Here is a 72,089-nt window from a genome sequence, read left to right as displayed (position 1 = left end):
GTTTTGACCATGTGGGCCCGCGGGCGATTTTTGACTTTTTTAGGCAAAACTTTGGAAAACTCATTTTTATGCATTCAAATTGATTCATTTAGCGTTTATTGATGTAATTAAGTAACTTGTGACTAGATACGAGCGAATTGGTGGTGGAATCAAGGGGTAAAGCTATAATTGAGTTGTGAATTGTGTTCGTGGCATCGAGGTAAGTGTTTGGTCTAACTTTAGCTTGAGGGAATAGGAGTTGTGTCCTATTTGCTATTTGCTTCTTGTTGAGTACGACGTATAGGCATGGTGACGAGTATCTATACATTGATGTCGAGCATGACCGTGAGTCTTAAATTGATATTTGTTGTATTTTTAAATGATTCTACGGATGCTTAATTGGTGATTCCCGATATTGAGCAAGGATTTAGTATGTTTTCGTGGAAATTACTGATGGTTCAGTATCGGTGTTAATTGAGATGAGTAAGAGTTGATTTAAGATTGGTTATAGCTGATTCTCCCTTGCCAGGACGTATATACTCTCACTGTCGAATTCCCTTGCAGGGATAGTGTAGTTTATTGTTGATCCCTTGCCGGGACTCGTGATACGGTTGAGTTTAAGGTATATAAATATATTGGATCGGGTTGCACGCCGCAACAATGTTATATATATATATTGGATCGGGTTGCACGCCGCAATAGTGTTATTATTACTTGTTGTATATTTTGAGTTGTTTCTCTCATATTTCTCTTTATTTCTACTGGATTTGATGTGTCCCCCCCAAGCATTCAACCCCTCCCATTTAAACTGCTTTTACCTGTTATTTTCCGTTGTATATTATATAATTGCACAGGTTTTATCTAGAGTCTGGTCCTAGCCTCGTCACTACCTCGCCGGGGTTAGGCCAGACACTTACCAGCACATGGGGTCGGTTGTGCTGATGCTACACTCTCCACTTTGTGCAAATATCAGAGCAGCACCAGGACAGTAGCACTTGGGGAGCCAGCCTTCCACAGAGATCCCGAGGTAGTCATGCAGGCGTCCGCAGGCCCGACGTCTCTTCTATCTGCCTATCTGTTCTGTTTTCATTGTATCCGAGACAGACTATATTTCTTTTCTTCAGACATCTGTATGTAGTATTCATAGACAGTCCGTGAATATTGTGACACCGGTTTCTGGGTAGAAACGCATGTTGGCATTTTCATATTTATTTTGGGTATTATATTAGTCTAAGTCTTCCGCTTAATTTTATCTTCCGCTATTATTTAAATGTTGGTCACCTGTTATTACAAGTTGTTAAAAAGGATTAAAATGAAAGAGTTAAAGTTTCTAAATTTTGTGGCTTGCCTAACTTCTACGAGTAGGCGCCATCACAACTCTCGTGGGTGGAAAATCCGGGTCATGACAACCATAGTTGGACCTAAAATCACTTCCAACTCACCTCAAGTATGCTTTGTTAGGGCCTAACTCTACTTTACCGGTTATTATCTTATCTAGTTTGTTAGGTGTGCAGGTAGAACAACTCCTACAGGTGTTACATGAATGTAAGACTATTATTGGTTGGACCATGGCATATATAATGTGTACCATCCCGGCCTTTTGTATACACAAGATTCTCTTGGAAGAGGGGCACAAACCTTCCAGGGAACATCAAAGAAGGCTGAACCCAAACATGAAGGAAGTGGTGAAGAAGGAAATGATTAAGTGGCTTGATGCAGGCATCATTTTTCGATCACGAATAGCGTCTGGGTAAGCCCAATCCAATGTGTTCTGAAGAAAGGTGGTATGACTGTTGTACAAAATGAGAATAATGAATTGATCTCTACTCGTACAGTCACGAGTTGGCGAATTTGCATGGATTATAGAAAACTGAAAACTGCCACCCGGAAAGACCACTTTCCCCTACCATTCATTGACCAAATGTTGGATAGATTGGCAAGGAGGTCTCACTTCTGCTTTTTGGATGGATATTCGGGGTACAATCAGATCACAGTAGCCCCTGAGTATAGAGAGAAAACATCATTTACTTGTCCATATTGCATCTTTGCCTTTCGGAGAATGCCGTTTGGCCTATGCAATGCACCAACCACCTTTCAGAGGTGTATGTTAGCCATTTTCACTGATATGGTTAAAAATATTATGGAATTCTTTATGGATGATTTCTAAGTGGTGGGGAATTCATTCGAAGACTGTCTTCACAATTTGAGAAGAGTGTTGAAAAGGTGTATGGAGACAAATCTGGTGCTGAACTAGGAGACGTGTCGTTTTATGGTACAAGAAGGTAAAGTTTTGGGACATCGAGTGTCAAGTAAGAGTATTGAGGTTGACCATGCTAAGGTTGACGTGATTGAGAAGTTTCCATCGCCCACTTCGGTCAAGGTAGTAAGAAGTTTCCTTGGGCACGCTGGTTTCTACAAGCGATTTATAAAGGATTCCTCTAAAATCACAAACCACTTATGTAAATTGCTTGAAAACAATCACCCCTTGGTGTTTTATGATGATTGCACGTTAGCATTTGAGGAACTGAAGAAGAGACTGGTGATTGCACCAATCATCGTTTCACCCGATTGGGAGTAGTTGTTTGAGCTCATATATGATGCGAGTGACTATGCTATAGCAACAGTTCTGGGGCAGCGAAAGGACAAAATGGTGCACCCAATTTACTATGCAAGCAGAACGCTAAGCGGTGTACAACTCAATTATATCGTGACTAAGAAAGAGATGTTGGTTGTGGTGTTTGCATTCGACAAATTCAGGTCTTATTTGATTGGTTCAAAAGTGATTGTTTATACTGACCATGCAACACTTAGGTACTTGATAGCAAAGAAGGAGTCAAAGCCACGCTTGATCCGTTGGGTTCTTTTGTTACAAGAATTCGATTTGGAGATCCGCGATAGGAAAGGAACAGAGAACCAAGTGGCAGATCACCTTTCAAGGTTGGAGGGAGCTGAAAAGAAAGTAGAGGTTGAAGATATAACAGAGACATTCCTGGATGAACAATTACTAGCAGTGGTAATGGAGGAGATGCCTTGGTGTGCTGATATTGCTAATTATTTGGCAAGGGGTATTGTACCTTATGAACTCTCTTTGATTCAAAAAGAAAAGTTCTTTCGTGATTGTCGGTCTTATTACTAGTATGAACCATTACTTTTTAAAATATGTGTAGATAATATGATCCGGAGGTGTATCCCCAAGAAAGATCAATTTTCGTTTTGAGGCTTGCCATGCTTCACCATATGGTGGGAACTTTGGAGGAACTCAGACAGTTGCGAAGGTGTTGGAGTCAGATTTGTATTGGCCGACTTTATTTAAGGATGCCCATGCGTGGGTGAAATGTTGTGATGAGTGCCAAAGGACCAGCAACATATCTCGCCGTCACGAGATGCCGATGAATACAATTCAAGAGGTGGAAGTGTTTGACATGTGGGTGATTGATTTTATGGGACTATTCATCAGCTCATATGGTAACAAGTACATATTGGTAGCAGTTGACTATGTATCCAAATAGGTTGAAGCGGTGGCTCTTCCAACAAATGATGCCAATGGAGTAATCTGATTTCTATGAAAAAATATTTTCACACGGTTTAACACTCCGAGAGCTATGATCAGTGATGGTGGAACCCATTTTTGCAATAGATCATTTCCAAAGTTGTTAGAAAAGTATGGAGTTCACAATAAGGTTGCCACACCTTACCACCCGCAAACGGGCGGGAAAGTGGAAGTGTCTGTTGATACCCAATTTTTCCCTGTATATTTTTCACATATACAAAATACTTTCAAAATAACATATGTACGCATATATAAGCATGCCCAAGTGTTTTAGTATTTTTTCCCAATTTTTAAATATTTTTAAAATCAATTTATTGCTCATATCAACAGTATAAAAACCAATAATTATTTCCAAAATTATCATTTTGGTGGATAATTAAATTTATTTCCCATATTTATACCAAAATATAGTTAAGGTAATTTTTATATAGTTTTACAAATTTATTTGGTATTTTTAAAGCTAAATTGCATATAATTGCAATTCTAGCCTACTTTAAGATTTAATAGCATTTTTATAATTATAAAATTGGTTCCAACATTTTTAAATCAATATTTATATATTATTAACTGATCCATTACTCTTAATTTACTTTCAAAACTATTTTACTATTTTTTGTAAAATAAAAAGGGAAAAATTGGCTATTTAAAACCTGGCCCATTTTTATTTCAATCATAGCCAAATTGACCCCCCCCCAATTGACCCAATTTTGAAACTCAATTGGACCGGCCCAATTCTAATCTAACCCGACCCCCGACCCAAACAATTAACCCGCCTGGCCCTTTCTTTCAATCCAGGCCGTTGATCATTTAGATCAACGACCACGATTACCCCTTACCTTTTTTAATTCACTAACCCTACCCTAATCCCCTCATTTCCATATCTCAGCCGCCTTTGAATACTCTCCCTCTCTCAAATTCTCTCGAAGGTTCCTGAAACCCTAGCCTCTCTCACCCCTTTCAACCGCAATCTTACCGGAACCCATGGCTTCTCAGGCCATGGATGGCCTTTACTCTCCCTCCTCCACCATTAAACCCTGGGTGTTCGAAGTTTCGAGGTCCGACCTCGATGGTGTCCTTTCAGATCTCTACAGATCCAAGGTTCTATGGCCTCTCCGGCCTGGCTCCGGCGTATTCAAGCATCAGAAGCCTATTTCTGACCTCTCCGACTCAAGATCGGACCTTCTTCCAAGCCTTTCTCATTTTTAGGGTTTCTCTGAAACCCTAAGTTATTTGAGGTTTTTCTCTGGTTGTTTTCTTATATCCATGCTATGTCTGTGCTCTACTTGAGTTCTTAAACGTTTTCCCTAATTTTCTTTCAAAAATTACTTCTCTTCGATTTAGGGTCTCTGAAAAGGTTTTAAAATGTTTTCTGACTTCTCTTCTTCTTCTCTATGTGTGAATCTATCTATGCTATGTTTTTATGTTCTCTTTTCTACCTCACATGTCCTTCTCCTGTGTTCTTATGTTTGACTTATTTTGCATGTCCTTTTATTGTGCTCCGCTCTTTCTTCTACTGGTTTCTATATCATGTTTTTACATGTTTATCTTATGTGTTCGTTTACCCCTATGTTCCTTTACTGTATTCTCTAGTAAGCTTTTAGGTCTTTAGTTGCCTTTTTCTGGATTTTGTTTGAGTTCTTTGTTAAACATGTTTCCTCTACTATTCTCTTAAGTGCTATACTATCTCGTTTCTCTTCTGAAACTTGTTTAAGTTCCAAGCTTTCTTAAAATGTGTTCTTTATGCTTCAAATCAGTTCTTCATTCTATTTGCCTTGAACCTGCTATTTTATCTGTTTGTTTTCACATGACTCCCTGAAAGAGACCTCTGAGCCTGTTTCAGTTATTTGTCTTCTCTTCTCTGTATCTGACTCGAGTTAAAAACCCTGGGGTTTGGGGTTTTTTTTGGCGAGTTTGATCTTGTGTTTTGGACTAGGGTTCTATTTGGGACCCTGGACACTCTCAAACTCATTCTGAGTCTATGTACTGCATTTGATCCTCTTTGTTATGACCCAGAAATCATCTATACTAGGCTTTTTAAAAATGATAGTTATTTCTTGTTTGATATGTTTGTATGCTTTATATATGAGGAATTTTACCTTCAGAAGGTTTTGTCAACTTGTGATTGATTTAGAATTCCTCTTAATAAGGTTTGATTGATTGTTACTGATTTTCCTTAAGTAAAATTCTTTCCTCATTTTTCCTGACTTGGTTCATTTGAACAAAGCCTGCAATTTTGATTGTACTAGCTGTTGAGTGATCGCCTTTCCTTATTTGCACAAACCATGTACCACCGGACTTTTGCCTTAAATAACTTCTATGTATTTACCCTTCTTGTGCTACTTTGGAAAAGATTTTGATCAAACTCTTTCCTTAATTATCTTGGCCGTTTGAAATCAGGATCCCTTAATTGAAGGGAGACCTTATGTGATTGATTTCAAAACTATTTTCTTACCTTTTCTTACTTTCTTTCTGCACTATAAAGGGCACGGCCCTTCTGCACTCTTACACACTTCCAATTCAATACTCTTTAAGACCTTGAGTTCAATACTCTGACAACACTTATTGAACACTTTCAATTTCAATACTTCTACATTCTCAATACAATACTCTACTCTCTTCTGAAATCTTTTGGCTGTGTGTTTGCAATTTGGCTTTACTACTGCTCTTCTCTTCATATTTCCCTGAAACTGGTATGTTCTAATTTAACTTTCAGCTTCATCCCTATGTGTTTGCTTTACAGTTTCAACAATCTTGTCTACCTTGCTGTTTATGTTCTGTATTGAATATGGTCTCTCTTTGCATTTGTTGCTGTGTGAATTCCCCATACCCTTATTCCCTTCTATGTGTTTGAGTTAAAGTTCAAAGCATGACAACATCCAAATTGGTGCTCATGTCTGGACTTGATCCTTTAATGGATCCTAACTCCCAAACAATGTGTCTTACAGGCTGGTTGGGGTGTGCCAACACTTCCAATTGCTGGGTACGACCACTAACCTGTCTTGGCTTTCCCCAAAATCCCCTCTATGGACTTGCACTCTCTCTTAGATTCTAAGTTCTGCCCCCCTCCTATGAGCCTTGCTTTGGGACCTTGAGCTCCCTCTAAACTTGGACATTTGAGGGCTGGCGCTTCCACACTACACTATAATCCAATTCTGCAATATATTTTGGTGTAACACTGCCCGGAGTCCACTTGAGACTCTTTGGGAACTCTGACACATCCCGAATAGGAGAAAGGCTTTGGAATTTGATCTTTGAAGTTGGTATACTTCATGCTTCAGACAGAAGTGTGAATCAGGCTCTCCTTGGTTGGGATTTTTAGCTTTCTGATGTAATTTTATTTTACTTTTCTTTATTCGTTCTGGGCTGTAATAATTTGTAATAACTTATGGGGTTTTAGTGAAAAGGGGAGGGTCACTCATGCATGCATAAGGGTAGATATCATGTTCATAGGTATTTACTGCTGCAATCATGTCCTGTTTTCACTTCTGCATTTTTCATATAGAAATCATGTTTACAAGTCCTGCACTTCTGCGTTTTTCATATAGAAACCATGCCTACAAGTTCTGCATTTCATATAGAAATCCTGTCTATAGGTTCTGCCATTCATACGTAGATACCATGTCTATAGCCTCTGCATTTCATACATAGATACCATGCCTATAGCTTCTGCATTTCATACATAGAGACCATGTCTATAGGTTTCTACGTTTCTGCCTATCACATAGAGAACATGTCTATAGAGTTTCCTGAATTCTGTATATGCATCTATCACTAGGCAAACACATTTATAGGCTTAAATAATAAAAATCAGCGTTTTAAACACCATGCCTATAGGATTTCCGCATTTTCGTAAAGGTTAAACTCAATAACGCTTAGAAAGTATGTCTATAAGTGTAACCAACTGATCTGAATCGTTTACAAGTCTAAAATCAGTAGTAACGTTACTCAATGTCTGCAGAACTTATGTTTTCTATAATCAATATGCCTTCTTTTTGTAAAAATCAGTACACTTCTGCATTATTAGATATCATGCATGTAGGTTTCACTTAGGTTAGCTATAAGGTAAAATTAGCTAATTGAATCAGACTCTGTTAATTCCAACTAGCAGGCAAGTCTGATTCCGGTTTCTTATCTGAAATGTGTAATAGACCAGTCTGCCTCCTTAACGTTTAAGTTTAATTCAGACCATAACCAGTATCTGCAAGACATGCTAAACAATCTGTCTTTAAGTGAGGAGGCCCATCTGAGCCTCTTAAATTGTTATGTGTTTCCCATATCTACCTTATGTGTTTTTGTTTGTCGCTTTAGAATTTTATCCTTTTAAACCATATAAAGCCTAAATCTCCCTTCCCTTTAGGACTAGTAGTCCCAAATGCCTCTGGGACTGATAGGATTGGGGCGGGTACTAGCATGCAATAAGTAACGAAACCATTCTGCTTTTAAATACCTCAACGGGGTGGGAAATGGTAAATATGAATATGATGACTGATGCGGTAATACCACGTGTAACCCCTTTTGTGAGGAGTGATTACCGGGTATTACATTGATGTGATCCATATTATTTATAAACCTAGGACCCCCTTCCCTTTACTTGTTTATTTTATTACTTTCAAAATTTCAAACTCCTTTTTCTCAAATTTCAACTTCCTTATTTCTTCAAACTTTAACTTATTTGCAATCACAATGTGACAACCCCTCATATTTGAAACCCTTAATTGCTTATTTATTGTTTATACTTAAGTCACAATTGTAGCATGGCCGGGAACCACACTAGTGGATCTTGAGGGGTGTCTAACACCTTCCCCTCGAGATAATTTCTAGCCCTTACCCAAACTCTGATTTTTCTAAACAAATTCTTCTTAGTGTCCTAATGAACTTAATCATTAGGTGCTTTTCAAATCAAAAAACCTAATTCCCAAAAGGAAACGAGTTGTCTCCCAAATGTTATAAACCCGATTTCGCGAGAAAAAGGGGGCGCGACAGCGTGTCGATTCTGCTGGGGATTTCTTTAAGGCATTTTCTATTTCATGTTATTTGTGACTTTATGCTTCCTTGAATGTCTTTAATGCCTTTAAGTATTTATTTTGCTCTCCTACTTCAAAAACTGACTTGGCTCTTCGTTTCTTCTCTTTATTTCTCTTCATGCTTTCTTTTACCGCTTTCCTTTAATGCTATTGTAATTTTGAGCAATTATTGTAATTATTACCTTATGAATATGCAAATACATGACAATTTGTTTAATTATTGTAACTGCATATTCAAGATCATATTCCACTCGTGCCAAACAAAATACCATAGCAACGCTTATAATGAGTAGTTGCACCCTTCTGATATTATTACCCCCTAAATTTGGCAAAGGCGTATTTGCGGTAAAACCAGTCGATCAACGGTGTAGTCGATGGTTCCGTGCCTTTCCCTCTTGAGTTGTCCGCTCAAGGGTACCAGTCTGATACCCATATAAACCCTACTCTATTTAATTGTGCATGCATCACTGTCAAAACCTAGCCGAGTCAGTTATGTTGTCCACATAATAACTCTGTAAGATAGCCTTGTCCAAAGTCCACTGGGTTTCCTTGGAACCCAAAAGGACATTACCACGTTCTGTGCATTTATTTGGAGAACTAAATGCTGCTTATGACAATTATTGATAGTTAAATAGTCGAGTCCGGCGGGGGTAAGGGCCTAACCCTTTTGTCTTGCAGAAATATGAGGCACGAGGTCCCCAACTTCGGTATAGTTAGAACACCCTCACTCTTGCTGGACTGGTGGAGGAGTCTTCCATTAAATGACCAAATCAACGAGTGGAAAGAGAGGGCCGCCAAAGCTAGCGAAAAGTTGGAATATCTAGAGTACAGTCTGTTGGAATTGGAAGGGAAAGTGAGGAAGAGACTTACCGACTGCCAGAACGCTGAAGGAAACGAAGGAGAACACATGGCAAAGGCATTTCTACTGGTGAACCTACGCGAGCTGGAGGATTTGATTAACGAGAGCATTCAACCTGAGGAAGGTCCTTCTGGGACCAAATAGATAGGAGTTTTCTTTTACTTTATGAAATGTAATAAGGCCAATGGCCACTAGTGACATTTTATTCCTTGTTATTTAGTGTCGTTTTAGGATTCGTCTGCTTTTTATCAATAAAATGAGGCATTTAGCATTCTAAGTTCTCCAAATCAATTTGTTGCTAGGCCTACCTCGGGCACAACGAGGCTCCCAAATTAGGACACGGTTTATATTCTCGCACTATGTGTTTAAATATAGCAACATCTTTTCCTTATAATCTGCACTAACTTGCTACCTTTTTGTTTTTACTTTTGTTTTATTCCCCTCCCCAAAGGTTAGTTCGTGTACTCTGGCATCGTCATCATACCCCACAAGATCCAAGGGCCCTCCACCCACTCCTCCTCCTAGTCCCGTCAGAAATAGGAACAAGGAAAAAATGGAAGATTTGAGCAACATCAGAAAGGAAAACTCGGTTGAACGGGTAGAAATCACTCAGGGTACTCATGTCTCTAAAGAAGGTGTATCCCAACTCGAGCAGAAACTGCTGAAATTTCAGGAGGAACTTGATCAAGTCCGGAATTTGGCAAGCTTGTCGTTTTCCATCACCACCCCAGATGTCAACCTTTCTAACACTCAAAATCCCACACCTCCACAAAATATCCCGAAACCATAAAACCATCCCGCTCCCCATCACCACTGTAACACTTGCCACACTTCTAACAACACCCCGCTACTCATCCCTGAACCACTGAACTCCGCAAATGATCATCTCCACACTTACCATAACACCCCCATCTATGTGGAAACCATGCCACCCTCCACCTAACTTGTCTCAAGCACACCCGAGTCTGATGATAAAGACTCCCTTATCAGGAACCTGGCTGCAGAACTCAAGAAGTTGACTAGTCGAGTTCAGGGTGTTGAAGGAAGCAAGGGAATCGAGGGATTGAACTACGAAGACCTCTGCATACAACCAGATGTCGAACTACCCGAGGGGTACAAACCTCCTAAGTTCGAAATGTTTGATGGTACAGGGGATCCCAGAGTCCATTTAAGGACATACTGTGACAAGCTGGTCGGAGTAGGGAAGGACGAAAAGATGCGCATGAAGCTTTTTATGAGAAGTCTGAAAGGAGATGCTCTGTCTTGGTACATTAGCCAAGACCCGAAGAAGTGGTCGAATTAGGTAAGTATGGCATCCGATTTCATGGACAAGTTCAGGTTCAACACGGAGAATGTGCCAGATATGTTCTACATCCAGAACCTAAAGAAGAAACCCACAGAAACTTTCCGCGAGTATGCCACTCGTTGGAGATTAGAGGCTGCTAAGGTCAGACCGGCTTTAGAAGAAGAACAAATGAACAGGTTTTTCGTCCGAGCTCAAGACTCACAGTACTACAAAAGGGTGATGCTGATTGAAAGCCAGAAATTTTCCGACATCATCAAGCTGGGGGAGAGGATCGAGGAAGGTATTAAAAGTGGCATGGTCACAAACCTTGAAGCTTTGCAGGCTACCAGCAGGCTACCAACAAGGCTCTACAGTCTGGTGGCACATCCAAGAAAAGGGACGTAAGTGTCGTGATGGTTGCACAGAGAACAAAATCCCTAATCAAATACCGAACCTACCCAATACCTCCACTTACATATCAACCTACCCTAAATTACCAAGCACCCTCGCCCTCTTACCAAGCTCCACCACCTACTTACCAATCACCTCCACCACCCACATATCAACCTACTTCACCCAGATACTTCCAACCCGTACATGTCTACCAAGCCTACAACACCCAACAATCCCACTATCAATCACCTCCCCCTAGCCAAAACTTTCCTAGACCCTGACCAAATTTCGACCGCAGACCTCCCAAATAGTATACCGCCATTGCCAAACCAATTGACCAGTTGTATGAAAGGCTCAAAGCTGCTGGTTATGTCACCCCTATCCCTGCTATAACCCTCGAAAACCCCTCCCAATGGGTCAACTCAAACAAAACTTGTGCATACCATTCCGACATGAAAGGGCATACCATTGATGAATGCCGCTCTCTGAAGGATAAGATCCAAGCTTTGATTGACTACATGATCATCGTGGTAAAGAGCCTGCCCCGAACATCCGAAGCAACCCTCTACCAGACCACAAGAGTGGAGGTGTTCACATGATTGAGATAGAGGATGATTGGGACCCCAAAGGATCGATCAGATTAATAGCAAAGGGTGACGAGCCAAAGAAATCAACAGTCACCCTTAACCCGATTGTGGTCCAGATTCAGCCTTCTGGGGATGCCGAGGTGAATATATCTGTACCACTTGAGTTTGAAGCACCACCCCCTACAAAGACGCCAACACCAATTGAGGTCTAGTTTGGGTCCCTAAAGGTACCTGTACCATTTGAGGTTACTGTATTACCTTCCAAAGCAAGGGTGCCCATTCCGGTAGCAATGACATCCATAACACCGTTCCACACAAAAGCCATACCATGAGATTACATAGCCGAGGCAAGAAGGAAAGGGAAAACCAAGTTCGGAGAAGCAGCTGCAACACCGGGTATGACAAGGACCGACAGGGTTAATACTTCAGAACACTTGGCTGAGTCAAGTAAGCAGGCATCTGGACGACCAACCATCACTGAAGCTGGGCCCGACAACCTCTGGAGGAAGATACATGCCAAAGAGTATTTAGTCATTGATCAGTTGAACAAAACGTCAGCCCAGATCTCTATCTTAGCTCTGCTACAAAGCTCTGACACACATAAGAATGACTTATTAAAGGTGATGAGTGAGGCGTATGTACCAAGCAACATCACCGGAGAAGAAATAGAAAATATGGTGGGACAAGTATTGGAGAGTCACAAAATCACTTTTCATGAAGATGAGTTGCCACCAGAAGGGCTGAGCCACAGCAAGGCATTGCACATCACCGTGCAATGCGAGGATTATTTTATCACCAGGGTCCTGATCGATGAAGGGTCCAACCTCAATATTTGTCCACTGGTGACACTCAGAACATTAGGGAAAGAGCTGCATGAGATCAAAGATGGGGCCATTAACATCAAAGCCTTCGACGATTCCCAAAGGTCCACTATTGGGGAAATCAGCCTGTGTTTACAGATGGGGCCTACTTGGTTGTGTAGACTTTCAAGTAATAGACGTGCCGACATCTTACAACTTGCTCTTGGGACGACCATGGATTCATGCCGCTGGGGCTGTAGCATCAACCCTACATCAGGCAGTGATATTTGAGTGGAATCACCAAGAGGTGATCATCCACGACGATGGTAGTAATCCCATATACAGTCGCCAGACTATCTCAGCGATCAGAGGAAGAAGGAAGATAGGCAGAGAAACCTATCACCACATCGAGCGAGTCAACGCCGTTGACAAGGATAAATGGTGGGACAACAAAATTAAAAGCATATTGAACTGGTGCGATTATGAGGCAGGCAAGGGACTTGGCAAGAACCTACAAGGGATCGCTAAGCCTGTCAAGTTGAAGAAACATGGTACCACCTTCAGTCTGGGATACGAGTACACCCAGAAAGAGTTCAATGAATAGTCGCCACCATGGCGCGGGCCTTATTATCCACTTGAGCACTCGATACCTCACTTGGAGCAGATTTTCCAACCAGCTGATGTTATATATGGGTCAAAAGAAGAGGAAGCACTGGCAGCGATGAGGGATTTGTTTTTGGAAGAGGATGACATGGATTGCTGTGTCATTTTCGAGGAGGTGGGGGAGGAAGGCCCTTCCATATAAGCCGTGAGCCGAGGAGCGTGCCTCAACAATTGGTCCATTAGAACCACCAGAGCCTGGAAAGCCTCGGGGCAGCAAGGCTGAACAAGCATCATGCACTATTTTTTCATTATGACTTTCCTTTTGCCTTTTAATTTCGCAATAAGATCTTCAATGTTCAAAACAATTATGGAATTTTTCAAAGCATTTCGATTTTTCTTATGAATCTTACTCTTATTACTTTCTCTCATCTATTTTATTTACAGTATTACTATTACTTATCTTGATGAACCAACGATTGTGACATGTAATGAGACAACGCGACAAACGGACTCAGAGGAAGATGATATACCAGAAAAGGTTATTAAAGAGGTTGAGGATTTTGAGAACAGACCAAAGTCCAACCTGGACGAGACCGAGATTGTTAACCTGGGAGATGTAGAAAATGTCAAAGAAACTCATATCAGTGTTCATTTGTCATCGGCAGAAAAGGAAGAATACACAGAATTTCTGAAGGAATATGAGGACTTATTCGCCTGGTCATATGATGACATGACTGGTTTGAGTACATCTATTGTGGCGTACAAGCTGCCAACTGATCCGACATGCCCACCGGTAAAGCAGAAGCTCAGGAAGTTCAAGCCTGACATGAGTTTGAATGTCAAGGAAGAAGTCACCAAGCAAGTCAAAGCTAAGGTTCTCAGAGTAGTAGAGTATCCAACATGGTTAGCCAACATCGTGCCAATACCAAAGAAGGACGGGAAGGTCAAAGTCTGTGTCGACTACCGGGACCTCAACCGGGCTAGTCCCAAAGACGACTTTCCCTTGCCAAACATACACATTCTAATTGACAACTATGACAAGCACGAGCAGCAGTCATTTGTTGATTGTTTTGCTAGGTATCATCCGATCTGGATGAAGAAGATGCTGAGAAAACGGCCTTCATTATGCCGTGGGGAATGTATTGTTACAAGATGATGCCGTTTGGATTAAAGAATGCTGGGGCCACCTACATGAGGGCCATGACCACCATTTTCCATGATATGATACACAAGGAGATCGAGGTATATATAGATGATGTCATCATCAAGTCCAAGAAAGCCATTGATCACATGAAAGATTTGAGGAAGTTCTTCAATAGACTAAGAAGGAACAATTTGAAGCTGAATCCCGCAAAATGTGCATTCGGGGTTCCTGCCGGAAAACTACTTGGGTTCATTGGGAGTTGCCAAGGAATAGAACTGGATCCATCAAAGCTCAAAGCTATTCAAGGGTTGCCACCGCCAAAGAACAAGAAGGACATAATGAGTTTCTTGGGAAGACTCAACTACATTAGCCGGTTCATAGCTCAATCTACTGTCATCTATGAGCCAATCTTTAAGATGTTGAAGAAGGACAACACTTCCAAATGGACTGATGATTGTCAAAAAGCCTTCGACAGAATCAAGGAGTACCTGTCCACACGACCAGTCTTGGTCCTGCCCGAGTCGGGCAGACCTCTATTGCTCTACCTTGTAGTATTGGATGGAGCATTCAGTTATGTTCTGGGACAACATGATGAAATGGGAAATAAGGAGCAGGCCATCTATTATCTCAGTAAGAAGTTCACCCTATACGAGGCTTGGTATTCTCTGTTGGAACGCACCTGTTGTGCTCTAACTTGGGTAGCTCAGAAGTTAAGGGACTATTTCTGTGCCTATACTACGTATCTCATATCAAGGATGGATCCGTTGAAGCCCATGCCCGCTGGCAAGTTAGCCAAGTGGAAAATCCTACTGAGTGAATTCGACATTGTCTACGTGACTCAGAAAGTGATCAAGGGACAGGCTTTGGCAGATCATCTTGCCGAGAATCCCGTGGATGGAGAATACAAATCCTTAAAGATGTATTTTCCTGACGAGGAGGTATCCTTCATAGGAGAAGACATTGCAGAATCCTATGATGGTTGGAGAATGTTTTTCGACGGAGCAGCAAATTTCAAAGGAGTTGGCATAGGAGCAGTTCTAGTATCAGAAATCGGTCAGCATTATCCGGTGTCCGCTAAACTCAGGTTCCCGTGCACCAACAACATGGCCGTGTACAAAGCCTGCATCTCGGGACTCAAGATGACCATTGACATGAACATCCAAGAGTTGCTAGGAATCAGGGATTCAGACTTGCTTATACATCAGGTCCGAGAAGAATGGGCAACCAAGAACTCTAAGATACTCTCTTATCTGTATCATGTACAAGAGTTGAGAAAGAGATTCACAAAGATAGAATTCCAGCATGTTCCAGAGTCCAGAATGAGTTTGCCGATGCATTGGCTACCCTGTTCTCTATGATACAACATACAGATAAGAACTTCATTGATCCTATTCCGGTGAAGATTCATGATCAACCAGCCTACTGTGCTCATGTCGAGGAAGAAGCGGACGGAAAACCTTGGTTTTATGATATCAACGAATACCTGGCAAAAGGAGAATACCCAGAGCTTGCCAATACCACTCAGAGGCGCACACTTTAGAGGTTATCTAACAATTTCTTCCACAACAGAGGAATCCTATATAAGAGGAATCCTGATTTGGGATTATTAAGGTGTGTTGACGCAAAGGAAGCATCCAGGCTACTAGAGGAAATCCATGCTGGGACCTGCGGTCCACATATGAATGGTTTTATGTTAGCCAAGAAGATACTCCGGGCTGGTTATTTTTGGATGACTATGGAAACGGACTGCGTCCAGTATGTCCAAAAGTGACATCGTTGTCAGATACATGTAGACATGATAAAGGTGCCCCAAATGAGCTTAATGCAACAAGCTCGTCATGGCCATTCGCCGCTTGGGGAATGGATGTCATCGGACCTATCGAGCCCACCACATCAAACAGGCACAGGTTCATTCTAGTGGCAATTGATTATTTTACCAAATGGGTTGAAACAGCATCATACAAAGCAGTGACTAAGAAAGTTGCGGCAGACTTTGTCCGTGACCGCATCATTTGTTGATTCGGGATCCCAAAATCAATCATTACTGATAATGGTTCCAATATCAACAGTGATTTGATGAAATCCACGTGTGAAATCTTCAAAATCAAACACAAGAATTCTACAACTTACAGACCTCAAATGAACGGAGCCGTAAAAGCTGCCAACAAGAATATCAAGAAGATACTAAGAGAAATGATAGAGAAGCATAAGCATTGGCACGAGAAGCTCTCATTTGCTTTATTGGGATACTACACCACAGTTCGCACATCAACTGGGGCAACTCCCTACATGTTGGTATATGGTAGAAGCAGTCATACCCCCTGAGATAGAAATTCCTTCCTTAAGGATAATACAGGAAGCAAAGCTCGATGACGCAGAATAGGTGAAGAGTCATTATGAGCAACTAGCTCTTATAGACGGAAAAAGAATGAATGCAGTTTGGCACGGTCAGCTCTATCAGAACAGAATGTCCAGAGCCTTCAACAAAAGAGTCAAGCCGAGACAATTCGCACGGGGGCAGCTGTTGTTAAAGAATATTTTTCCGCATCAAGAGGAAGCTAAATGGAATTTCTCTCCCAACTGGCAAGGTCCGTACATGGTTCACCGGGTTCTGACAGGAGGAGCCCTTATACTTGCAGAAATAGACGGAGAAGTTTGGCCAAAGCCGATCAATTCAGACGCAGTCAAGCGATACTATGTGTAACCTTTATGCTTTCTTTTATGATGTTGTTTGAACTATGCCTGACCTGATTCCCGTTTAAGAGGGGATACGTAGGCAGCCCTATGGGTTCAGTCACAATTTAATAAAATTTCCATTTTCCCCGCTATTGGAAACTGGGGCAAAAATTTGAGGAGGACCCTCAAAATTCCAAAGTCGATTCCAGCCATTTATCATTAACAGCCGTCAGGAGCAGCAGCCCGGTAAACTGGGGCAGAATTTTGAGGAGGACCCTTAAAATTCTGGAGCAAGCAAAGTTGCAATGTTTTGAACCACGTCGCAGTCGTCGGTTCATCTAAAGAAAATTATTCTTAATTATGCACTTATATTACGCTTTTACTAAATCATGCATGTCTGTTACCAAAATTGCTTTGTTTAGCAACGCTACCCCAATAATATGCACAGTATCACCGAAACAGAGCCGAGAAGGTCAAGCAAAGTCAGCGGGGATACGAACTAACCTTTCCCCTTTACAAAACTCACAATTTTTCTTTGGATGCAGGCACCTGAGTTGGAAAATCATCAAATATACTATACACTCATACTGATCAGGAATACAACTCTTAGAACCGTCACCTACTCACAGTTTCTATACGCACACAATATCCCCAGCAGCCACGATATCGAAATCAGATATCAGCTAAGAAAACTCTACTGCCACCTGCCTTTTATTTCTTGCATAAGGCTACCATTTTGCCTTCCGAGACTAAGCACTGTCTCCATCTACATTCTTTGCATTGCATAAGGCTACCATTCTGCCTTCCGAGACTAAACACTTTCTCCATCTGTATTCTTTGCATTGCATAAGGCTACCATTCTACCTTCTGAGACTAAGCTCTGTCTCCATCTGCATTCTTTGCATTGCATAAGGCTACCATTCTGCCTTCCGAGACTAAGCACTATCTCCATCTACATTCTTTGCATTGTATAAGGCTACCATTCTGCCTTCTGAGACTAAGCTCTGTCTCTATCTGCATTCTTTACATTGCATAAGGCTACCATTCTACCTTCCGAGGTTAAGCTCTACCTCCATCTGCATTTCGCCTCCATTGCATGAGGCTACCATTCTGCCTTTCGAGGTTAAGCTGTACCTCCATCTGCATTTCTCCGCATTGCATAAGGCTACCATTCTGCCTTCCGAGACTAAGCTTTGTCTCCATCTGCATTCTCCGCATTGCATAAGGCTACCATTCTGCCTTCTGAGGTTAAGCTCTACCTCCATCTGCATTTCGCTGCACCGCATAAGGCTACCATTCTGCCTTTCGAGACTAAGCCTTGTCTCCACCTGCATGGCTGAAATATTGCCACTTTATTTATGTCTCGCATGGCTGAAAGATCGCCACCTTCATCTACATCTTCCACATCTGAAATATCGCCACTTTTATTTTTCTTGCATGGCTGAAATATCGCCACTTTCTATCTTGCATCGGCTAAAATAACGCCACCACGTTTACATTTTTTGCATGGCTGAAATATCGCCACTTTCTATTTATATCTTGCATCGGCTGAAATACCGCCGCCGCATTTACATTTTTTGCATTGGCTGAAAGATCGCCTCCTTCTGCATCTCATGGGCTGAAAGATCGCCAAATTGTCCGAAGGCATCATTGTTCAGAGGCACCATTTTCATAGCCCGAGAACGCCATGCCATGGCCTGAGGACCCTATTTTATCTTTTGCATATCATTATTCAAAGGCATCATAGCTTGGAGGCATCATCTTCATAGCCAAAGAGCATCATTTCATGGCCTACAAATCCTTTATTATACGTTTCATGGCCTAGGACGTCATGGTCTGAGGACATCATCTTAACCATCCAAAGACAACATTCATGGTCCAATGGAACTTGCATCACGTTTAAAATTATGCACAATATATGTTCGTATTGCTCATTTGCAGGTAAACCGGCTAGCAACGGCCGTCTTAGCAGGAGTGGTCCCGCTCCAGTTCCCGCAGCCCGGATTAGAGCTTAACTATCCTTCCTAACCTGAATACCGCGTCCGTTCTTGTAAAACCTCCGTTAGCATATTCCGCTGATGGATCCTGAACTACATATGGTTGATTCATATAAGACCAGGGATATGTAGGCAGCTCAGGAACCAGAGCACGGTCAAATTCTTCAAACCATCTCGCTCAGTCAAAAGTGGTCATCATATCTTTACCCGACAACTCTTTCATTCTTCTTGGGTAAAGATGAGCAGCTGTTGATACCCAATTATTCCCTGTATATTTTTCATATATGCAAAATACTTTCAAAATAACATATATATACATATATAAGCATTCCCAAGTGTTTTAGTATTTTTTCTCAATTTTTAAAAATTTTTAAAATCAATTTATTGCTCATTTCAGCAGTATAAAAATCAATAATTATTTCCAAAATTATCATTTTGGTGGATAATTTGTTTTATTTCCCATATTTATACCAAAATATAGTTAAGGTAGTTTTTATATATTTTTACATATTTATTTGGTATTTTTAAAGCTAAATTGCATATAATTGCAATTCTAGCCTACTTTAAGATTTAATAGCATTTTTATAATTATAAAATTGGTTCCAACATTTTTAAATCAATATTTATATATTATTAACTGTTCCAATACTCTTAATTTACTTTCAAACTCATTTTACTATTTTTTATAAAATAAAAAGGGAAAAACTGACTATTTAAAACCCGGCCCATTTTTATTTCAATCATAGCCAAATTGACCCCCCCTAATTGACCCAATTTTGAAACCCAATTGGACTGGCCCAATTCTAATCTAACCCGACCCCGAACCCAACCAATTAACCCGTCTGGCCCTTTCTTTCAATCCAGGCCGTTGATCATTTAGATCAACGACCACGATTACCCCTTACCTTTTTTAATTCACTAACCCAACCCTAATCCTCTCATTTCCATCTCTCAGCCACCTTTGAATACTCCCTCTCTCTCTCTCTCAAACTCTCTCGAAGGTTCCTGAAACCCTAGCCTCTCTCACCCCTACAACCGCAATCTCACCGAAACCCATGGCTTCTCAGGCCATGAATGGCCTGTACTCACCCTCCTCCACCATTAAACCCTGGGTGTTTGAAGTTTTGAGGTCCGACCTCGATGGTTTCCTTTCAGATCTCTACAGATCCAAGGTTCTATGGCCTCTCCGGTCTGGCTCCGGCGTATTCAAGCATCAGAAGCCTATTTCTGACCTCTCCGACTCAAGATCGGACCTTCTTCCAAGCCTTTCTCATTTCTAGGGTTTCTCTGAAACCCTAAACTATTTGAGCTTTTTCTCTGGTTGTTTTCTTATATCCATGCTATGTCTATGCTCTACTTGAGTTCTTAAATGTTTTCCCTAATTTTCTTTCAAAAATTACTTCTCTTCGATTTAGGTTCTCTGAAAAGGTTTTAAAATGTTTTCTGACTCCTCTTCTTCTTCTTCTCTTTGTGTGAATCTGTCTATGCTATGTTTTTATGTTCTCTTTTCTATCTCGCATGTCCTTCTCCTGTGTTCTTATGTTTGCCTTATTTGCATGTCCTTCTATTGTGCTCCGCTCTTTCTTCTACTGGTTTCTATATCATGTTTTCACATGTTTATCTTATGTGTTCGTTTACCCCTATGTTCCTTTACTGTATTTTCTACTAAGCTTTTAGGTCTTTAGTTGCCTTCTTCTGGATTTTGTTTGAGTTCTTTGTTAAACATGTTTCCTCTACTGTTCTCTTAAGTGCTATACTATCTCGTTTCTCTTCTGAAACTTGTTTAAGTTCCAAGCTTTCTTAAAATGTGTTCTTTATGCTTCAAATAAGTTCTTCATTCTATTTGCCTTGAACCTGCTATTTTATCTGTTTGTTTTCACATGATTCCCTGAAAGAGACTTCTGAGCCTGTTTCAGTTATTTGTCTTCTTTTCTCTGTATCTGACTCGAGTTGAAAACCCTGGGGTTTGGGGTTTTTTTGGCGAGTTTGATCTTGTGTTTTGGACTAGGGTTTTATTTGGGACCTTGGACACTCTCAAACTCATTCTGAGTCTATGTACTGGATTTGAGCCTCTTTGTTATGACCCGGAACTCTTCTATACTAGGCTTTTTTGCATGATAGTTCTTTCTTGTTTGATATGTCTGTATGCTTTCTATATGAGGAACTTTTCCATCAGAAGGTTTTGTCAACTTGTGATTGATTCAGAATTTCTCTTAATAAGGTTTGATTGATTGTTACTGATTTTCCTTAAGTAAAACCCTTTCCTTATTTTTCCTGACTTGGTTCATTCGAACAAAGCCTGCAATTTTGATTTTACTGGTTGTTGAGTGATCGCCTTTCCTTATTTGCACAAACCATGTACCACTGGACTTTTGCCTTAAATAACTTTTGTGTATTTACCCTTCTTGTGCTACTTTGGAAAAGATTTTGATCAAACTCTTTCCTTAATTATCTTGTCGTTTGAAATCAGAATCCCTTAATTGAAGAACGACCTTATGTGATTGGTTTCGAAACTATTTTCTTACCTTTTCTTACTTGCTTTCAGCACTATAAAGGGCACGTCACTTCTACACTCTTACACACTTCCAATTCAATACTCTTTAAGACCTTGAGTTCAATACTCTGACAACACTTATTAAACACTTTCAATTTCAATACTTCTACATTCTCAATTCAATACTCTACTCTCTTCTGAAATCTTCTGGCTGTGTGTTTGCAATTTGGCTTTACTACTGCTCTTCTATTCATATTTCCCTGAAACTGGTATGTTCTAATTTAACTTTCAGTTTCATCCCTATGTGTTTGCTTTACAGTTTCAACAATCTTGTCTACCTTGCTGTTTATGTTTTGTATTGAATATGTTGTCTCTTTGCATCTGTTGTTGTGTGAATTCCCCATACCCTTATTCCCTTCTATGTGTTTGAGTTAAAAGTTCAAAGCATGGCAATATCCAAATTGTTGCTCATGTCTGGACTTGATCCTTTAATGGATCCTAACTCCCAAACAATGTGGCTTACAGGCTGGTTGGGGTGTGCCAGCATTTCCAATTGCTGGGTATGACCACCATCCTGTCTTGGCTTTCCCCAAAATCCCCTCTATGCACTTGCACTCTAACTTAGATTCTAAGTTCTGCCCCCCTCCTATGAGCCTTGCTTTGGGACCTTGAGCTCCCTCTAAACTTGGACATTTGAGGGCTGACCCTTCCACACTGCACTATAATCTAATTCTGCAATATATTTGGGTGTAAGAACTGCCCGGAGTCCACTTGAGACTCTTAGGGAACTCTAACATACCCCGAATAGGAGAAAGGCTTTGGAATTTGATCTTTGAAGTTGGTTTACTTCATGCTTCAGACAGAAGTCTGAATCAGGCTCTCCTTGGTTGGGATTTTTAGCTTTCTGATGTAATTTTATTTTACTTTTCTTTATTCATTCTGGGCTGTAATAATTTGTAATAACTTATGAGGTTTTAGTGAAAAGGGGAGGGTCACTCATGTATGCATAAGGGTAGATATCATGTTCATAGGTATTTACTGCTGCAATCATATCATGTTTTCACTTCTGCATTTTTCATATAGAAATCATGTTTATAAGTCCTGAACTTCTGCGTTTTTTCATATAGAAACCATGCCTATAGGTTCTGCATTTCATATAGAAATCCTGTCTATAGGTTCTGCATTTCATACGTAGATACCATGTCTATAGCCTATGCATTTCATACATAGATACCATGTCTATAGCTTCTGCATTTCATACATAGAGACCATGTCTATAGGTTTCTACGTTTCTGCCTATCACATAGAGAACATGTCTATATAGTTTCCTGAATTCTGCATATGCATCTATCACTAGGCAAACACATTTATAGACTTAAATAATAAAAATCAGCATTTTAAACACCATGCCTATAGGATTTCTGCATTTTCGTAAAGGTTAAACTCAATAACGCTTAGAAAGCATGTCTATAGGAGTAACCAACTGATCTGAATCACTTACAAGTCTAAAATCAGTAGTAACATTACTCAAGGTCTGCAGAACTTATATTTTCTATAATTAACAGGCCTTCTTCTTGTAAAAATCAGTATACTTTTGCATTATTGAATGTCATGCCTGTAGGTTTCACTTAGGTAAGCTATAAGGTAAAATTAGCTAATTGAATCAGAGTCTGTTAATTCCAACCAGCAGGTAGGTCTGATTCTGGTTTCTTATTTGAAATGTGTAATAGACCAGTCTGCCTCCTTAACGTTTAAGTTTAATTCAGACCATAACCAGTATCTGCAAGACATGCTAAACAATCTGTCTTTAAGTGAGGAGGCTCATCTAAGCCTCTTAAATTGTTATGTGTTTCCCATATCTGCCTTATGTGTTTTTGTATGTCGCTTTAGAATTTTATCCTTTTAAACCATACAAAGCCTAAATCTCCCTTCCCTTTAGGACTAGTAGTCCCAAATGCCTCCGGGACTGATAGGATTGGGGCAGGTACTAGCATGCAATAAGTAACAAAACCATTCCGCGTTTAAATACCTCAACGGGGTGGGAAAAGGTAAATATGGATATGATAACCAGTGTGCTAATACCATGTGTAACCCCTCTTCTGAGGAGTGATTACTGGGTATTGCATTGATGTTATCCATATTATTTATAAACCTAGGACCCCCCCTCCCTTTACTTGTTTATTTTATTACTTTCAAAATTTCAAACTCTTTTTTCTCAAATTTCAACTTCCTTGTTTCTTCAAACTTTAACTTATTTGCAATTACAATATGACAACCCCTCATATTTGAAACCCTTAATTGCTTATTTATTGTTTGTACTTAAGTCACAATTGTAGCATGGCCGGGAACCACACTAGTGGATCTTAAGGGGTGCCTAACACCTTCCCCTCGAGATAATTTCTAGCCCTTACCCAAACTCTGGTTTTTCTAAACAAATTCTTCCTAGTGTCCTAATACACTTAATCATTAGGTGGCGAACCTTCAAATCAAAAAATCCAATTCCCAAAAGGGAACGAGTTGTCCTCCCAAATGTCATAAACCTGATTTCGCGAGAAAAAGGGGGCACGACAGTGTCCAACAGGGAAATCAAAAGTGTCTTGACCACGACAGTGAATGCAACTCGGACTGATTAGGCAAGGAAGTTGGATAATGCATTATGGGCTAATTGCATAACATTTAAAACTCCAATTGTTATGTCTCTGTACAAGTTGTTCTTTGGAAAATCATGCCATCTTTCGGTAGAGCTGGAGCATAAAGCCTTATGGGCACTGCGGTAGTTGAATTTAGATATGGAAATAGCAGGCACAAGTAGAGTTACAAAGTTACATGAACTCGATGAATTCCGATTCCAAGCATTCGAGAGTACAAGATTGTACAAAGAAAGGGTGAAGATGATGCATGATAAGCACATTCTAGATAGGAACTTCAAACTCGGAGATTTAGTGTTGTTATATAACTCAAGACTAAGATTATTTCCGGGCAAGCTAAAATCAAGATGGTCAGGACCATTTAGAGTCGTGCAGGTGTTCCCAAGTGGAGCGGTAGAGATTGAGCCTGAAGATGGGACGAATAGGTTTAAAGTAAATGGGCAAAGGTTGAAACACTTACATTGGAATGATAGAAGAAAAAGAGGAGAAAGATGTGATGTACTTGGAAAAGCCCCAATACATAAGCGAAGCATAATCCTAAAAGCTTGCATCATGCCATGATGTTAAATCAGGCACTTCCTAGGTGGAAACCCATGGCCGTGTTGTATTCGTCATGCCATGACATTAACTAAGGCGCTCATTAGGAGGCAATCCATTTCATAGCGTAGAGTTAGTTTAGTTTTAGTTTTAGTTTTTTTTAATATTGAGGCGGACTAACGAGTGAGTTTGGTGTGAATTTGAAGTGTTTTAATAGGTTGTAGAGCTACATGGAATGAAGATGTGCTCGTGTGTCCTAAACAAGATAAAAGGTTGCAAAATGAACAAGAAAACATCGAGTCATCGCGAGGCGATGTCCAATTGGTAAGTTTTGAACACCTCATGTTGCCTAGCAAGGCAATGGCCAGATGCCGCCCCAGAACCCCCCCTCCCGCACTGAATCTTTAGCGCCTCCCACATTACCAGGCGCTGTCTAACGCAGTGTCCTCATCGCGCCTGATGGCGCTTTGCGTCATGCCTTTGCCACTGCCCACGCTGCCTCGCGCAAGCCTAGGTAAGTTGTTAATTTTATTTGTCTCTTCTCGGTTACCCCCCCCCCCCACCAATTGAAATAATCAACACCCCACCCCACTATACCCAAAGTTCTCCTTAATTAATTACACTCCCCCCATACGACCTCACCCTAAACAATACAACACACATTAGAATCCAAAGTTCCCCAGCCCTACTGTCCCATTTCTAAAGAGCAAGGAAATCCAAAGTCCTCAACGCACCATCCCACCTCACTGCCTCTCCCTCTCTCTCTCTCAAGTAACATATATGATTTTGTTATCTTTCTCACTCTTGTATGCTCTTTTTTCTTGTAAATTCTAGTTTGTGGGTAATATGTTTTACATGGTGCAATAATGGTGTAATTGTGCTAAAAACTTCCCAATCCCAAATACCCCATAGGATATTTTGTGATTGTTGTAATGAGTGTTTCGCACTCGATTCCCAAGCCGATTTGGGAGAGTGGAACAATCCTTCACCCACAAAGAAACTCACACACAAATAATGCATATAAGGTGTTTGATAAATTGCCTCATTGACGATTTTAGTCCCAATTAGAGCCTGAATCTTTGGGATTGATTGTTTTGTGTTAGGTGAGCATGATTATATAAAAATCTAAGTGTGGGGTAATTCTACGAAGTTGGGGTAAATTGATAAAGTATGTTTGCAATGACATACGGGCTATGTATAATGCTGAAATTTTGATGTTAATACAACACTTACTTGATGAAAGCGAAGTTTGAGTAGCCTATGGTTTAAAGTGATTAGCATATCTTAGAGCTTTAAGTGTGGGGTCACTCCGACCTATTTTTGTAATAGTCGTTGTTCCTTGCATTGACAATTAGTATGGTTGACAAGTGCGTGCAATATGGGTCGTCTAACAGCTAGTTCTAAGGCACCTGCTAAGGCCAAGGCACCACCAAAGGCAAAAGCTACCTCGTCAGGCCCACCGCCAAAGAAAAGGATCGGAATTGAGGCTACGTCTGGTTATCACAGTGATAAAGGAAAACAAGTGGCTTCTTCTTTAATTGAGGCACAACCTCAAGAGAGAGCGATTCGTGAGTATGACATCAAGAGTGTGCCCCCATATGGGAGAGCATTTTATAGGAAGCGTCGCCCAAACTCATATCTCCCTGATTTTGCAGTTGATGAGCACAAATTGGAGTCCCGTTACCCTCAGATTTGGAAAAAAGTACGTGAACTAGGATTGGGTTTTGTATTTAAAAATCCAAGAGAAGCAAACTTTAGCTTAGTGCATGAATTCTATGTCAGGTGGAACATTGAGGATAAGGAGCAATCGGTACCTATTCGTGGGAGTTTGATTGATATTTCGGCGACTGCATTATGTAGATTTTTTGGATGCCCCTAATGTCCCATGTAGTCCGTTGTGTGACTTTATTAACTGGCCTATTTACAGAGATATTAGACACACACTGTTTGGTGTTAATTTGAATACAGTGTGGACACAGGACAAGAGATACAACAATCGTACTTCTTTGCCTAAAGTGAATTTTACGAAAATTGCTAAAGTGTGGTTGCGCTTAGTGAACGCGAGACTACTTCCGTGTGAGCATGATTCTGCTATTGTCCGAGAAAGAGTATGTCTAGTGTATTTCTTGATGAAAGGGTGGCTGGTGAATATGGGCCAGTTGATACATAGTCAGATGGTACAATCTAGAAAGGGCGCGCTTACTAGGATATTCTTTGTGAATCTGCTTACGCAATACTTGCGTAAAGAGCAGGTAGATGAGGAGCCCCAATTAGACATGTTGCTTCCACCCACATCTCGAGCTATCGACATTACTATTATCCGTGGGCCAGATGAGGAAGATGGTACGACATTGACTACAGCGGAGAGTCAGGCTCGCGATGAGAGCATCCTGGCTCACTTGTATGAGATGATGGATTTGCAGTTGAGGATTGGGGGTAGGTCTGCTACTTCAAAGGAGAGGACTCAGTTGACTGAGCAATTCCCGCTCAACCTACCGGCTCATCGATTGGTTGGTTTAGCTGCAGATTAGGGGGTGCCACCAGAAGAAGATATCAGCACTCCATAGCATTCGATACATGGTGACGAGGAGCAGGTTGATCCAGCATTTGATGCCACTGGTGAGGATCTGGGTGATGATGTTGATGATTGGAAGGAGGCTGATCGGGCCTTCTTCGATGAGGGCCATCATCTCGAGGATTGATCAATGAGTTCTTATTCACCCTTTTTTACTTTGATTATGTATTGGGAACACTGCATGTTTTAAGTGTAGGATGGGTAACTCTCATTGTGCATAGTAGGAATAGATTAGTAACCATATTAGCTTCTTATATTTTTAATTTTTAGCTTCTTATATTTTTAATTTCTAGCTTCTTATTTTCTTTATTGTTAGCTTCTTGTTTTATTTTTTTAGGATACTCTAGAATAGTATTGAGTAGTGCAGTAGTTTTTATTTTTTAGTCTTTTTGTTTTATTTTCGAAAAAATAGAAAAAATAGAAATAATAATAATAATAATAATAATAATAATAATAATAAATGGACTTTTCCCGACGATGAATCTCCTAGACAGTTTTCTTGAGAGATTAAAGTCTAAAAAAATTATAAAATGGAAAAATACAAAAACATATCTTTTTATTTTTATTTTTCTTAGGTACTAATAATCCCCTGTGATTTTTCTTTGTACCTCGATTCTTTTTTATGGGATATAACTTGAACATGGTAGTAGATTTATTTATTTTATTTTATTTTATTTTATTTTTACTTTTAGAGTAGTATGTAGGAAATAAAGGAGAAGAGCTTAAGTGATGTACACCTTTTGACATATTTGATGGTTGCATACTTAGGTTCTGGTATGTGTTTCACTTTCTCTGGATTTTAAATATATGATGATGCCTCGGTAAAAAGGAATAGCATGTGTTATGACTTTTATGTCTCGTTTGCTTGACTGGTCTTCACTTTGTGCTTTATGCTTAATATATCTCGTGGCTTTGTGAATACTTATTTGATTGAGAGTCCGAATGAAACTGTCTGCAGTGAGTCATGTGCTATCTGTGAAGTGAGTTCTTTGCATAGTCTATGTCACTGCACTTGAGTCTAGGACTTGCGCGGAATGTGAATTGAATCGAAATCTTACGTGTTGCTCGGTTTGAGAAGTGATGTTAGGCATTCCTCGATCTTTCGACTTTTGTTGCTTATCACAAATAAAATCATCCCTAATTTACCCTGTTGAGCTTATAAGCCTTTCTTTGGCACCCGCATTACAAGCCTACCCCCCCTTTTGTTCTTAATTGAATCATTTTGATCCTTACACCTCTTAAGCACTTGAATTGCAAAGAGAGCGCTAGAAAGAAGTAATGAGGAAATTTGGGTTAACTTTTGAGTAGAACCAATAGAAGGAAGAAATGTGCACTTACAGTTTAATAAAAACTCCACTAGCAGCAAAGCAAAAATACAAAAAAAAGAAAAGAAAAAAAGAAGAAGAATAATTGAATAAATAAAGGTTTCTTATTTTTGCTAGTGAATGTGATATGAAGTAGTGTGTGAAGAAGAAGGAAGAATATTTTGGGGTGAACTATCTTGTGATGATTGAAGTGGAGTGAAGGAATTGCGCTTAAAAATTGAATACGTGATGTGTTAAAGTGTTTAGCAGGGTTAGCCACTATATCCCAAATATATCCCACCCGTCTCTTAGCCCACATTACAAACATAATAAGTTTTAGTTGATTTCAGACCAAGCGGGCCTACATTAGTAGAGATTTACATAATGGGCAAACCTATGGTATCTTTTGCGTGCATGTGACTTCATTGAGAGAGTGAGTGATTTATGTGTCAGTCCTTAAACTATATTCAGTCATGTGATTTGGATGTGTGGACTGATTACTCTTTATTTAGAGAGTGTTACGGCGAGATTATAGCTAACGTGTCAGGAATTAATCCGACAATTGGGAAAATCGTAACCCTAGATCCTTTTATCCTTGAATTCAACTCCATTCTTGCTAATTGATAGTTTTTATTATCATTTCTCTTTAGTTAAGTAATTTCTGTTAATTCACAAATCTATTCTTGAACTCTAAAAATTGTCTGAGTTTATTATTATCGATACTAAAAAGTTGAAGCAAATAGGTTAGTTCCCTGTGGGATTCGACTTCGGACTCTTGAACCGGATTATTTTTGCAGCGACCGCTTAGTCCTTTTTATAAGACATAGTTGGGCGTAATCAATTACCATATATACAACCCAAAGGTAGATTATCACAAACACTAACACAAATTCTCTCCAAAAATAATTTTTTCAAAAGCTAATCTAGATACATAAATTTATTTCTAAAAGTCGTTTTCAAAAGTACACCAAAAACAAAATCCAAACATCAATTTATAGTAAGTAAGCAATATAAATAAATAAATCTTGAAAACGCATAGGAGGATATGATTTTAGCTAGGATCAAAGGTAAAAGGTACTGTATACATAATAACTCAATACATACAAAAAAAACCAATCAACATTCAGTTTCTAATGGGATATGAATCATAGGATAAAGACAGACCTTGACATATTTATGGAGAGGGGCTTAACTTAGATTTGGGTAATTAAACAATCTTCGTCGTGTCCTAGGAAGTGAGGCTTTATAGAACAGCATTCACGGACAAGAATTGAACAATAAATACATAACATATGTCTTTACATACAATCTTACCACTAAACATGTCTCATACTTATATCATTCCAATTAGGTGTGGTTGAAAGAAAAATATTGCTTACATAAGGTTAAGGATGAAAGGAAAACAGTGCTTATAACATTTTTTTCATTCTATATAACATCATTAAAAATAATTTGAAATTAAGACTAGAAATTAATTTGTGTATGTTTATTTTTAGGAAAGAACTGTATATGTCAATTTTCCAAAAGTGAACACATCGATCTGAAAGTAGAAAATCAAACACACGCACACGTAAAGTGAACCACGTCCAAAGGTGAAATGAGAAGTGGAAAAGCCAAAAACAGAAAAATTAGAGAAATTCTGATGGCCAATGCCCAATAGACAGGAGGTCAATCAATGAATAGATTTTCCCATGTTTCAGAGGAGGCCTATCTTTGGGTCCCACACTCATCCACTCCCAAATTACACAACAAACTCCATTAATATTGTTTGCTACAGTATTACTACTTGAAAAATCTATACTTTTTTTATTGGCGTATTTGATTGTATACAATGAAAAAAAATTAAAGGAAGACATTTGATTTTAGGTATATAGTCCCTTCATTAAATTTTTAAGTATCTTATATTCCTTTTTAGTTTGTTTCAAAAACAATGTTTTTTTTATATTTAGTACTAACTCTTTAAATCCAACTTTTCACATGATATATTTAAGATTACAAAATTCAAGGATATTTTGGTACATTAGATACATCTTTAATTTAAGATTACAAGATTTAATAATTTTTCTTATTTTCTTAAACTCTGTGCTAAGTCAAACTAATACACATACATTCGATACCAAGTACTCCATCCATTCAGTTTTACTTGTCCATATGTCCTTAAGAAATAATAAAGAGAAATTTTCATAAAGTACTATCTTTTAGTAGTAATTAGTCATCTATAGATACCATTTGCTATATTATGGATTATAGATACCTTTTCTATGGTTATAAGATGTATTTGATGTATTTAAACTATTGTATTCATGAATACAGTAGCAAAAATAGGCGTGAATCAGGGAAGTCCAGCTAATCAGTTGTTGTATTCGAGTGTATTCGACTGTATTCATGGAGTGAAACATGGGATTACAGCTGGATAAATTATTTTATTCGACTGTATTCACGGCGTAAAATAAGAGATTACACTGTTTTTAAAACGGAAAGTGAATCAATTAACATAATACATTCCTAATATAACTCAACAAACTCAATTATAACACATAAATTTTGTATTTTCAGTTATAAAAAAGATTCTCAACCGAAAAATACACCAAAAACATAGCAATCTTCAAAGAAATTATATAATACATCTGAATACGTAAATTATATTAATTAAAAAAACATGAATACATTCATGGCATATAGCGAGATAGTGAATACAATGAAATACATAGAATACAACGGGATACATTGAAATACAATGAAAAAAAGACAGTGAATATAATGAAATACATGGAATATAACGAAATACATTGAATTACAATGAAAAAAAGACAATGAAATACATGAAAATACAGTGTGATTCGTTGAAAATACATTAAAATATATTAACGAAAAAACAAGTTGCTCAGCCCCAAAATCCGTCGTCTTTGTTCAAGAACAAACCCTAATTTCCGACGAATCCGCCGTCGAGCAAAAACCCTGAATGGAGACGGTTGTTGCTTTTATTAAAGCCTTTCGATGTGTTACCGACAAACCAATCAGATAACAATTTTCATTTCAGAAACTCTAAGGTAATCTCACATAGTTAAAGCAACTTAATATTTACGGTTTTTTCTTTCTCTGTTGTTGCTACATTTGTTAAAAACTCGAGAAAAGTCAGCAGGTTTGTGCGTTAACTCGTTAACGAACAGAGGCAACAATCGTGGTTTTCTAGGAGAAGAGAGTAAAGTGTATGCAAAAAGAGAGAGAGAACGTGGTTTGTGAAATTTACCATAATTATGTGAGAGAAAATCTAAAAAGGGAGAGAGAAAAATATTAATTAGCGTATATGGTGTCTTAAGTGTAGGATATAACTATAATTAGATATTTTGTTATAAAGGGTAAAAGACAGCTATACAAGGGCGGCTCAAGGGTCAAGCAAGTGAGGTCCTTGCTTTAGGCCCCTCAAAAATTGGGGCCCCCAAATATTGTTAGTAATTATTTTTATGTCTCTAAACATTTTCATTAAAAAACTGAATCTTCTAAGAAAAATCACTAATTCTTTGTGAAAAGAAAGAAGTAGTTATGAAAAAGAACAACCTAAGGAAGGAGACATGGGCAATGAGCCTCTACCTGTAAAGAAATATATAATTTTTAACAAGCCATATATTTTTTCTAGGCCATGTCATCCAAATTCATATATGTAAATGTTCTTTTTTTTTTCCCTTCGTATGTATATGCATATTCTGTCAAACAAAAAAATATCTTATATAATTCGAATTGCGCCTTCATTTTCATAATCTTTCTCATGTTTTCAAGCATTTAAATAAGCAAATTGAAGAAGTGAAACTCTCTCATGGATTAGTTTATTTTGAAATCAATTATCAAGTTATCAACTTTCAGAATCATACTTAGTCGTTCTAACTTTTTATCTTTTTTTTAAAAATCAGAATTTAAATATGCCAACAACAAAATATGAATAACTTTTTAATACAACCGCAAAAAGACATTGCTAATAATTTTTTTTAAACAATAGATAGAGTTTAATAAAAGTATAGGAAAGTGTTTTTAAAATGAACAAGTCTCTGATCTTATTGAGTTAGATGGTAATGAAATTTAAGAAAAAGAAGAATTCTGTATGTCAAAAAGTTAAAAAAAATTACAAATAAATAAATTTGAATATTTTTTTAGGCTTCTTAAGGCCTCTTAATAAAGTTCGCTTTAGGCCACAAACATCATTGAGCCGCCCCTGTAGCTATATAATATAATTTTTTAAAATGATATTTATTTAAAATAAATAGGGTACTAAGCTTTTCTATTGGGTGTAAAATTTTCAATAATAAATGAATTGCATATTTTGCCATAGTTACCATAATAATGATAGTATTTTGAGAAATCTTGAGAAATAATTTGTGAAATGAGTAATTAATGATAAAATTAAAACAAGACAAAATAAATATGATCGTCTCCTGATTTGCTAAAATAGACAAATAAAAGTAAAAATATAATTTGAGCATAATGAACAAGTAAAAGCGAACAAAGGGAATAACTACTTTCAGAACTGAACATTCGCTTAATGGTTGAAAATTATCACGAACTTATACAAAATATAAGAGACCTCATAAAAGTTTGAAATTGCATGCTATTTGACGATGTAATAGTTGTTGCTATCATCAGTATATAAACCTTAAGGCTTGAGTTTATAGTAGTACTGTAGTATTTGGGGTTGAATAATTTTTTTGTTTTTGTAAAGCAACTGTCCAAAAAGCAACTATGTAATAGAATAATTCATTTTTTTCTCAAGAAACAAGAAAAAGGAGGGTGAATATTTGGAGAAGTGAATAATTAATGCAACTGAAGTTCCGAGAAAGAAGCAGCGAATCCCACGTCTGTAAGAGGGAGAAAACACACAAACAAAACAACAACATGTTTATGTTATGTTATGTTACACATTACACTCCTTAAAAAGAGAGAGAAGAGGTTTGTGTCCTAAAATACTGGCATTGCTTCGGACTTTGGGACAGAGAGTGAGAAAGAGAAAGACTCTTTCTTCTTTCTCTCCTGAACCACATCATCGTCCTACCTTCTCTCTCTTCTTTCTCTCTCTTACGTTGTACATTTTGATTTTCAAGAAAACTGCTGCATTCTTCTGTTTCAGGGTCTTTTTTTGCAGTTATATCAATTGCCATTTCCTTATTTCTTGACCCTTTCCCTTTTCAGGTACCCTTTTCTTTCTTTTTTTCCTTTAATATTTTGCTTTAAATAGATATTGAGGAAATGCCTTTGTGGCCTATGTCTTGTTTTTTTTTTAATTACAAGAAAATGTGCTGCCCTTTTTTTTCTTCTGTGAAACTTTGCCTGTTGTAATTTGGTAAATGAATTTTCTTTCTGAAGGATTATGTATTTTGTGTTGTGGTTGTTGTGTTTGTTATGTTTCAAATGCTGGCAAAATAGCTGCAGCTTAGCTGAAATCTTTTGTGATTTCCCCTCAAAGAAAGTTAAATCTGTTGTAAAAATTGAATCTTTATGGAATATATGCAGGGGCTTTTTCCCAAATTTAATGCTCAGGTAGACTCAAATTTGTCTAAATAAAATATAGTAATTTTCAAGAAAACTTAGATCACGGGTTCAACCCGTGGAAACAACCTCTTGCAGAAATGTAGGGGTACGACTGCGTACAATACTCTTATGGTCCGGCCCTTCTCCGGACCCCGCGCATAGCGAAAGATTAGTGCACCGGGCTGCCCTTTCTTTTTTGGGATCTTGATGGTACTTAGATGAGCTGTGATTAATTTATACATTTGAGGTTAATTTAGCACCTCCGTTGTGTTACAGGCCTGGCCTAATTCCTCTGGGTATCCCAATTCACATAAAAAGGAATGCTTGTACGAGGATGCCCTTCAGTTCATGTGTTTTTCCTTTTAGGAAAGTTATCATGTTGTGGTGCAACTGATTTAGGCTTTCCTTGAGAGGAAAAAAGAAATGGCGCGAGGCAGGATAAGGGCGAAGATCCGAAGGAGCAGTTTGTACTCATTTGCTTGCTATCGGTCGCGTGCCAAGGAAGATGGTCCCCATCAGTTAGGCCCCGGGTTCTCGCGAGTTGTACATTGTAACCAGCCCCATCTCCATGAAAAGAAACCTCTTAAGTATTGCAGCAATCACATATCCACCACAAAGTACAACATCATCACATTCCTACCCAAGGCCTTATTCGAGCAATTCAGGCGTGTCGCTAACTTGTATTTTCTCATGGCTGCGATTGTGTCAGCCACAACAAACCTGTCCCCATTCTCAGCTTTCAGTATGGTAGCTCCGTTGGTCTTTGTGGTCGGGTTGAGTATGGCGAAGGAAGCCTTAGAAGACTCGCGGAGGTTCATACAAGATACGAAGGTCAATCATCGGAAAGCTGGTGTCCACAGGGAAGATGGTGCGTTTACTCATAAACCGTGGATGAAGATTTCGGTTGGAGACATTGTGAAAGTGGAAAAGGATCAATTTTTCCCGGCGGATTTACTTCTTTTATCGTCTAGTTATGAAGATGGAATCTGTTATGTGGAAACTATGAACTTGGATGGAGAGACAAACTTGAAGGTAAAGCGAGCGTTGGAGGTTACTCTACCTTTGGAGGATGATGAGGCTTTCAAGCAATTCAGTGCAACCATAAAATGTGAAGATCCTAATCCTAGTCTTTACACTTTTGTGGGCAACCTCGAGTATGATCGTCAGGTTTATCCTCTTGATCCGAGTCAGATTCTCCTCAGGGATTCAAAGCTTAGGAATACAGCTTATGTTTATGGAGTTGCTATATTTACTGGTCATGATAGCAAAGTTATGCAGAATTCTACAAAGTCTCCTTCTAAAAGGAGTAGGATCGAACTACAGATGGACAAGATTATTTACCTCCTTTTTACTGTCCTTCTCTCGATCTCATTTGTCAGTTCAATCGGCTTTGCCATATATGCAAAATTTCAATTGCCAAGCTGGTGGTATATGCAACCTATGAACCAAGTAAATAATGTGGTCGATCCAAGACAGCCTGAGTTGTCAGGCCTTTTGCATCTGGTCACTGCTCTTATACTATATGGTTATTTAATTCCTATATCCCTCTATGTTTCCATTGAAGTTGTGAAGGTCCTACAGGCATTGTTCATAAACCAGGATATTAGTATGTATGATGATGAGTCTGGAACTCCTGCTCAAGCGCGAACATCAAACTTAAATGAGGAGTTGGGGCAGGTCGATACTATCCTCTCAGACAAAACCGGCACTTTGACATGCAACCAAATGGACTTCTTAAAATGCTCCATTGCTGGTACGGCATATGGAATGCGTGCAAGTGATGTAGAACTTGCAGCCGCAAAGCAGATGGCCGAGGACCTTGGTGGGCAAGATCCCGCTTCACCGAGACGTGAGTATGAGAGTGGTTCATCAGAAATTGAACTAGAGAGTGTCATCACTTCTAAAGATGAATTTAAAGTTGCAATAAAGGGGTTCAGCTTTGAGGATAGCCGCCTTATGAAAGGAAATTGGATGAAAGAGCCAAATGCAGATGTCATCTTGTTATTCCTTAGGATACTTTCAGTTTGTCATTCTGCTATTCCCGAGCTAAATGAGGAGACTGGCAGCTTTAACTATGAAGCAGAGTCGCCAGATGAAGGAGCATTTCTTGTTGCAGCTAGGGAATTTGGCTTTGAGTTTTGTAAAAGAACTCAATCAAGCATTTTTGTACGGGAGAGATATCCTTTTTTTCAAGAGCCAATTGAAAGGTGAGAGAAACTCACATGCTCGTAAGTTGCTCTCAACAACAATTGCATACCACTTGTAGTATGTCACTATTTTCTAAGCTTACATCTTGTTGCTCTTCGTTTAGGGAATTCAAAGTTCTCAATCTATTGGAGTTCACTAGCAAGCGGAAGAGAATGTCTGTTATAATTCGCGATGAGAGTGGCCAGATTCTTCTCTTGTGTAAAGGAGCAGACAGGTGTTTCTTTGAATGTCCTTTTTATTACTATGAACTATGCATCCTTAAAGTAGGTGATCTAAGTGACTATTTTGCTATCAAACACGCTGTTAAATTGTCTGTCAATTACAATATGCTTATTCTTTGATTACTCTATTACCCCTTTCCTCCTATATCTTTCCTTTGTTTGGGGGGTGCGGGGGGGGGGGGGGAGACGGGATGTGGTTTTGCTAAAATTATTAGTATAAGTTATGATACCTCTCTCGGCTATTTCGTAAGTTGTACAGAAATGATTTATGGCTATGTTCTTAATATATAATTTCAAAACTTTTCTATAATTATGCAGCATCATCTACGATAGATTATCAAAGAGTGGAGGAAGGTTTCAAGAAGCTATGACAAAGCATTTAAATGATTATGGGGAAGCAGGGTTGCGTACACTTGTGCTTGCCTACAAAAAGCTCGATGAGGCGGAGTACTTAGCCTGGAATGAAGAGTTTGCTAAAGCAAAATCTTACATTGGCGGTGACAGAGATGCCATGCTTGAAAGAGTATCTGATATGATGGAAAGGGACTTGATCCTTGTTGGTGCAACTGCTGTGGAGGATAAACTACAGAAGGGAGTATGTACCTTATACAACAACTACGCCTCAGTACCTTATACAACAACTACGTCTCAGTCCGAAACAAGTTAGGGTCGACTATATGAATCCTCACTGACCATGTTACTCCATTTAAACTCATCTCAGGCCAATATTATAAAAACAAAAATAAAAAGTACTAGAATTTGATATATTTTCTATTTACTTATGAAAGGCTAAACAACTCCTAAGAAAGCAAAGGATGTAAAGTAAAAGTGCTAACATGACTTAAAACGTATTCTCAACTAATAGGTATCGCCTATCTTTCGCTAAGGAATATGAGCTTGCTTAAAAATTCAAAGTATATTTTCTTGCACATAATGGCACTTTCTGACTAATTCATTATTTATCTTTTCACCAGGTTCCTCAGTGCATAGATAAACTGGCGCAAGCTGGTCTCAAAATCTGGGTACTGACAGGTGATAAGATGGAAACAGCCATCAACATAGGGTCTGTCTCCTAAAGAGAGAAATGTTTTCCAACATTAATACTTATTCAGTCATTGGTTTATAACTGCTAAAGTACAAATTCCTGTTTCCTTGCAGCTATGCGTGTAGTTTGCTTCGACAAGGAATGAAACAGTTAAGCATAACGACAATGAATGCAGGTTCAGTGGCCCAAGATTCTAAACAGGTAGGGCATTCTAAAATAAGTATGCAAAGTTTTTAGGAGATCTATTATAAGTGATGGAGTTCTGTTTTTTACTGGTCAGGCTATGAAGGAGGACATTTTGAAGCAAATCACAAATGCTTCTCAAATGATCAAACTTGAAAAGGATCCACATGCTGCGTTTGCCTTAATTATTGATGGGAAAACTCTAGCTTATGCTTTGGAGAATGATATGAAGCAACACTTTTTGAACTTAGCAGTTAATTGTGCATCTGTCATCTGCTGTCGTGTATCTCCTAAGCAGAAGGCCTTGGTAAGATAAACCAGATTGGCTTCTGCGATTCTACCCCGATTATCCAGCCATGAAATTGGTCATATTTATATTTCCTTTGTAATTGATTTTGATCAGGTTACTAGATTAGTAAAAGAGGGAACTGGAAAAATCACCTTAGCAATTGGCGATGGTGCAAATGATGTTGGGATGATTCAAGAAGCGGACATCGGCGTTGGTATCAGTGGTGCAGAAGGAATGCAGGTTAGCGGTGCATCTACGTGGCATTTGGTCCTTATTAATCTAAAAGGTTTTTCAGCATTTTGCTTAAAACGCATTATTTTTTTTCATAAGCATCAAGCCCGCCTTTTTCGCCCAAGCGGATTTCCCCGTGCTACCGAGTTTTGAGCAGACTATGGATCCATTCGACGATCTTTTTGATAATATATGCAAACAAATAATAACTATAGTCCAACCATTTCCCGAATTTCTAGGGTGGGATTTGTATTTTTTGGACGAAGTTATTTCATTGTCTCTTTTTTCCCTGATGGATGAATATTATTTTTCCATTGAATGCCTCCAAGGCATATACTTAGATTTAATCACCAATGGTGCTTCTTCAGCCTTTTTAACCTTTTTTTCTTAATTATTGAATTGAAGTTATATAAAAAATGAACTGACAAAGCGTCTGTTCACGGAGGTTGTTGTATTTTTCGTAGTTGCAAGAATTTTTTTCTCACTATTGGGTTGGTATTTAGTGTACCGCTTGTCTAGCCTATGCTTTGATGAACATCTCAATGTCCAAGCTCTAGATTTTTATGCACATAATTCCAGTCCTGCTTTTTCAAACTTTGAATTGCGAATTGTAATGTTTGTTACAATATCATGTGACATCACCCTCTATTATGTTGCAGGCTGTGATGGCGAGTGACTTTGCTATTGCGCAGTTCCGGTACCTGGAGAGACTTCTTGTTGTACATGGGCATTGGTGCTATAAACGAATTGCTCAGATGGTAATGACTGTACATAATGTTTCAATTTGTGGATAGAAGATCAAATACATATGGCCAGTGACATAAAATGCCTAAGCAGATAAATATGTGATTATATTCGTGATCTAACTGGATCTTTCTCCTATACTTTTCTGACTTGCATTTTATCTTCTGCGTTCAGATATGTTATTTCTTCTACAAAAACATCTGTTTTGGCCTCACACTTTTTTACTTCGAGGCTTTTGCTGGCTTTTCGGGACAGTCTGTCTATGATGATTCATATATGATGCTATTCAACGTCATTCTTACTTCATTGCCTGTAATTGCACTTGGAGTATTCGAGCAGGATGTGCCTTCCGACGTTTGTTTAAAGGTAATTCCTCCGGTTAATATCTCAGTTCTCATAGTATCAATTAAAATCATAGACATCTTCCTTCCTTGCTCCCTCAAGAAGTTTTACCTAAAGTTGTCATTTCTGCTATATTGTTCCGCAGTTTCCAGCACTTTACCAACAAGGGCCGAAAAACTTGTTCTTTGACTGGTATAGGATACTCGGATGGCTTGGCAATGGTATCTACACATCCCTCATTATTTTCTTCCTCAACATTATCATCTTTTACGATCAAGCCTTCCGTTCTGGAGGCCAGACGGCTGACTTGACAGCTTTGGGTACTACGATGTTTACCTGTGTCATATGGGCTGTGAACTGCCAAATTGCACTTACTATGAGTCATTTCACATGGATACAACATATTCTTATTTGGGGAAGCATTGCTACTTGGTACATAGTTCTCTTGATATATGGTAGATTAGCACCAGTTTATTCTAAATACGCGTTCAGAATACTCGAGGAAGCTCTAGCTCCTGCGCCAATCTACTGGTGTACCACTCTTTTAGTAACTATGGTATGTACTCTGCCTTACTTAGCTCACATTGCTTTTCAACGATCGTTTAGTCCGATGGATCATCACGTTATTCAAGAAATCAAATATTACAAGAAGGACATCGAAGATCGACATATGTGGAAGAGAGAAGGATCTAAAGCAAAGCAGAAGACCAAGATTGGGTTCACAGCAAGAGTAGATGCGAAAATTCGGCTGTTGAGAGGGAGACTGCAGAAAAAGAAATTATAACTGTGAATGGTTGATTTTCTTTTAATTTTATTTTGGGGGAGATTATTTTTCCCTTTCAATTACTACACACAACTTAGGTGGTTAGGCCATTTACAATTTTTCTTCTTTGGCCTATTTGTAACTCATTTGTAAAATTCTTTTTGTCCAGTATAGTGAGAAGTCAAATGAGGTAATTCATTTGTTCCTAAGTACTGTGGCACTCTGTACAATACTTACACGATTTACTTATAGTTTGGGAAGGTAGCTAATATGTGTTTATATATCTATTGTTACACCTTCTATCGAGCAATGTCACGTGACACTGTTTCATCAAAATCTTTTATTGAATATATACAACTAATCTTTTATAATTAGTTGTTATAATTATAAAAAATAATATTAGTTGTTATTGTAGTAATTTATCTGATTTTTTTTTTCAAATATTGACACCGCTTATTAAAATCCCCTAATGATTATCCCTAGATAGAGATGGTGAGCCCATTCTCTCCTCTTTATCTCTCCACTTTCGTGTTGCCCTTTTCTTGTATATAATTGTGGACGGCAAGTTTCTTTGGCATAATGTTAATTTTAGCAATGATGGAAGCTGCATTACTAGCTATGCTTTGTCTCAATTCTCTATTTGGTAAAATTTTTGGAACATTACTGCAACTTGGAGATGTGTGATAGATAAGGTTGCTGGTAGAGAAAGTTATAAGCTGAAATTTATTTATTCTTTTTTTTTTTTGGGAGGGGGGGGGGGGGGGGGAGGGGGAGGGATGACCCCAATAACCCAATGTAGGATATATACGTGAGAGCCTGAAATTTTTAAGGTTGGGCTCTTTGAATTTTCCTTCCGTCTCTATCAATTTTACTATTTTTGTTGTGATGATATTGTGAATTATGAAGATGATGGCCTATGAGTGCCGAGCAATTATTTGGTCTCTTGAAATCTTTTAGCAGATTCCTTGTTTTGAACATGAGAAAGGAAATCTCAAGCGTGGGTGAGAAGTTCCCATTTGTTCATGTACCTTAGCAGTGACAAAATGATTAAAAGAAAATAATTATCTATTAAAAAATAAGTTGAATAATGAATTTTTTTAAAACGAGTTAACTATGAATAAGAACTATATTTTTGGTAACAGTGTGAATTACCATTAATAACAATAATGAAAAAGGGTACCTAGCCACTCAACAAAAGTGATCTAGATCTTAGAACCAATCTACTAATTACACAAAAAGTCTCTGTATGAACTTCCTACTTCTATTCATCTTCCTGGACTTGTTAAGTTTTTCTATTTTTCCTAACAGTTCCTTTTTAATCTGTGCAATTACCAGCTCTTTTTGTACAGTTTGCCCTCTAAAGATTGTCCAATTCTAGCCCTCCATGTATGATATATACTCGCTTCCCATATTGCAGCTACCACTTCCATTTTACCTTGCTTTCAATCTTTCATTTTTATGTTGGCTAATACTTGCTGATAGTTACCAACCGAGATGTGAACATCAGTCCATTGGAACATGGAATTACAAATTATTGTTGCCCAATTACAGTCCACAAATAAGTGATGATAAGATTCCTCAGCATTATCATCGCATAAACAACAATTAATATCTGCCACCGGAATAATATATAGCTTGATTAATCTCTCCTTCAGCAGTAGTCTAACTTGTAGAGCAAGCCAAGCTATCAACCTGTGCTTAGGTTGAGCTACAACGGTCCAAAGAAGTCCTGTTGTCTCCAGTCTTCCATGCACCCCAGTGATGGCATTGTAGCAGTTCGAAATAGAATACTTACCCCCTATGTTTAGGGTGAACCTGTTATGTTGGTACCAATCCTTCATTTCCTCCTTTAGAAAGTTAAGTTTCCTCCAATACCAGTTGTTATCCTGTTGAAGTTTGTGATTTCAAATATTGGTATCTTTCTTCATATAAACCCCATGCACCCATTAAACACATTGAGTATCTTTCTTTTTAATCAGCTGCCGCAAAAGTTTCCCGACAGAAGCTTTGTTAGATTCTTTACATGCTTTGATATTTAGGCCTCCACTCTTCTTAGGTCTACAAATTTTATCCCACGCAACCAAAGGAACTTTCCTCTGTTCTTCAGAACCACCCCATAGGAAGTCCTTACACTTTTGGTCAACCTCTTTTAATATGCTCTGTGGTAGAATGAATATTGAACCCCAAAAACTATGAATGGAGAAGATGATGGAGTTTATTATTTGAAGTCTGCCAGCATATGGGAATTGCTTTGCATAGCCACATTTAATCCTGCTACTAATCATTTCCACCGGTTGACGACAATCCAACTTACTCCACTTTGTAGGAGACAATGGCAGTCCAAGATACCTTATTGGGAAGGTACCTTGGGAGAAACCTGTAACCATCAAGAGTTGCTCCTTTAAGGAGTCCTCTACACCAACAAGAAATAAATTTGACTTCTCCATATTTGCCACAAGTCCTAAAGTAGAACTAAAGTGAGACAGAGCTTCCATGATTCTATTTACCGAGTTCAGTTCTCCTTTGCAAATCACCATAAGGTCGTCGACAAATATAAGATGAGTTAACTCCAACTTCTTGCACATAGGGTGAAATTTGAAGTCATGCAATTCACTCTTGCACTTAAAGGTTCTAGAAAAGTATTCCATTACTAGGACAAATAGCAAGGGGGATATTGGATCCCCTTGCCTAAGTCCCCTCCGACCTTCAAAATACCCATGATTTTCACCATCTATTTAATAGAAAATTTGGGAGTAGACACACATGTCAAGTTGTCAACAACAACTTGATGAACTTTCCTGGGAATTTAAATCCCTCTAATATCTCCTCCAAGAACTCCTAGTTAACCATATCATACGCTTTCCTCAAATCGATTTTCATTAAACATCTTGGAGATGTCTTCCTTTTGTAGTGTCTGAGAATATCATGACAGATGAGCACATTGTGCAATATTGATCTCGCAGGAACAAATGTAGATTGGTTATCAACAACAAGGTGACTCACAACTTCTTTAAGTCTAGAGCACAGCATTTTGGAAATGCATTTGTACATGACATTGCAACTTGCAATAGGTCTAAACTGACTTGCTTGTTCAGGAGCACTAATCTTAGGAATTAGTGCTATGCAGGTTGCATTTATCTGCTTCAGCAACTGTCCATTGTGAAGAAATGTTGTTCCTCCTGTATTTGTAAAATAATGATTATGGAAATTAAAACGTTAGCTTATTAACGTAAATATAAATGATATAAATGAAACACAAATTAATTCGAGCCCACTGAATTCATAGTGTTTCCTTAAGGAATTTAATCCCCTCATAGTACCCAAGGTTATGGATTATTTCCTCCCAGGATAGAACGAATTATACACTGGTGTAGCGGTACTTCAAACCCCAATATTTCAGCGAACACAAAGTTCGGCAGCAAATCACACTTACTGTTGCTTTTTTAGTAGTTTAAAACAATGCAGAACAATGGAGAAGAAGTCAGAAATTCGTATGGAAAATCTGAGAGGAAGGAGTGCAAAGTATAGCTAACGTTGAGTTTTCGGTGAAGAGAAGATCAATTGCTCTCAAGTTTTCAGTGTGTTTTCAACAGGCTGCACCCTCTGTTTATAGTGCAATTGGCTGCTAAAAATGGACCCGCTGCCACTCATGAAGTGGAGCACTTGGCCATGGTGGACAGAGCACCAGGCTGTTTACTAATGGAGCGATCAATATGGCAATGGTGGATGGAGCACTACTCATGGTGGAATGAGCACTTGCTCATTAATATTCACTGATTGGAAAACATTCGTTACAAACACGAATAATATTACGTTAATATTCACTATTAACAAATAAAGTTTGTCCAAAAAATTAATCAATCAATCGATCATTTGACCAAATCCAAATCCAAATCTGAAGCTGAAGCCGAAGCCGTAGCCGAAGCCGAGCCGAGCGAGCGAGCGGCGACGATGGCACGAGGCTTGCCTTCTTCCTAACTCTTTAAGAGCTACATGAAGTGCATTTGTATATAAACCCACCAAACTCCTTTTTCTCTACCAATGAGGGACAATGTCTCATTAAAAAGAGAGGAAAACTTAAAATTTTACTCAAAATTTTCATTTCCCTCCATTTCCCATTCATCCTCTTTTTAATACCTTTCCATATTAAAAAGAAACTCAACAATCCCCCACATGAATGGGGAATGACTATATCACGGAAGTATGCATGAAGACTTGTGTGATTTTCAAGCATGGATTAATTGCATCTGGATAAGTAGGTTTCCCTTTGAACTTTCCGTAGTGAACTTATATCGGATATACTCGGTCAATCGGTAGATTTGATATCTTTGAACCGTCGAACTTTAGTGTATACCTATACAACCATAAGTCACACAATCAACCTTTAACCATATTTGGTTCTCATTGTTGTATTTGTTTCATCCATGAACACCCCCTGGTTTCATAAGTGCGTAGAGAATTGGCCTTGCAAAATTCTCCTTGAAGCGGCTAATACTTCACACTTACATAGGTGATTTCTAAACGTGTCATCCCGTAGATACACTATTTGATATACCCCGTATCAAATTTAGAAATCATTAAAAAGCCTTCATGCTTTATCCTTGGTACTGATCATTGTTTCATCACGAGAATGGACCAAATTTTTTGTTGACATTGTTGAACCGTCATTAATGACTTTGTTTGATCTCCTTGAACCTAGATCTTGGGATCTCCAGTCTTCTAGGTAGAGTTATCACCACAATGACTTGTTCTCGGCCATAGTCCCATTCCCCTCGATGATTTCTCAACTACCTCTCTAGTTAGGCCTTTTGTAAGTGGATCCGACACATTATCACTTGACTTTACATAGTCAATCGTGATAATTCCTCTAGAGAGAAGTTGCCTAACGGTTTTATGTCTTCGTCGTATATGACGAGATTTACCGTTATACATAACGCTCCCAGCCCTTCCAATTGCCGCTTGGCTATCACAGTGTATGCATATTGGTGCCAACGGTTTGGGCCAAAATGGAATATCTTCCAAGAAATTCCGGAGCCATTCAGCTTCTTCACCGGCTTTATCTAAGGCTATGAACTCAGCCTCCATTGTAGAGCGGGCAATACATGTTTGTTTGGACGACTTCCAAGATACCGCTCCTCCACCAATAGTGAATACATATCCACTTGTGGACTTCGAATCAGTTGAACCGGTGATCCAATTTGCATCACAATATCCTTCAATCACCGCAGGATATTTACTGTAGTGCAAATCAAAGTTTTGGGTATGTTCTAAGTATCCCAAAACTCGTTTCATTGCCATCCAGTGAGATTGGCCTGGATTGCTCGTGTATCGACTTAGTTTACTTATAGCACAAGCTATATCTGGTCGTGTACAATTCATGGTGTACATTAAGCATCCCAACACATGAGCATAATCCAATTGTGATATGCTTTGGCCTTTATTTTTTGCTAGTGCAAGATTTACGTCAATTGGAGTCTTTGCAACTTTAAAGCCCAAGTGCTTGAATTTTTCAAGTACTGTCTTAATATAATGAGATTGTGACAATGCCAGACCTTGAGGAGTCTTTTGGATCTTAATCCCCAGAATTAAATCCGCAATTCCCAAGTCCTTCATATCAAACTTGCTAGTTAGCATACGCTTAGTAGCATTTATGTTGGCAATGTTATTACTCATTATCAGCATATCATCCACATATAGGCAAACAATGACTATGTGATTTGGAACATTTTTAATGTACACACATTTATCACATTCATTTATCTTAAAACCATTTGACAACATTGTTTGGTCAAATTTCGCATGCCATTGTTTGGGTGCTTGTTTTAGTCCGTAAAGGGACTTAACAAGTCTACATACCTTATTTTCTTTACCTGGAACCACAAACCCTTCAGGTTGTTCCATGTAAATTTCTTCCTCCAACTCTCCATTTAAGAAGGCCGTTTTAACATCCATTTGATGAATTTCAAGACCATACACTGCAGCTAATGCTACTAACATCCGTATGGACGTAATCCTTGTAACTGGGGAGTATGTATCAAAGTAGTCAAGACCTTCTCGTTGTCTATACCCTTTGACAACAAGTCTTGCCTTAAATTTATCAATAGTGCCATCATCTTTCATTTTTCTCTTAAAAATCCATTTAGAACCCAAAGGTTTATTTCCAGGAGGAAGATCAACCAATTCCCATGTATGGTTGTTCAATATGGATTCTATTTCACTATTGACTGCCTCTTTCCAGAACAATGATTCCGAAGAAGACATAGCTTCTTTAAATGTTCGAGGCTCATTTTCCAATAAGAAAGTCACAAAATCTGGTCCAAACGAAGTAGACGTTCTTTGACGTTTACTACGTCTTGGATCCCCCTGATTAAATGTACTTTCTTTTATTTCTTCCCGAGGTCGTTTAGATCCTTCACCAATCGACCCGGATTCCTTTTTATACGGATATATATATTCAAAGAACTCAGTATTATCTGATTCTATAACCGTATTATTATGAATGTCGGGATTTTCTGATTTATGAACCAGAAATCGATATGCTTTACTATTGGTCGCATATCCAATGAAAACGTAATCAACTATTTTTGGTCTTATTTTTACCCTTTTGGGTTTAGGAACTTGCACTTTTGCTAAACACCCCCACACTTTAAAATAATTTAAGTTGGGCTTCCTTCCTTTCCATTTTTCATATGGAATGGATTGTGTTTTTCTATGGGGTACTCGATTTAGTATTCGGTTAGCCGTAAGAACGGCTTCCCCCACAAGTTCTGTGGCAAACCAGAACTTATCAACAATGCGTTCATCATCTCCTTTAATGAATGATTCTTTCTTTCCGCAATCCCATTGGATTGGGGCGTGTAAGGGGCTGTTGTTTAATGAATAATTCCATATTCTAAACATATTTGTTCAAAAGGAGATTCATATTCACCACCCCTATCACTTCTTATCATTTTGATTTTCTTGTTAAGCTGCGTTTCAACTTCATTTTTGTATTGCTTGAATGCGTCTATTGCTTCATATTTACTATTAAGTAAGTAAACATAGCAATATCGAGTACTATCATCAATAAAAGTTATGAAGTACTTCTTTCCACCGCGAGATGGTATTGATTTCATGTCACAAATATCTGTGTGAATTAAGTCTAAAGGATTTGAATTCCTTTCAACCGACTTATAAGGATGTTTAACATACGTAGATTCCACATATATTTGACATTTTGATTTTTCGCATTCAAACTTAGGCAGTACTTCCAAGTTAATCATTTTTCGCAAGGTTTTATAATTGACATAACCCAAACGTACATGCCATAAATCATTTGACTCAAGTAAGTAAGAAGAAGCTGAAGTTTTATTATTAGTTTCAACAACTATTACATTCAACTTGAAAAAGCTCTCAGTAAGGTAACATTTTCCTACAAACATTTCATTCTTACTAATCACTAACTTGTCATATACAAAAACGCACTTGAAACCGTGCTTTACAAGAAGTCCAGTAGAGACTAAGTTCTTCCTAATCTCGGGAACATAAAGGACATTGTTCAAAGTCATGACCTTGCCAGAAGTCATCTTGAGAAATATCTTACCGTATCCTTCAAATTTTGCTGTAGCAGCATTTCCCATAGAGAGCGTCTCTTCGGGTCCAGCAGAAGTATATGTAGAAAATGCTTCCCTCACAGCACAAACATGGCGAGTGGCTCCAGAATCAATCCACCACTCCTTTGGGTTTCCTACCAGGTTGCATTCAAAAAGCATGGCGCACAAGTCATCAACATCATCATGCTTTTCTACCATGTTTGCTTGACCCTTTTGCTTGTCTTTCTTCCGAGCACGACACTCCATAGATTTGTGTCCGGTTTTCCCACAGTTGTAGCAGTTTCCACTGAACCGCTTCTTGCTTGGGCTGTATTTCGGACCAGAAGCCTTCTTTCTCTTTTTGTTATCTTCAACAATAGTTGCTCCCATTATTGTTGAATTTCCACGACCTCTCCTTTCAGCAGCTTTATTGTCCTCTGCGATTCTCAATCGAACAATGAGATCTTCAAGGGACATCTCCTTTCGTTTATGTTTCAAATAATTTTTGAAGTCCTTCCACAATGGAGGCAACTTCTCAATTATTGCTGCTACTTGGAATGCTTCATTGATGACAAGACCTTCAATGAAAATTCCGTTAGTAAAATTACTAAAAATTTTACTTTCAACATCAGTATTCCTTTGAAATATACCTTCAGTAAGTAGATCATGAATAATCACTTGCAATTCCTGGACTTGGGTAATAACAAACTTGCTATCTACCATTTTGTAGTCCAAACATTTTGCAGCGACGAATTTCTTCATCCCGACATCTTCAGTTTTGTATTTCTTTTCAAGAGCATTCCACAATTCTTTTGACATCTCCAAGCCACTGTATACATTATACAGATTATCCTCCAGTCCGCTAAGAATATAATTCCTGCACAAGAAGTCAGAATGCTTCTACGCCTCAATCACGAGAAAACTTTCATTCTCTGGAGTTTCATCTAGAAGATCAGGAACATCTTCCTTGATGAACTTCTGTAGACATAACGTAGTCAAGTAGAAGAACATCTTCTGCTGCCAGCGCTTGAAATCCATCCCAGAAATTTTTTCGAATTTCTCTGCCGGTGCCAACGCCGTTGTTCGACTTGTCGATACGTTGCCAGTCATCATCGGAACAGCTTGATTTCCGTCATTCGCCATTTTTTTTTCCGAAAAAAAAAACGACACAAACAAACGTTTAATAAACATTTAAAACTGGAGTAAAAAATCATGTAGGTTTTAATCTCCAACAAAATGCCACGAAGGCTTTACTCTCCAAATGGGAGTACACAAAACCACAAAGGTTTTAAGTTTCCAGAATAATAAGAATAACACAAATACAGAAATTAAAATTATTAAATTCCTTAAGCTTGTTGTTCCTCCTGTATTTGTAAAATAATGATTATGAAAATTAAAACGTTAGCTTATTAACGTAAATATAAATGATATAAATGAAACACAAATTAATTCGAGCCCACTGAATTCACAGTGTTTCCTTAAGGAATTTAATCCCCTCCTAGTACCCAAGGTTATGGATTATTTCCTCCCAGGATAGAACGAATTACACACTGATGTAGCGGTACTTCAAACCCCAATGTTTTAACGAACACAAAGTTCGGCAGCAAATCACACTTACTATTACTTTCTTAGTAGTTTAAAACAATGCAGAACAAGGGAGGAGAAGTCAGCAATTCGTATGGAAAATCTGAGAGGAAGGAGTGCAAAGTATAGCTAACGTTGAGTTTTCGATGAAGAGAAGATCAATTGCTCTCAAGTTTTCAGTGTGTCTTCAACAGGCTGCTTGCACCCTCTATTTATAGTGCAATTAGTTGTTAAAAATGGACCCGCTGCCACTCATGAAGTGGAGCACTTGGCCATGGTGGACAGAGCACCGAGCTGTTTACTAATGGAGCAATCAATATGGCAATGGTGGCTGGAGCACTACTCATGGTGGAATGAGCACTTGCTCATTAATATTCACGGATTGGAAAACATCCGTTACAAACACGGATAATATTCACTATTAACAAATAAATTTGGTCCAAAAAATTAATCATTCAGTCGATCATTTGACCAAATCCAAATCCAAATCCAAATCCAAATCCGAGCGAGCGAGCGACGACGCCGGCGCGAGGCTTGCCTTCTTCCTAACTCTTTAAGAGCTACATGAAGTGCATTTGTATATAAACCCACCAAATCCTTTTCCTCTACCAATGAGGGACAATGTCTCATTAAAAAGAGAGGGAAACTTAAAATTTTACTCAAAATTTTCATTTCTCTCCATTTCCCATTCATCCTCTTTTTAATACCTTTCCATATTAAAAAGAAACTCAACAAGAAATTCCAGCACTGCTGCAGATACCTCCTTCCCTATTATTGGCCATGCTGACTGAAAGAATCCACTTCCATATCCATCCGGCTCTGGACTCTTGTTTTTATCTATATTATCTACTTAGAAAATGGATAAACAATGAGTTTAACTTTTATATTTGTAAAGCCTCAAATTGGGGATTCTTTAAATTTGGGAGACTAGGAATTCTCCCAAAAGTGATCATATTCAAGAAGTCATGCATACTATGAATATCCATATTATCCGTCGATTAACTCATTTTTTATCCGTATTAAATATAGATCTGATCGAATAACTCCGCTTTTGCATTGCCCGTTTTTGACCGGTCCATATCCGATCCCACCTGCCCATTTGCTATCTCTAATGTACCTATTGAGAAGGAGATTCAATTATATTCCTCATGTAGAGTAAACAACAATCTAGTTTTTCGTATATGAGAACGGTTGAACCTTCTTGACGTAAGAGAAATTTCTAGTATAGCAGTAAGGGGATTAAAAAATTACTTTAAATTGTGGGTTTAAATCTTATATGTGTCGTTCTTGTATTCTTGAATCTCCTAAATCATCACACACACACACACACATATATATATATATATATATATATATATATATATATATATATAAAGTGGGAAGACCTCAAGTTGTAAAGTTGATTTACTAAAATGTTCATAAAAAACTGAATGGCATTTTAGCCCTCATCTCTATAAATACTGCTCCTATAATATTTTTGTACCAAATAATAAATTTACCTTCCAATAAGTGATAAATAAATCAAATTAAATGAGAAGTGACATGATGTTTCATGTATCTATCTGCCAAGCATTTAATGTAGTTTATTCCTTTGTGCACAATGAAGATAATTAATTTGGATCTTATTAAATGGTAAATGATGGCTACCAAATGTGATTTGGAATGAATTTCTTATCACCACATGAGCATTTTCAACTCCTACAAGAATAGATGTACAATGAAGTTGGTTAATTAATTTGGATCCTAAATAGTAAATAACAGAGTCTTACTTAAATTTTTCGGTGCGAATCCAAATTTAGTTGGGTTCCAATACAAAAATACAACGAGTTATATGTATTATGATGTTTGATTATGAAGTCATCTTTGTTAAAGAGTATTTTACTCGCAATATGAGATTTTCCAACGCGCCTTCGAATGTCTGACAGGTCCCAACTTACGTACACAAACGGGTGGAAATAAAAAAAAAAAAACTATGATGTTTGATTGGTTATTTGGTTATTCACTTTTTCCTATGGTTAGTTGGCGCAAAGAGAAAAGAGAGGAACAAATGTGTAGAGAAATTAATTAATGTGGCAGTGAAAGAAGTCATGCTCTGCATGAGATTCCGAGGTATTTGCATTTATGGATTGGTTGTCAGAAACTAATTTTTATTTTTATTTTTTATATTGGATTATTGTTCTTTCTTTTGGCCGAGAGAGACGTATATACTTCTAGTTTTAATCTAATCTTAATTTGAAGAAATTTGTTGGTGTCGTGAAGTTTGAATTTTGTGGTTTAAATTCTAGGACATGACATCCTAAAGTTTGAGCAAAATTGACTAATCTTTAAGTACATTGTAAATTGTGGATATATTTTAAACAACTTGCTTAAAAGTGGCTACGTAATGTCATTTCCACTCAGTTTAAACTTTCAACAAACCCATCACCATACGACTGAATTTGTCATCCCCGCTCGAGCAGCAATATGGAAATTCAAACGCAATTGCTGGATTTGGCTTGGGCAATAATAATGGTACTTCTGTTCTCATCGAGAAGAGTTGATACAGAAGATCACCCCGAACTCAATTTTGGAATTAGAATCCCTTGTTTTGATTGTAATCAGTAAGTTATATTGCTGAGTTTCTGTTTTAACTGTTTAATTTGTAGAGTTGATTCCCTTTGAAAGTGTTCTAGGGAGGTAAACTTGTCTCCATATCAGTTATGTAGATGTTCTTACCGGGGTTTATAATGTCATAACTCTAAATAGTAATCCTTAGTATGTGAAAATGTGCTTTCGTTTGCCTCAGTGTTTTTCTTCTATGATCAGCAGAATTATGTTTTAGTCCTAAAGATGTCAAGCTTTAAGTTTATATTGCATAAGACATCATGCTTATAGTTTATCTTTTGGAGTTAAAATTTACGGGATTCTTTTAAATTTGATTATCTGAGACATGTATTTACAATTTGGTTTAGCTATTAAGAAGTTCCCTTTTGTTTCTGCTAATAAATCCTTTAATGTGATTTAATATAAAAGGAAATATCACAGATCATATTTCCTTTTGTTATAAAGATTTTAGAGTTATGTTCTAATAAGACGGTGTAAGAATTGTCATTTAGGAGCCTTGCTGATAATTGTAGTAATTGAAATTAATGTAAAGCTTTTTAATCATAGATACGCTCAGTACATTTTAATAAGATCTTTTACATATTTCATATGTTTGTTTATATCAAAGTTCTTTGTTCGGAAATAGAAAACATAGCAAATGAGCTCTTCCTAACATAATAGATTTGTTATTTTGTATGGAAATCAAACTTTTTATTTTCTATTAAGGCTTAATTTTGTGTTACAATCGTTTTAACATGTTACATGGATAGCTGCATCACAAAATCGGTAACAATTCTACACATTTACAATTACTTTTTTAAAGAAAGTTATTAAGATAGTCGTATTAACATTTAAAGTTTCTCGCTTTTCCAATCGAATCACAATAATTAATAGTGTGTTTGTACCATTTTAGATTGCAAAAATTAGATAAGAAAAAAATCATTTGTACTACTTGCATGGGACTCACGTGCGACGCATATGTCAGAAAACTAGTTAACAAAATTCCTGGCTAGCCCCGAAAAGCACAAATGGGGGTCCCGTTAATAGGCACACCAGCATTAGGGAGTCCATTACTCAAATAGTCACTCAACTATCCCAAATTATTTTCTAAAGTCACTTTACTTTCGTTTGTAAAGACAAAGTCACTAAACTATGCCTATTGCACTCATAAGGTCACTCAACTAGATTTATTAAATGGATTGCCAAATACCTATTTTACCCTCTAAATTATAAACATTTATTTTCTTTTTATTTTTTAAAACTTTTTAATATTATAATTTTCCCTTTTTAATTTATATTATGGACTTACCTATAGAATAAATAAATATTATTTATAAATTATAAAAAAAAGTATTTAAGCATATATAATGCTGGACTAACAAAATAATGAGCATAGTAAAAAAATAATTAGAATAATTTGTTAGTAACAGTAATTTTAGTATTAACAACAAAAATTCAAAATTTATTTACACAATTCAGAATGAAAAAAAATAAAGGTTGTAAAATATATATTCTATGCACGTAATATAAAAATAATTATTTAAATAAAGGTATTTTTATAATATACATTATATATTCTTGAAAATTAAAGTCAATTATATTATTATGTTTTTCTACCAACTTTCCGACGACACAAAGTTATATCGCCGGAAAGTAGGGGGATTATCTGTACAGGGTAAAATATGCTATGTTAAGTTGTGCATATGGAATATATATAATATAATTGAACATAATTTTCAAGAATATATAATATATATTATAAAAATACTTTTATTTAAATAATTATTTTTATATTAGGTGCATGAAATATATATTTTATAAACTTTATTTTCTTTCATTCTGAATTGTGTAAATATATTTTTGATTTTCTTTTTGTTAATACTGAAATTATTATTATAAATAAATTATTTTAATTAATTCTTTTACTATGATTATTATTTTGTTATTCCAGCATTATAGATGCTTAGATACTTTTTATTTTTTAATTTATAAATAATATTTCTTTATTCTATAGGTAAGTTCATAATATAAATTAAAATTTTAAAAAAACATAAAAGTAGATAAATATTTATAATTTAGAGGGTAAAATAGGTATTTGGCAATCCAAAATTTGGAAAATCTAGTTGAGTGACCTTCTGAGTGCAATAGGCATAGTTCAGTGACTTTGTTGTTACAAACGAAAGTAAAATGACTTTAGGAGATAATTTGAGATAGTTGAGTGACCATTTGAGTAATTGACTCCAGTATTAAGTTTGATGGCTCGATAATCTGACGAGGCCAAGTATATCACTCTTCGGTCTATAAAGAATTTTTACATTAAGTCATTTGATCATATTATCTACTCACTTAAGAAATAAATGACATGCAAATGCCGTTAGTAAATGTAGCATAATAACTTTGACAAGTAAAATAAGCAGTTTGTTCAATCAGCTAAACTATTTTAGTAATAATGCATGTAGAAAGTTAAAGTATCAGCTGATATAAATTGCAAAAGGCCGTGAAATACAAAGTAAAAGAAAAAGCCATTCTTCTTGTTCTTGACTTCAGTACTCCCTTAGATCCTTTTTGGTTATCAAGGTTATAAAAGTAATTGTTCAATATACCTGTCAATTTAAAAAATTAAGAAATGATTAATTAATTTTCACTTTTACCTTCACTCTAATGAATGTAGAGAGAAATTAATATATAATTAAAACAAGAGTAGTAATAAATTGAGATCAAAGAATAAATAAGGATACCAACAAAGGGTTGTTGTGGAGTGGTAATTAATACTCCTTCTTAAATAGAGATATTAGATTCGAGCCTTAAGAGTGTCACGACCCAAGTCCTAACCTGTCATGATGGCGCCTATCGTGAAACTAAACAAGCCGACATTTCCAAAACACTTTCAGCATTTAACAGAAATGAATTAAGACATTCTAATATAACCAGAGTTTTTCATAAAAAGGGATAAACCCAAAACATAAGTGTGGAAAAATAGCCCCGACATCGAGGTGTCACTAAGTCATGAGCAAACTAAACAACCAACCTGAGGAATAGTGTCTACAAGAGCCTGTATCAAATACAAATAGAGGAGAAATCAAAGAGGGAGAAACAAGGACTGCGAACGCCGGGCAGCTACCACGTAAATCTCCGACAATCAACCGAGCACGAGATCAACGCCCACCGTGTCCGGAAACACCTGGATCTGCACATGAAGTGCATGGTGTAGCTGTCACGACCCGAATTTTCTACCCTCTAGAGTCGTGATGGCGCCTAGTCGTGAAAGCTAGGCAAGCTGCGTAATATAGAATCACTAACCCTTTTATTTAGCCTTTTTAACAATTTAAGTTAACAATGAAATAACAGTGAAATATTAACGATATATAGATACAAGCGGAAGACTTAATCTGATAAATTAACCATAAACAGTACGACAATGCCAACATATATCTCTATCCGGAATCCGGTATCACAATATCACGGATTGTCTATGAATACTACATACAAATGTCTAAAAAGAAAGTAAAATCTGTCTCGGAAGCAAATGAAAACAGAATACATATAAAAATAGAAGAGAACGCCGGGCCTGTGGACGCCTGCAAGACTACCTCGGGATCTCTAACTGGACTGAAAGCAGCCACCCAAGGCTACAGTCCAAAAGCTGCCGCTCCGGGATCTGCAAATAGTGCAGAGTGTAGTATCAGCACAACCGACCCCATGTGCTGGTAAGTGCTTGGCCTAACCCCGGCGAAGTAGTAACGAGGCTAGGATTAGACTACCAAATAAACCTGTGCAGTTATATAATATGCAGAGGAAAAATAAAACATGAATAGCAAGTAAAGATGGGAGGGGGTACATGCTGTGGGGGAATATCAGTACCAACAATAAATTAAGAGAAAAACATAAGAACAATTTAGAATTTACAGCAAAACAATAAGGAACTCGTAACCAATCTATAAACACTTCGTATTATCAATTGTTGCGGCGCGCAACCTCATCCCAAAACATAATAACTCTGTTGCGGCGTGCAGCCCGAACCATATCATTTATCACCGTTGCGGCGTGCAACCCAATCCAATTATATTATTGTTGTGGCATGCAACCCGACCAAATATAATATTGCTGCGGCATGCAATCCGATCCAAATATAATATTGTTGCGGTGTGCAACCCGATCCAAATATAATATTGTTGTGGCGTGCAACCTGAATCAAATATAATATTGTTGCGGCGCGCGCAACCCGACCCACGTATACAGTTCAAGACCAATCACAACAAGAGTCCCGGCAAGGGATCAATAAAGAAACAACACTATCCCGGTAAGGGAATCGACAGTATAAGTAAATACGTCCCGGCAAGGGAAAATCAGCTATAACCAAACTTGTTCCAACATCTAACTACCTCAACTAGCACCAATACTCAATCATAAGTAATTTCCACGAGGATAATCATAATTCTTATTCAACTCAGAGAATCCACAACTTAGGCCTTCGTAGTATTTATTCAGAACACAATAATTTCAATTTAAGACTCACGGTCATGCTTGACACCAACGTATAGATACTCGTCACCATGCCTATAAGTCGTACTCAACAAGTAACATGTAGCAAATAGGACTCAACTCCTAATCCCTCAAGTTAAGGTTAGACCAAACACTTACCTTGATGCCACGAACACAATTCAAGCCTCTACTATCGCTTTACCTCTTGATTCCACCACCAATTCGCTCGTATCTAGCCACAAGTTACTTAATTACATCAATAAATGCTAAATGAATCAATTCTAATGCATGAACCCAAATCAATTCTAAGGGTTTCAACTTCAGATCTATAGTCAATTTTTGTAGATCTTAATTTCAGTTTCACGAGTTACTGTAGCACACAGAGTTCTTCATTCAATTTCAACAATTTAGCTAATTCCAACGCTACTGTTAAGCACAACAGCTTGCGTGAAGCAAATTCAAATTACAGTAATTTCGTTTTCTTGCAAACATACTGCACCTTTGTCATGTAAGTAAAGTGCTAAAGAATTACAACTGTAATGGACACACAGGCAGGTGGCCAGCCACTTTTGGTGGCTGCGCTGCCTACACAACTTCCTCCAAACATTGCACAAACATCAGGGATCACAAATAACAACAAACAGCCGATGGATTACTCCAAATTTCTGAAACCTTGCACTTTAAATGCTGCAATGCAGGAGCAACAGGAAGTTGAGCCAATTGCTATTCGTACACCTACAATATTGAATGGAGAACATGTTATTCAGTTCACAGAAGCAGAAGTAGAAATGATGGATATCATCGAAGGATTACAATATGCAATAGTTGGTAAATGTTCTTATGGCAGCCCAGAAATTCAACAACTGCGTAAGTTAATACCAATTCAATGCGGAATTAAAGGTGAATGTAACATTGGATTTCTAAGGGATAGACATATTTTGATTAGAATGACATTAAGGCAGGACTATCTTCATTTCTCATCAAAAAGTCATTACATAAAGGACATGGATGGCTATCAATATCAGCTTAGGCCGTTGATTTATGACTCAAAGTTTAGAGCAGATGAAGAAACACCCAAGGCAATGGCTTGGATCTCATTCCCAGGTCTATTTCCAACCTTTTTTGTAAAGGAATGTCTTTTTTCTCTAGCTTCAGTAGTAGGTAAACCTATGCATCTAGACATGGCTACAATTAATAAAACTAGACCTAGTTGTGCTAGGGTGAAGGTACTAGTTGATCTACTTGCAGATTTGCCTAAAAAGGTGAGGATGGACATATTCAACGAAGCTAAAGGAACAACAAGAACTGAATGGGTGAAAATTCAATATGACATGCTGCCTAAATATTGCAGACATTGTAAACTTCAAGGGCATGATCAATTTGAATGCTGGAGGATACACCCTGAACTATATGTGGAGAAGGAGAATGATGAACAAGCAGATACAACTAAGAAACAGGACATAGGGAACTCACAGCCTATAAAGATGTTATCTAGTGGAAAGGTCGTGGGTAATGTGATTGTTACAGCAAAAGAGCAATGGAAGGAAGTGAAGGACAACAGAGTTAGAAATGTAGTAAATCAAAATACTAGTCTCAGTAATAATGGAATGGAGATGGCACCAGCTAAGCAGTTTGAAAACAATAACAATAAAGAGGGTACAAGCACTGTAGAGAGACAGGCAGAAGCACAAAACAACAGTGGTAAGGAATTGGAGGCAGTAGACAATGAAGATAATGATCATGTTCAAGTAGCTAACAAGTTTGCAATATTACAAGGGATGGAGGAAGAGGAAGAACCTATTAATCAATTGACAATGGTGACAGATAATGCAGCAACAAGTAGTACAACACTTCATAACCAAGCATCTACAAAGCAAAAACCAAAAAATATGGTCAATAATGAGGGAAAGTTAAATCCTGCAGCACAAGTTTTTCATCTTAAATCATCGGGGATTAGCTCGACTAGTGGTCTAGTCAATGGAAATGAGGCATCAAAAGTAAAAAACGATACTGCACAATGGGTGGAAAGAAGTTTCAAGAATAAAACAGGAGAGGGAATAGTGAAGATCAATAAACCATGCCAGGAAATCCCATCACAAGATACATTAGTGAACAAGGTACCTAATAAAACTCCAAATTATCAAGCAGAAGGGTCAAAATCAGCTAAATGTAAAGAAAGAGTGCAAGGCTGTGGAGGCAGGCTATGGGATACACAAAGAGAATCATCTGATGAAACTTCTCTGATGCTGATTATGCAAGTGTTGAATGCATATGAAAATGCATCTGGGCAGCTTATTAACAAGAACAAATCAGCTGTGTACCTGCATCATTTAACACACATGGATGTGGTCAGCAAGGTGGAAAGGATCACAGGCATTCATAGGAATGAATTTCCTATCACATACCTAGGTTGTCCTATTTTTTATGCAAGGAGAAAGCTGGAATACTATCAGCCCCTAATTACTAAGGTAATGGACAAAATGCAATCCTGGCAGGGCAAATTATTATCAGTAGGGGGAAGGGCAGTTCTCATATCCCATGTACTGCAAAGCATGCCTATGCATCTACTATCAGCTGTAAACCCTCCAAAATATGTGATAAATAGGTTGCACAAATTGTTTGCTCAGTTTTTCTGGAGCAGCTCTGTAGGAGGAACTAGTAGGCATTGGGCTTCATGGAATACCTTATGTATGCCAGTTGAGGAAGGAGGAATAGGTTTCAGGTCACTGCATGATGTAACAAAGGCATTATTCAGCAAGTTGTGGTGGAATTTCAGAACAAAACCAAGCCTATGGAGCTCTTTCGTATGTCAGAAATATTGTAAGAAAATGAATTCAGTAGTTGTTCCATGGAAAAGAGGGTCTTATATTTGGAGAAAAATGTTGGAATGCAGAGATCTTATTGAACATCAAATCTTTTGGCAAACAAAAAAGGGATCCTCACTTTTTTGGTTTGAAAACTGGACAGGTCTTGGGGCACTATATTTTTTAGTTCCTCAGGACTTTGGCATAGATGAAACAGTACAAAATGTACATGAGGTTACCTTAGATGGTGGGTGGGATGTGGACAGGCTATTTGAAATACTTCCTGAAGACTTAGCAGTACACATTCTAGAGAAAATCAAACCACCTTCACCTCAGCAGGTTCTCGACGTGCCTTGTTGGATGCTGGAAACAAGAGGATATTTCAGTGTTAAGTCAGCATGGGATTATACGAGAAGAAGAGACGAACCAAGAATAGCTTATAGAATGATTTGGGTAAAGGGATTGCCTTTTAAAATAGCATTTTTCATGTGGAAAGTGTGGAAAGCAAAGTTACCTTTAGATGATTTCTTGAAAAAGATAGGCTACTGCATGCCATCAAAATGCTGGTGTTGTGTACATCCTGATGAGGAATCTCTTCAGCATTTGTTTTTTAGATCAGAAACTGCAAAGACAACTTGGAAGTATTTTCTATCGAGGGCAGGAATATCTGTGGAAGGACTTACATTGCACCAAGCAATCACAACATGTTGGACTGCAAATGTTTGCTTAAGGCTCAAACCGGTAATGCAAGCACTCCCGTCATGTGTAGTATGGGAACTTTGGAAAAGAAGAAATAGTATGAAGTATGGTGATGCTGTGACAACTAGCAGGGTGATTTATCAAGTTTCATCAAATCTCCAGGCATTGGTGAAAGTGAGAAAGCCTGGGATGGACATGGTACCTCACAAATAGAAAGACCTTCTAGCCATGATGGAAAATTTCACTCCTAAACTTAAAGTTACCAAAGTCATGTGGGAACTTCCAAGTACAGGATGACTAAAGGTTAATACAGACGGGGCATCGAGGGGAAATCCAGGCAGGAGCTCAATAGGTTTTTGTATAAGAAATGAAAATGGTGACATAGTCAAGTCATTAGGGAGGGAGATTGAGGAGACAACAAACACAGTAGCTGAAGCGAAGGCCATGGTAGAAGCACTAAGGTTCTGCAGATTTCAACAATACTCTCATGTATGGCTTCAAACTGACTCAATGTTATTAAAAAGGATAATGGATGGGATTTGGAAACCACCATGGATCATATCTGAGCAGGTAGAGGAAATGATGCAACTAATGATTGGGGGAAATTACACAGTTACTCATATTCATAGAGAGGGCAACAAGTTGGCTGATCATTTGGCTAATTATGCTTTAGATCATGGAGAAATAGAATGCCAACAATTCTGGCATCTAGATGCACAAGGAAGGAGGTTGGTTAATGAAGATAAGATGCAATGTCCAAGTCTAAGGGTGAAGGTGGACAGAAGATAAGAAGCAAAGAGAATAGAAATAGCAGGAGGCATGTCAACTTAATCGACCATCAAATCCTAAGGGAGAAGGGTGTCTCTAGTGCGCAGGTACAACTATGCTATATTAAAGAACAAAAACATTCCAGTAAACAAGATGGGCACGTGATATTATGCTCAGGAAAAGATAACAATTCTATTGGAATCTGCACAAGCACGCTAGGGAATTGGCATGGAGGGATGCGAAAAACCTTTCATGTAAGCACATGGTTTATTGTGAAAAGCGAGAAGCATGCCTCTTGGTTTGGGATGCGCATTCGAGCAAAAACAATTGCAGGAAGGGATGAACAAAGCACAAGCATGGAGGGTAGCAAATGCTGCAACAAGAGCAGCTGGGGAACACGCATGCTCACACATAGAAGAGCACGCTGGAAGGTAAAACATGCTGGACATAGATGATTTTGATACGTGAGTATGCAATACTTTAGCTCAGTTCGAGAAATGGTAGAGCGTGTCCATGGAATTTTGCACACTGGAATTGATTCCATCGAATTTGGAGATACACGCATGGCCTAAGCATGGATTGAAAAGTGGTCCAGCAAGAGCATGGGGTCTTGCAACAAAAATGAGGACATATTTTAATGGGAGTGCTTTAAGCATGCTGTGCATCTTGATACACACATGGAAAGGGAAGCTTTCAAAACAAAAGATGTGGGGGTGTGTCTTTTTAGGAAGACAAATTATAAAATGGATACAACAAGAATCGGTTGCTACAGTAACAACGCTACAGTAACATTGCTACAGTACAGTAAGCTACAGTACCATATGCTCCAGTAGCGTATGCTACAGTACCGAGCTACCAAATTGGGGGAGTCGACGTGAAGTTGCTGAAATGGTCTATTCACGAAAATCAATTTTAACTCTAGAACTGGGACGCTTTGGACAGGAGATACAATATCGACATGGACTTACTTGGGCTGTTTTGACAACTACAAAGTTTTAGTAGGCATAATGTGATATCAATTAGAGTATTATGCTCAATTTTGATAATACGTTACATTAGAGTGCAAAGTCTATTTCCTTTTATTGAAGGAAGACAATGATAATTTCCTAATTATTGTATTTTATTTTCTATTTTTAATAAAAAACTAGCCCTAGGCGCTTGCCTAGTGGATTGATAAAAAAAAAAATCAATTCTAAGTCAAAAATCTCCCCCGGGCCCACATGGTCAAAACATGAGGTTCGAACCAAAACCCGATCACCCATTCCCCCACAAACCCAAATATATAATTTGTTTTGAAATTGGACCTCAAATCGAGGTCCAAATCCCCAATTTTTGAAAAACCTAGGTTCTACCCAAAACACCCAATTTCCCCCATGAAAATCATTGATTTTGAGTTGAAAAGATATGAAAAGATGTTAATGATTGAAAAAAACGAGTTAAAATTGACTTACAATCGATTTGGAAGAAGAGTTGTCTTTGAGAAATCGCCTAAGAGTGTTTTGGTTTTGAAAGAGTGTGAAAAAATAAAAGATTTTCGGCTAAGTTATAAAATTGCAGGTTGAAGATGTCGCATTTACGGCCCGGGGTTCACAATTGGGACCCTGGGTTCGCAGACTTCTGCTAAGTTCGCATTTGGGAAGACGTTCTCACATTTGCGAGTTGGGAATTGCGAACAACTTATCGCATTTGCGATGACTGGCTAAAACTGGGGGGATCGCATTTGCGATAGAATCCTCGTAATTGCGAGGTAGGATGGCCTGGGCTACATTTCGCATTTGCGATATGGCCCTTGCATTTGCGAGCCAGGCTTCGCAAATGCGAAGCCTGCTGGCCTACACCGAAACAACTGAAAACCTGCAATTCTCAAAGTCCAAAATCCACCCTATGGCCTATCCAAAACTCACCCGAGCCCTCGAGGCTTCAAACCAAATATGCACACCAACCTAAAAACATCATACGAACTTGCTCGTGCATTCAAATCACTAAAATAGCATCAACAACAATGAATTTAGCATCAGAATCATGAAATTTCTTAAGAACTTCAAATTTTCTAATTTTTCTCAAAAATGATCCGATTCACGTCGTTTCAAGTCCGTTTCGTACCAAATTTTACAGACTTATCTTAAATAACATATAAGACCTGTACCGGGCACCAGAACCAAAATACGGGCCCAATATCATCAAGTTTTCAACACATTTCATTTCTAAAACTCAGAAATAATTTCAGAAAATAATTTTCTTTAAAAATTTCTTTCTCGGGCTTGGAACCTTGGAATTCGATTCCGGGCATACGCCCAAGTCCCATATTTTCCTACGGACTCTCTGGGGATCGTCAAATCACGGGTCCGGGTCCATCTACCCAAAATATTGGCCGAAATCAACTTAAATCCATTTTAAAGTCAGAATTCATTATTATTAACAGATTTTCACATAATAGCTTTTTGGCTACGCACCCGGACTGTGCATGCAAATGGAGTTGATACCAAAAGAGGTTTTTGAGGCCTCGAAACGTAGAATTTACTTTTAAAACAAGTGATGACCTTTTGGGTCATCACATCCTACATCTCTTAAACAATCGTTCATCCTCAAACGGACAGAAGAAGAAAGTATCTGAGTCGGGGAAAAGATGGGGATAATGACTCCGCATATCGGACTCGGACTCCCAGGTCGATGCCTCAGCGGGCTGACCTCTCCACTGAACACGAACAAAAGGAAAACTCTTCGATCTCAACTGACGAGCCTGCCGTTCTAGAATAGCTACCGGCTCCTCCTCACAAGACAAGTCCTTGTCCAACTAGACAATGCTGAAATCTAACACGTGGGATGGATCGCCGTGATATTTTCGAAGCATGGACACATGAAACAGTGGATGCACGGCTGATAAGCTCGGCGACAAAGCAAGTCTGTAAGCCACCTCTCCCACTCGATCAAGAATCTCAAACGGGCCAATGAACCTAGGGCTAAGCTTGCCCTTCTTCCCAAATCTCATCACGCCCTTCATAGGTGACACTCGAAGCAATACCTGCTCACCGACCATTAATGCCAAATCACAAACCTTATGGTTAGCATAACTCTTTTGCCTGGAGTGAGCTTTACGAAGCCTATCCTGAATAATCCTGAGCTTGTCCAAGGCATCCTGGTCCATACCCAACAATCGAGCCTCCCCCGGCTCAAACCATCCAACCGGTGACCAACACCGCCTACCATACAAAGCCTTATAAGGAGCCATCTGGATACTCGACTGGTAGCTGTTATTGTAGGCAACTATACTAAGGGCAAAAACTGATCCCACGAGCCTCCAAAGTCAATGACACAAGCTCAGAACATATCCTCCAAAATCTAAATGGTCTGCTCGGACTGCCCGTCTTTCTGAGGATAAAACGCTATGCTCAGCTTTACCTGTGTGCCTAACTCTCGTTGAACTGCTCTCCAGAAATGGGAGGTAAACTACGTACCTCGATCCAAAATGATAGACTCGAGCACACCATGAAGACGAACAATCTCCTGGATATAGATCTCAGTTAACCTCTCGGAAGAATAAGAGACTGCCATAGGAATGAAATGTGCTGACTTGGTTAGCCTATCAATAATAACCCACACTGCGTCGAACTTCGTCTGAGTCCGTGGGAGCCCAACAACGAAGTCCATAGTGATACACTCCCACTTCCACTCAGGAATCTTAATCTTCTGGAATAAACCACCGGGCCTCTGATGCTCGTACTTAACCTGTTGATAGTTCAAGCACCGAGCCACATATGCAATGATATCCTTCTTCATTCTCCGCCACCAATAATGCTGTCGCAAATCTTGATACATCTTAGCGACGCCCGGATGAGTAGGGTACCAGGAACTATGAGCCTCCTCTAAAATCAAATCTCGGAGTCTATCCTCATTAGGCATGCAAATTCGACCCTGCAATCTCAAAACTCCGTCATCACCTAGGGTAACCTGCTTGGCACCTTCGTGCTGCACCGTGTCTCTAAGAACACATAAATGAGGATCATCATACTGCCGATCACGGATATGCTCCAATAAAGAGAAATGAGCGACTGCACAAGCTAACACACGACTGTGCTCAGAAATATCCAACCTCACGAATTGATTGGCCAAAGCCTGAACATCCAAAGCAAGCGGTCTCTCACCGACTGGAATATAAGCAAGACTGCCCATACTGGCTGACTTCCTACTCAAAGCATCGACCACCACATTGGCCTTTCCTGGATGATATAAGATGGTGATATCATAGTCTTTCAATAGCTCCAACCACCTTCTTTGCCTCAAATTCAACTCCTTCTGCTTGAACAAGTACTGCAGACTCTTGTGATCTTTGAACACCTCACAGGCCACACCATACAGATAATGCCTCCAAATCTTCAACGCGTGAACTATAGCTGCCAACTCCAAATCATGAACCAGATAGTTCTTCTTATGAATCTTCAACTGCCGCGAAGCATAGGCAATGACCTTGCCCTCCTGCATCAACACAACACCAAGTCCAATCCGGGATGTATCATAATAAACCGTATAAGGCCCAGAACCCGTGGGCAAAACCAGCACTGGTGCCGTAGTCAAAACTGTCTTGAGCTTCTAAAAGCTCGCCTCACACTCATCCAACTGCCTTAACTGGGCACCCTTCTGGGTCAACCGGGTCATTAGGGCTACAATAAACGAAAACCCCTCCACAAACCGACGATAGTAGCCAGCCAAACCCATGAAACTCTAGATCTCTATAGCTGATGCTGGTCTAGGCCTGTTCTTGACTACCTCAATCTTCTTCAGATCAACCTGAATACCCTCTGCGGATGCAACATGATGTAGGAACATAATAGAACTCAACTCACACTTCGAAAACTTGGCATACAACTGACTACCCCTCAGAGTCTGAAGAACCACTCTAAGATGCTGCTCCTGCTCCTCCCAGCTATGGGAATAGATCAAAATATCGTCAATGAAGACTATCATGAACGAATCCAAGTAAGGCTTGAACACTCGGTTCATCAAATCCATAAAAATTGCTGGGGCATTTGTCAACACAAATGACATCACCAAGAACTCATAATGCCCGTACCGAGTGCGAAAAGCTGTCTTAGGGACATCAGATGCCTTAATCCTCAACTGATGGTAGCCAGATCTCAATTCAATCTTCGAAAATACCTTGGCACCCTGAAGCTGATCAAACAAATCATCAATCCTTGGCAATGGTTATTCTTGATGTAACCTTGTTTAACTACCGGTAATCAATACACATTCTCATCGATCCGTCCTTCTTCTTAACAAACAACACCGGTGCACCCCAAGGCAAAACATTAGGTTTAATGAAACCTTTTTCAAGCAAGTCTTGCAACTGCTCCTTCAACTCTTTCAACTCAGGCGGGGCATACGATACGGTGGGATAGAAATGGGCTGAGTGCTCGGAGCCAAATCAATGCAGAAGTCAATATCCCTATGGGTGGCATGCTCGACAGGTCTGAAGGAAATACTTTAGGGAACTCACGAACAACAGGCACATAATTAATAGGAGGAACCTCGGCGCTAGAATCACGGACATATGCCAAATAGGCCAAACACCCCTTCTCGACCATGCGCTGAGCCTTCACATAAGAGATAACACTATGGGTAGAATGACCAGGAGTCCCTATCCACTCCAAACGAGGTAAACTCGGCAAGGCTAAGGTCATAGTCTTGACATGATAGTCCAAGATAACATGGTAAGGTGATAACTAGTCCATCCCCAATATGACATCAAAATCAACCATGTCTAGAAGTAACAAATCTACATGGGTCTCAAGACCCCCAATCACAACTTTACAAGAATGATGGACTCGATCTACCACAATAAAATCACCCACCGGTGTAGACACATATACAGGGACACTCAAGGAATCACTAGACATGACTAGATACGGTGCAAAATAGGATGACACATAGGAGTATGTAGACCCTGGATCAAATAAAACTGAAGCATCTCTACCACAAACCAGAACAGTACTTGTGATAACCGCATCGGAAGCCTCAACCTCAGGCCTGGCTGGTAGAGCATAACATTGGGGCTGGGCCCCACCACCCTGAACGATATCTCTAGGACGGCCTGCAGCTGGCTGGCCTCCACCTCTAGCACCTCTACCCTCACCTCTAGCTAGCGGAGTGGGCGGTGGAACACCTGGTGCTTGAACCATAGCACGGGAACCTTGTTGCTGCGACTGAGTACCCACCAATCTCGGACAAGCCCTCCGGATATGACCATACTCACCATACTCATAACATCCACCTAAATGCTGCAGCGGTGCACTGATAAGAGCTGGTGGTGCACCGTAGGGCTGCTGATCAGAATACTGCATGTGAGAACCACGACCACCTGAAACACCGTGAGAAACCTGAAGGGTTGACTGAAAAGGCCAAGGAGGATGACCTCTACCATACGAATCTCTGCCTCCAGATGAGGTACCACTGAATCAGCCTAAATGACGAGGCCTCTTGTCAGACCCCTGACCACCTCTCTGCGATAGAACCATCTCAACTCTCCTGGCCACATTGGCCGCCTACTGGAAATAAATCTCACTCCCAGTCTCCTTGGCCATCTGTAGTTAAATAGGCTGGATAAGTCCCTCAATGAACCTCCTCACCCTCTCTCTCTCGGTGGGAAGTATGATAAGAGCATGACGGCCCAAGTCGATGAATCTGGTCTCATATTGAGTGACAGTTATAGAACCCTGTTGGAGACACTCAAACTGCCTCTGATAGATCTCTTTCTGAGTAACGGGGAGAAACTTCTCCAGGAATAGCTGAGTAAACTGCTCCCAAGTCAAAGTTGGTGATCCGGCTGGTCTAGCCAAAAAGTAATCTCTCCACCAAATCTTGGCGGATCCAGATAAGCGAAAAGTAGCAAAATCGACCCCATTGGTCTCCACTATCCCCATGTCCCTGAGAATCTCATGACAACTATCTAGAAAATCCTGGGGATCCTCAAAAGATGCACTGCTGAAAGTAGTAAGGAAGAGTTTGGTGAACCTGTCTAATCTCCACAAAGCATCGGCAGACATATCTGCTCCCCCACCGGTCTGAGCTACCACACCCGGCTGAACTGCTCCAACTAGCTGAGCTGCTAGAGTCTGGAACTGGGGAGCCGTCTGCTCCAAAGTGCGAGTAGCAGGAGTCTGGGTTCCTCTCCATCCTGAGAGACGGCTGGTGCTACAGGTAGCAAGCATGCCCGGGTGACACTCTCCATAAGGCCCACTAGACGGACCAGAGTATCCTGGAGTACTGGGGTAGCAATAAACCCCTCTTGTACCTGAGCTGGGCCCACCAGAACTGTCTGGGCTGGGACCTCATCATCAAAGTCAACTTGAGGCTCCGCCGCTGGTGCTGCTGCTCTGGGCTGAGCTCTGCCCCTACCTCGGCCTCTAGCACGGCCTCACCCTCTGCCCCTCGTGGGAGCTGCTGCCGGGGGCTCGGGCTGCTGATCCATAGATGAGGAAGCATATGTTCTCTCCATCCATAAAAGAACAGAGTAGAAATTTAATTAGCATTGAGAAACCTAACCGCACGATAGGAAAGAATAAATGTGAAGTTTTTCCTAACTCTGTTGCCTCTGAGGGATAAATACAAACGTCTCCGTAACGATCCCTCAGACTCTACTAAGCTTGTCTATAAATTGTGAGACCTATGTAACCTAGAGCTCTGATACCAACTTGTCACGACCCGAAGTTCCCACCCCCGGGAGTCCTGATGGTGCCTACTCGTGAAAGCTAGGAAAGCCACGTAATATAGAATCACTAACCCTTTTTAACAATTTAAGTTAACAATGAAATAACAGTGAAATATTAATGATAAATAGATATAAGCGGAAGACTTAATCTAATAAATTAACCATAAACAGTACGACAATGCCAATATACATCTTTACCCGGAATCCGATGTCACAATATCACGGACTGTCTATGAATACTACATACAAATATCTGAAAAGAAAGTAAAATCTATCTCGGAAGCAAATGAAAACAAAATACACATAAAGATAGAAGAGAACGCCGGGCCTATGGACGCCTGCAGGACTACCTCGGGATCTCTAACTGGACTGAAGGCAGCCACCTAATGCTATGGTCCAAAAGCTGCCGCTCTGGGATCTGCACATAGTGCAGAGTGTAGTATCAGCACAACCAACCCCATGTGCTGGTAAGTGCCTGGCCTAACCCCGGCGAAGTAGTGACAAGGCTAGGACCAGACTACCAAATAAACCTGTGCAGCTATATAATATGTAGCGAAAAAATAAAACAAGAATAACAAGTAAAGATGGGAGGGGGTACATGCTGTGGGGGAATATTAGTACCAACAGTAAATTAATAGAAAAGCATAAGAACAATTTAGAATTTACACCAAAACAATAAGGAACTCGTAACCAATCTATAAACACTTCGTATTATCAATTGTTGCGGTGCGCAACCCGATCCCAAAACATAATAACTCTGTTACGGCGTGAAACCTGATCCATATCATTTATCACTGTTGCGACATGCAACCCGATCCAATTATATTATTGTTGTGGCATGTAACCCTATCCAAATATAATATTGTTGCGGCTTGCAACCCGATCCAAATATAATATTATTGCGGCGTGAAACCCGATCCAAATATAATATTATTACGGCGCACAACCCGATCCACGTATACAGTTCAACACCAATCACAACAAGAGTCCCGACAAGGGATCAATAAAGAAATAACACTATCCCGGCAAGGGAATCGACAGTACAAGTAAATACGTCCCGACAAGGAAAAATCAGCTATAACCAAACTTGTTCCATCATCTAACTACCTCAACTAGCACCAATACTCAATCATAAGTAATTTCCATGAGGATAATCATAAACCTTATTCAACTCAGAGAATCCACAACTTATGCATTTGTAGTATTTATTCAGAACACAATAATTTCAATTTAAGACTCACGGTCATGCTTGACACCAACGTATAGATACTCGTCACCATACCTATACGTCGTACTCAACAAGTAACATGTAGCAAATAGGACTCAACTCCTAATCCCTTAAGCTAATGTTAGACCAAATACTTACCTCGATGCCACGAACACAATTCAAGCCTATACTATCGCTTTACCTCTTGATTCCACCACCAATTCGCTTGTATCTAGCCATAAGTTACTTAATTACATCAATAAATGCTAAATGAATCAATTCTAATGCATGAAAATGAGTTTTCTAAAGTTTTACCTAAAAAGTCAAAAATCGCCCTCGGGCCCACATGGTCAAAACCCGAGGTTCGAACCAAAACCTGATCACCCATTCCCTCACGAACCCAAATATATAATTTGTTTTGAAATTGGACCTCAAATCAAGGTTCAAATCCCCAATTTTTGAAAAACCTAGGTTCTACCCAAAACACCCAATTTCCTCCATGAAAATCATTGATTTTGAGTTGATTCATTTGAAAAGATGTTAATGATTGAATAAAACGAGTTAAAATTGACTTACAATCAATTTGGAAGAAGAGTTGTCTTTGAGAAATTGCCCAAGAGTATTTTGGTTTTGAAAGAGTATGAAAAAATAAAAGATTTTCGGCTAAGTTATAAAATTGCAGGTTGCAGATGTCGCATTTGCGACCCGGGGTTCGCAATTGCGAACCTAGACTTCTGCTAAGTTCGCATTTGCGAAGACGTTCTCGCATTTGCGAGTTGGGAATTGCGAACAACTTGTCGCATTTGCGACGACTGGCTAAAACTAGGGGGATCGCATTTGCGATAGAATCCTCGCAATTGCGAGGTAGGCTGGCCTGGGATACATTTCACATTTGCGATATGGCCCTCATATTTACGAACTCACATTTACGAGGCAGGCTTCGCAAATGCGAAGCCTGCAGGCCTGTACTGATACAGCTGAAAACCTACAATTTTCCAAGTCCAAAATCCACCCTGTGGCCTATCCAAAACTCACCCGAGCCCTCGGGGCTCCAAACCAAATATGCACACCAACCTAAAAACATCATACGGACTCGCTCGTGCATTCAAATCACTAAAATAACATCAACAACTATGAATTTAGCATCAAAATCATGAAATTTCTTAAAAACTTCAAATTTTTCAATTTTTCTCAAAAACGATCTGATTCACGTCGTTTCATGTCCGTTTCCTACCAAATTTTACAGACTTATCTTAAATCATATATAAGATATGTACCGGATGCCGAAACCAAAATACGGGCCCGATATCATCAAGGTTTCAACACATTTTATTTCCAAAACTAAGAAATAATTTTAGAAAATAATTTTCTTGAAAAATTCATTTATCGGGCTGGGGACCTCAAAATTCAATTTTGGGCATACACCCAAGTCCCATATTTTCCTACGGACCCTCCGGGACCGTCAAATCACGGGTCCGAGTCTGTTTACCCAAAATGTTGACCAAAGTCAACTTAAATCTATTTTAAAGTCAGAATTCATCATTTTTCACAGATTTTCACATAATAGCTTTCTGGCTATGCGCCCGGACTACGTACGCAAATTGAGGTGATGCCGAAAGAGGTTTTAAGGCCTCGAAATGTAGAATTTACTTTTAAAACAAGTTTCATCACAGTAGCGTGAATACAACCAACTCATTAAGTAACAATAATAAATAAGGAACTGAAGATAGTGATGAGCTACACAGTTATAGTTCATTTTAAGTAATTTCGGCAAGGGGTAGATATGCTTTCAAATCCGGCAATTTAAGTCAAATCAATTTTATACAGTTTCAAGTTCAAGTAAAAACCGAATACAAAATCTTCCAAAAAATTTCAAAATAATGATAGATAGAAACTAAGCGCAATAACAAATGAAAACAATTACAGCCTCTCAAGGCAACAATCACTCAACTCTCCTCAACAGCTCAATCACCTGACTCTCAGCCCTCAATACTATCACTTAATAGGTACCTGCACTCACTGGGATGTACAGACTTCAGAGGGGCTCCTTCAGCCCAAGCGCTCTATCGCTGCGGCGTGCAACCCGATCCAAATATATAAATAGCCATGAGGCTCATTGCGGCGCGCAATTTGATCCATAAATATATATATAGCCCTAACGCTCGTTGCGGCGTGCAACCCAATCCATATATATACACACACAGCTCACAACTCGACACTTATGCCCTATCTCAGTCACCAACCAGTCCAGTCCCTCGGGCCCTCAGAAATCATATGAATCAGCCCAAACAAAGATAATAATATGTATCAATAAGGAACAAGAAAAGATAGAGATATGGTTCACAAGTAAATTATGACTGGGTACAAGACATCAAATAACAGCTAATTCAACAAGTACACAACCTCAGCAGGTCCCAACAGTGACGTCATATAGTCTAACCATGATTTATAACATGGATTTCAGTCCAGTTTCTATAACACTGGGAGAAACATATAGCTAACAACAAGTTATTTAACTTTACAGCTTATCGTGATGGATCAAGTCACAATCCCCTTGGTGCACGCCCACACGACCATCACCTAGCATGTGCGTCACCTCCAAAATAATCACATGACATGAAAATTCGGGGTTTTATACCCTTAGGACCAGATTTAAAACTATTACTTACCTCAATCCGAGCAAAATGC

The 72,089-nt window shown here is 38.7% G+C and overlaps 2 protein-coding genes across 2 annotated transcripts; both read left to right on the top strand.

Annotated features, from left to right (window-relative positions):
* The first annotated feature begins 15,363 nt into the window (after positions 1-15,363).
* Positions 15,364-15,764, top strand: LOC138879145 (uncharacterized). Its single transcript, XM_070158734.1, has 2 exons — positions 15,364-15,547; positions 15,595-15,764. Exons 1-2 carry the CDS (start codon positions 15,364-15,366, stop codon positions 15,762-15,764), a joined length of 354 nt encoding a protein of 117 aa, XP_070014835.1.
* Positions 15,765-33,338: 17,574 nt separating this feature from the next.
* Positions 33,339-40,281, top strand: LOC104220263 (probable phospholipid-transporting ATPase 7). The gene is made up of 11 exons (XM_009771096.2): positions 33,339-33,633; positions 34,249-36,179; positions 36,284-36,394; positions 36,720-36,996; positions 37,376-37,464; positions 37,560-37,647; positions 37,727-37,936; positions 38,033-38,158; positions 38,809-38,907; positions 39,068-39,259; positions 39,381-40,281. Exons 2-11 carry the CDS (start codon positions 34,396-34,398, stop codon positions 40,017-40,019), a joined length of 3,615 nt encoding a protein of 1,204 aa, XP_009769398.1. The 5' UTR covers positions 33,339-33,633; positions 34,249-34,395; the 3' UTR covers positions 40,020-40,281.
* Positions 40,282-72,089: the final 31,808 nt, after the last annotated feature.

This window comes from Nicotiana sylvestris, chromosome 10 (genome assembly GCF_000393655.2).
Source record: "Nicotiana sylvestris chromosome 10, ASM39365v2, whole genome shotgun sequence".
Lineage (NCBI taxonomy): Eukaryota > Viridiplantae > Streptophyta > Magnoliopsida > Solanales > Solanaceae > Nicotiana > Nicotiana sylvestris.
This window is presented reverse-complemented; position numbering and strand designations above follow the sequence as displayed.

Coding starts and splice junctions, on each gene's coding strand:
- LOC138879145 (XM_070158734.1), top strand. CDS start 15,364: ATGACCATTGACATGAACATCCAAGAGTTGCTAGGAATCAGGGATTCA. Junction 15,548..15,594: donor TGTTCCAGAGTCCAGAATGA/GTTTGCCGATGC, acceptor TACAACATACAG/ATAAGAACTTCATTGATCCT.
- LOC104220263 (XM_009771096.2), top strand. CDS start 34,396: ATGGCGCGAGGCAGGATAAGGGCGAAGATCCGAAGGAGCAGTTTGTAC. Junction 36,997..37,375: donor AGGATAAACTACAGAAGGGA/GTATGTACCTTA, acceptor TCTTTTCACCAG/GTTCCTCAGTGCATAGATAA. Junction 38,908..39,067: donor ATAAACGAATTGCTCAGATG/GTAATGACTGTA, acceptor TTCTGCGTTCAG/ATATGTTATTTCTTCTACAA.